Raw genomic sequence first — 72,089 nt, 5'->3', positions numbered from 1 at the left:
CCTAAAGGGCAAGCAGCAAATCATGGGCGATAGAGTCTCAGACGTGCTAGACCCTATGAATGTTTTTACGATCGTTATACGTAGACAGACCAGTTGTACCTCAGAACAATCAATATTTACCTGCTGGCCAGTACATGGAGGCCCTTTCACATTTTTCGAGGTGAACACGGTGCTTAGATGCTAATTGTCAGAGTGGATTCAGAGGATGTATTTTGACCCTGATGTGGCGGCGATTCCTCTTTTGGTCCACCCTTTCTGTCATTTCACAACCGTTTCAGAAATTGCCTTTAGTCTTTTCATTCCAGAGGGCCTACCGGCCTGCGCTGCATACACTTACCACACCATCAGACCAAGTGCAGTTAACAATGAGGGTTCCCCCCCCCCGTACTACACTTAATTGGGACCAGGCTGGATGCGGCATTATCTCACAAAGCAGCACTTGCTGGAATATCCGTAGTCAGGCAGCATCTGTGAAGGGATCCCTGGTTGATAATCACTTACACGTGCAGGTCACTGACTAACCTAAACTCCCGCCCTAACAGTCACATTACACTCACGCTAAGTATTTCGAACATCTTCGGTTTTTATTGAGGTTTTTTTTCCATCGCCAATGTTTTACTTCAGATCATTTCTTTTTGTGCATAGTTTTGCTCTGACAGGCCGGTGTGCATGCCTCCTGTGAAAGGGCACTGGACCCCCAGACCCGCGCATGGAAGAAATACACTCCTCAACCCCTTTGGATTGCTTCTGTTTCTCCAGCCGGAAGAAGAGTCCGTCCTGACCCGGCCCCTCTTCCTCCAGAGAAGCGTGCCCCGTGAGTACCTCCCAGCTTTGGTCTCTTTTGTTTGGCCTCCCTTGTTTAACCTTCAAACCCCCCATTGCACATGCTCCAAACCTCCGCGGGGTCCAGGCCGGCCACGCGAGCGCATCCCGCTCCTATTCCCGCCAATGATCCATCCGTCGCTCCACTCTTGTGCTTCTTGTCGCAGCATCGAACGGCCAACTCCACTAGATGCTGGCCTTCGCCTGCACATCTGAGTTTTTACTTGAGGTATGTTCGCGATATAGTGCATGAAGAAACAGGCCCTTCGTCACCCCACCCGCGTCCCAACCTATATGAGAACCTATCACTTGTTGTTTACCTCCCCTAGGGCGTCACTGTTCTTTTTATACGATTACAAGCAAACTTGTACTCCTTCCTTACGTACATCTTTGGAGGGGGCGGACCCCGAAGGTTTCGGAGATGAGCAAACCACGCCCCTGTGTCCCAGGCATTGGTTAACGTACCAACTCGGATCGGCCGCCACCTGCGTCGGATTCGCCCCGCCTCTGTCTCTGGCCTATAATCCAGGAACAAGCCCCCCTCGCACAACTCGCTCGACACCAAATGCTGCGAGAACCCGTCAGCGGGGGGGTTCGGACACCTGCAAGAATCTGGGACATGTTCCACAAAATAAATTCCTTCATTTTCTCCAGAGTGGTCCCCTGGTGCTGGATCGCGAATGCTCAGGCCTTTGTGTCTTTTCACTTTGGGAAAAGCATGCCCACGTTTTTTGGTATTATACACTGCTATTGTCCATAGTCCCGACCTCCGGTCAAACTATCGTATAACCAATTAAACTCATGGCTTCGTCCACCGTTGCCTTTGCTACAGCACCTTCGAGGCCTCCCCCGACCCCTTCCAACAGGTAGCGAGTGTTGCATGGTACAATTTTCTTGACAAGCAACGTTACCTGGCAACTGTAAGGCTGCATAAATGTGCTCATCATGAACGCGAGACTGAGAGGTACAGGATGCGACGAAGACGGCACCCATTCTTCTCTCCAGAGGGCCTGTCCCGCTTGATGTTCGCAGCTTTTCGTGTCTATCTAGAGATGACCTGTTTGTCGGGGTCAACGGGGATAATACCTTGCGATCCTCCACAACTAGGCCTGGAAAGCTCAAAGCACATGGCCTTGGGGGTTTTCCGTATTGCTGTGGCCTCGCGCCCTGGCTGGCACACGGCAGCAAAGAGTAGGCGTCACCGGGTCCTTTTCTATGCAGGCAGGCCTAGGGGGGTATGCCCCCAGCCAGGCGCGTGCGGGGGCCCCCAGCTATCCCATCTCTCTTTTAATGATTGGATGCGGGATGCAAGGCAATCTCCACGTTGGCCGTGCTGGCCCTAAGCTGGGGGGCGTCTGTTAGGTGGGAGGAGGCGCTCGGCGCCTGCAAGGGACTTGGATAGGCTGGGTGCGTGGGCCAATGTTTGGCCGATGCAGTGTCCCTGTCGGTTCTCCATTTTGTTGGCCCCCCCCCCCCCCGTGGGGCAAGCGGATTATTATCTCCCGTGGCGCTTGGGTAACGGGAGCTCCGTGTCGCCTGGGTGTCTGGTTACCCCAGTCTGCCGGCGGCATGCAGGGCCGCAGGCCGCACGATACTTGTCGCAATGGTCGTGGCTTTCGCCAAGAGGATTGGATCGGGCCGGGCGGTCCCTGCGTGGTCCATGGGTTCTTGGTGAGACCCCCCTGGGTCTGGCTGTGCCAGTTTTGGTCCACATTGAGGAGGACCGTATTGCCATAGCGGGCGTGCCGAGACGGTCACCAGACTGCTTCCTGGGCTGTCAGGCCTTTTATGCAGCAAGACTGGCGACTTGCGTTTATACTCTCCTAGAATTTAGGATATGCGCGGGGATTATAGCCAATTCCACAATTCTTCCGGGGTTGGCCGGCTCGATGCGGGACGCTGCTCCGCTGTTGGGGCCCCACGTCCCGGACCGGGTCCCAGCTTCAGGCTCAGGGGAACTCCTGTACACGAGATGCGGCCGAACTTTTTTCCCACGTCGAGGGTGATATCTCTGGACTCGTAGTGCCACCGCGGTAGTTGAGCAGTCCTTGGCTTCTTTCGAGGGAGTGGGTGGCCTTGGGCCCAGCCGCGGGCTCAGCAGGGTCATGGCAGAGAAGGAGGTACGGGTACGATGTGGATGTATGCGCCAGATCCTATTAAAAGGAGGTGAAGGCCGAAGTTGGCGAATCGGTCATACTCCTCTATATTTTCGATGGTTTCTGGTCTATGTAGCCCTTTTCACCTACCTAGCGCCTCTCCTTATGTGCGGCCGATATGACATTTTTATATATATTACAGCCATCCCGCAATCTCCCAATTGCCGCTTGGTTTTTAAAAGCTTGTAGCTCTGTTCGTGGTTCTCCCCCTGAACGGGAGTGCGTTTCCCCGTTTGATTTCATTATTCGAACAATGACCCTAACCCCCCCCCCCCCCCATGACATTTTTTTAACCCCAGCCCTTATTCCCCTAACTTACCCTATTCTTCCATTATATCCTATATCAATGTTTATTTTTATTTAATTGCACAGCTGAGCCAAAATTAGTGCCATCCCGCCGTTAATCAATTCCCAACCTTGGACAACGATTAGCAAACATGCTCACTGAGTATTTTGCGCAAGCGATTTCCTCCTTGGACCCGCACCCTTGGACGGTACAGCACGGAAAACCGTGGGTTCCACGTCGACCAGGACACCCCGCCATAGCACTATCCCACCCTCTAGGGACAATGTTCCAATTTTAACGCTAAACCAATTAACATAAACCTGTTGTTTTGGGTGTGGAGGCAACTGGAGGAAACCCACACGGTTGCAGCGGAGAAGAGAATTTCATAAAACTCCGTTCAGACAGCACCACCTGGCTCTGGACGAACCCCCCCGGTCTTGTCGCCATGGGGCTATGCAAATCTATTGTCGGCAGCCAAGGACGACTGTGCACCCTATCTGTGAGGTTACAGCCCGACTGTGTGGCGTGCCCTGCATTTGGCCCTGAACGGTGCGTTGTCCTTATTAGCGATTTCTGAAAGAGGTAACAACACTGGCGCTCTGGCGGCGCAGCATCACAACCTTGCTCATCAAACCGCAAAACCCACAGGCGTCTGATTATTACGCAGTGTTTGTTTGTCCGACTCAAGCGCGGAATACCGCCAATCCTTCCCGGCGTACTCTAGTCCCCTTTGTGGATGAGTCTTTCTTCTACCTTCTCTTGAGCGTGTCCAGCTTTAAGTTTCAGGCCGTCAATACATCAGGCGATCTTTTTCTCAACCCCCGGTCCACCACCCCCCGATCGGCTGGTGCACGCAGGCAAGGCAAGATGTTCTCCTGCGGACATTCAAAAGATTTTTGGTCGGCCCCAAACAGATGCTGACAACGTTTTAAGCGCCCTGACCACAGAGCGGCATATTAAGCTTTTCTCTTCCTTCTGGGATCGGTGGTATCTCCGGACGATGGGAGCGGCGGCTCTCCGGCCTCGTCCCGAGGGCAGAAGAGTATGGGCCCAGGCCAGCCCGGCGGGCCTCTACCAAAACTGGTGTAGCGGGGCCGTCCGCCCTCAAAGACTCCGACCCATGTGGGACGTCGAACTATCCCTGCAGACTTTCAAGGCTTCTACGCTGACATCAGCCAGGAACGCTTACCCGAGCTAGCGGCTTGACGGGGCGGCCCCCCCCTGGTGATGTCTACCTCGGATGCCCGCAGCACTTGCTGTTTCGGGGGGGGGGGGGGGGGGTTTGGTTTGCAATGTGTGACGTTTTTAGTCTTCTCCCCATTATGCTCCTGGGATCTCGATATATTCACGTTCTCGTCTTCTGTCCTGGGACCCGGTGGCAGGCATACCCTTGTGCGCCGTGGCCCATCACCTGCAACAATAAGTTCCATTATCACACTTTCTTTTTTGTCTTTCTATATACTCTCTATTCTTAACAACCCACCTGGCGGCACACGGAGTGTGCTAGGGTGCTCCCCTACCTGTCTTCGTCGCTGTGCTTTGCGCGAGTCGCTGGCTTTCTCCTGCTCTCCCCCGGTGGTGTTCTGGATGTGGCCTAGGTCCCGGTGGCCGTTTGCGCTATGGGGCTGAGTCTCCGGCGCGCATTCCCGACTCCAATGACCTGGACAGATAATCCAGGATGTTATTCCACTACTGATGGCGTGCTGCATGGTTGGGGTTGTCTTTGAGATGAGACCTCATAACGAGAATAATTAAAGCTCTGTAAAATTCTCATTAATGTGATGGTCAATATTATTTTCTTAAGTCATTAACAAAAATAGATCCAATATGCAGTGACATGGAGGGACATGGATTATGTACATGGAGATAAATTGGTCTTAACATTGTGTTTGGCACAGACATCATGAGCTAAAGGGTCTGTTCCTGTGATTTAATATTCTATGTTCTGTGTAGACCATGGAATCTTGCTTGAAGTAAACAGCTTTTCAAGAAATACGTCATTGATTATAAAGCTTTGGAAAGGTCTTGATGGTGTGAAATGTGTCGTAAAAATGAAAGATCTTAATTCTTTCTCTCTGCAACATCTTGTGTTGAATGAGGTTCTGAAGATACAGGGACCCATTGCTGTGAGTCTCCACACAATGCCTGACTGTCTATCACCCGCAATGCATGGCACCCTTCCAATTCCCAATATACTTATGGCCTTATGTAATCTCATTATCAGCCAAAACAAGCCAGTGTCTCAAGGTCTTTAACTCGCCGTCAATTCAGCCAGCATTCTGTTCATGATCAGATAATGAGAGTGGCAGTAACCTTTGTTGGAAAGCTCAGTCGACGCCAGCTAGACTTGTGAAGGACCCGGGACTCAATGAGCCTGTCTGGTGTGTCACAGAGAGAACTAACAAAGTGGACTGCCAGCCATGGCATTGCAGATGGCCCCGCACAGCAGGTTGCACGGCAGTGTTAGGCTCTGCTCTTTAGTAACCAGACCGGAACTGACAACATCATTTGGGTAGACTCAAAATGCTGGAGTAACTTAGGCAGCATCTCTGGACAGAAGGAATGGGTGACGTTTCGGGCTGAGACCCTTCTTCAGACTGTGAGTCGGGAGAGGGAGAGGGAGACAGAGATAAGGAAGTGTAAGGTGTGAAAACGAGACATCAAAGCGGATGTGGATTCAAGGATCCAGAGATCCTTGAATCCACAGATCTATCCAAAGATGGTGCCTGTTCCGTTGAGTTACTCCAGCATTTTGTGTCTATCTTCGGTGTAATCCAGCATCTGCAGTTCCTTCCATTTGGGTAACGAGTAAAGCAAATGAAACCTGTAACTTCAGTGCGGCACGCCTGCCTCCAGAAGCAGCATTTGAATAACGTGCCGAGAGTCTTCAAAGCCAATGGTGCACTTGAGAGGAATGTCAGCGTTTCACAGTCCATGCACGTTTGGGCTTTGACAACTGCTGAACATGTTTGGACAGATGCAAGGTCGGAGTAGGAAGCCGGGAGCAAATTATCATCAGACCCTGCTGCAAACTTTCTTCCTTTTTGTTGGTATATACAGTACATAATATGTGAGTTGGACTGCCCAGTGACGCAGCGGATACAGTTGCTGCCTTACAGCGCCAGACACCCGGGTTCAATCCTCACTACGTGTGCTGCCTGTACGGAGTTTGCACGTTCTCCCTGCGACTGTGTGGATTTTTTCCGGGTGCTCCGGTTTCCTCCCGCACTCCAAAGATGTTTGTAGGTTTGTTGGTTAATTGCCTTTGGTAAATGTTGCAATTTACTCCTTGTGTGTAGGATAGTGCTAGTGTATGGGAACCGCTGGTCGATGCAGACTCTGTGGGCCAAAGGTCCTGTATCAATGCTGTATCTCTAAACCAAACTAAAATCTAATTAGAGAACTAGACCTTCTGGGAGTGATGTACTGGAGGCTCGTGATAGAGCATTGCTCAAGTACAGGCAGGTTGTATCAGGAGCTGAGTCCCTTCTGCAGTGATAGATCAGACAACTTATCATATTTCATATTTAATTTTTAAACAATAAAGGAGTCCACTTGTACCAAGTGTATGGTGGCTCTCAGAACAACCTCATCAATCCCAATCATTTCATAACTGGGGTGGCACAGTGGTGCAGCACCAGAGGCCCAGATTTGATCCTGACTGGCTACTGTCTGTGTGGAGTTTGCATGTTCTCTCTCTGACCACATGAGTTTCATCCGGGTGCTCTGGTTTCCTCCCACATCCCATAGGGCCAGTTTCTATGCTGCATCTCTGAACTAAAACAAAACTAACTGATGCCTTTACTTTATTTCTAGCAGTTTTGGTGGTTTTTGGGGATAAGGTGGTGGTATTGCAGGAAATGGAACTTTGCCTCTTTTCAAAGGAGGTTTGTTCATGTCAAGCACGAAGAGATCAGTCACTGAAGAGCCAGCCTTTTTATATTGACACATCTGCAAGAGTTGTTTGATCCTAACTGTGTGTGCTCTGTGTATGTTCTCCCTGTGGGTTTCCTCCGAGTTCTCTGTTTCCTCCCCCATTTCACAAACGCGCAGGTTTCTACTTTAATTGGCCTGTGTAAATTGCCTTGGTGTGCAGCGCATGGGTGATCATTGGTCGGCAAGGTAGACAAAAGTGCTGGAGAAACTCAGCGGGTGAGGCAGCATCTATGGAGCGAAGGAAATAGGCAACTTTTCGGGTCGAGACCCTTCTTCACATATCAGCAGTGGGAGAGTGGATGTACTTTTGCATCTGTTTCAAGTCCTATCCCCCATAACCTACAAGGACAGGAATCCAGACTACCGACTTGCTGTAGAATCAGTGATAGAATGTTTCTCATAAGACATTGGACTGCCACCACATTCACGTTCTCAGGTAGGTGATGTGGCACTATTCAGAACAATAGGGGTGCTCTCCCTGCTACCTTGCCTATATTTCCCCCTGCATCAATACAGAAACAGATTATCGTTGGATATTTGCAAGATTGTACTGTGTTGAAATTGACCACTGTTCCATCATTACAGAGTGACTGTGAAGGACTGATTTGGTGCAATTCTTTGTTTTCAAATGTAAATTTGTTCTCACCCAAACGTCTTGATTTCATGAATTTCAGAGTTACATCCTATTAGGAATCTTCAATAATTCCTGTGTTAATTACGCTGTCTGCCTTCAAACAAGGTGTGGATAAATAAGTCTCCTCTCAGCTGCTAAATTCACTTCATTGATCTGGGCTCAATTAGGCTGATTGCATTGATGTTGTTCAGTCAGTTCTGAGCTGTTTGCAACTCGCTCAGTCCAAAGTCAATCACTTCAGTCTATAATCACTGACGGATAATTCTCTCGCTTTCCCGATGAACGAGGGGGGCAGGGCAGATCAGTGTGAATGGAGTGGCTCCATTTCCTGCACTAATGTATCCACCTTCGCTGTTCCTTCCTGTTGCTGGGTCAAAATCCTGGAAATGCCACAATAACAGCATTGTGGACACCCACACCCCAAGGAAGGCAGCAGTTCACGAAGACAGCTCCTAGGCGATGGATAATTAAATGTGGGCTGAGTCTGTGAAGTCCACATCCCTCGACTAAAGAATAAAAAGGATGCCTAGCCTTTGCATCAAGCACAGTGACCTTGAGAAGCTCCTCTCTTGTAAATACACCACCTCCTCCTCCTAGCCCCTTCCATCCCTTTTGGTGCTTGTCAGAAGGATCTGGTCCATCCAATCATTGTTCAACCATCCCCTCCCCCCAGTGTTCCACTACTTAGCTACTCCTTTCTGCCCCAGTGAACAAGCATCACTATGAAGATCTGGTGAACTCCCGCCAAAAGCCTGTTCTTGAAAGGTTAAGATCAGCCATTTAATAACGCCAGTTGCTAGTTTACTGTAAAAAGTAGATGAATCAAACTGGTTGATCTTGGAGACTGCAGCAGAAATTATTTCACTGGCGTGAACATCAGATGTTTGGCACTGGATGTCCAGTGCTCATGACTAAAATCGGATATGTAACCCGCCTCCACATTTCCTTTTCTCCTTATCCCACGAGTCTTCTTATTGCTGGGAAACAGTTTCTTGGCAGTCCTGGTTTTCCAGCACAACTCCTCATTCCTCACAATGCGGTGGTGGGATAGTTATTCGAGCAGGCGTGCAATGCCGTCTGATGTTGAAGCTGTGCTTCATACAGACAGACCCCCCCCCTGTCAATGGTAAGAACGCTGGATGATTTCAGCACCACCTTCGCCAATGTTACAATTAAGGGCCTGTCCCACGACCATGCGACTGCATGCGGCAAGCGCGACCAAACCGGAAGCGGGGGCCGCGGGGAGGTCGAGTGATCCCCGTACAGGGCCTGTCACACCAGCATGCGGCGAGCGCGACCAAACCGGAAGCGGGGGCCGCGCGGAGGTCGAGTGATCCCGTACGAGTTGACGTGAAGTTCGAGCGAAGTCCGCGGGAAGTTCGCGCTAGGCGTACGCCGTCAAGATGCTGCGTACGGCGTCAAGATGCTGCGTACGGCGTCGAGATGCTGCGCACGCCCGTCGAGGCGGTGCGTACGGCCTCAATGCAGCTGCGGGCCGGCAGGCCGTTGCCGTGCGGAATTTTTGGACAGTGTCAGTTTTTTCGGAGCCCCGCACGATGTCGGGACCAGCTCCACACAACTCCATACGGCTCCGGCGATCGAAGTGGGACCGGCCCCGCGAGGCCGAACGGCTCAAGCGACCACGTTAGGTCGCGCTTGCCACATGCAGTCGCATGTTCGTGGGACCGGCCCTTTAGGTTTTCATTAGAACTTCAAGCTTTGTGCAGCCCCGACCGAGCTTGTGAAAGATGGTAGAGAAATGCAAGGGTTTCTGCGGGCCACGTAACACGTAGCTGCAAGATAGTTACACAGAGGGGTCTGTGATACGATGGCACCTGTAACTGCAGAGGTCCGCCATAATCAGCTCTTCCGTGAGTGAGATGAATGAAAATTGACAAATAAAGTAAGTGCAGAGATATATTTGAAAGACATTGATTTGGAGGATTTCATGGACTGACTCTGCAACATGAGCATTATCGTCTCACCAAAGTCTACAGTAAGACTAAAATTGCTGCAAAGTGGGTCAAGTACCCATGAATTTCAAACAGTGTAAAAATTAAATTCAGGCTGTGTATTGTCTTGAATTGCTAACGTGTGCTTCAGAAAATCTACGCGGTCACGGGGAGAATGTATGGACAGCATCCATAGTTAGGATCAAACCCAGGTCTCTGGCGCTGTCAGGCAGCAGCAACTCTACCGGTGCGCCTCCGTACCGCCCTTATACGCTGTGTTCTTTTCCACTGAATTCCAAAGACTCACTATGAATAGAGGCAACTGTGAAGCCATTATACTCAGGCATTAACAAGATTTGGTTCCTTTCCAAAGGGTCATGGTTTGGATCAACACAGGTCTCACAGTAAGCAAGCTCAGGTGCATTGGTTAACACTGAGGTCACGATGATCACCCAGTGCATGTTTTGAGCTAATTCAATTCCAATTACACATTCAGCTGAGCAGTGAGAAGTTGATTGTCCATGGCAAGTATTCAAATTTGTCCACAGCTCAGCTTTCGAATGTCTTCATGGCTTCACCATTCCCTATTCTTGTAATTTGCTCCAGGCATCAATGTTTCTGCATTCCTCGGAGTTCTTTATCATCCCTGAGTTTAGTTGATCCACCCCTGGTGGCTGTGCCTTGAGCTGCCAAAGACCATCCGCCTATTCCCCCTCCACAAGATGTCATTGAAACCTAGTGGAATTCTCTGCCACAGTAGATAGTGGAGGCTAATTCACTGGATATATTCAAGCCAGAGTTAGATATAGCTCTTAGGGCTAATGGAATCAAGGGATATGGGGAAAAAGCAGGAACAGGGTACTGATTCTGGATGATCAGCACTGCCATTGTATTGAATGGCAGTGCTGGCTCGAAGGGCCGAATGGCCTACTCCTGCACCTACTTTTTATGTTTCAACTAGACCAGGTGCGGACCCATTGGGTCCTGTTCCCCCAAGGCAATATTCCACACGCACCCAGCTGTCACAATTGCGCAGGCACGGCTGAAGGGTTCCCGTTGTGGTGCGAGTCACGGCAACCCTTCCCCAACTGCGCCTTGCCATCCCTCTTCCTACACCTATCCTCCTCCCTCCCCCACTGCCATCCTCTCCCCTATCCCCCTCTTCCCCCACTCTCCCTCCTCACCTCCCTCACTGTCCCATCCCTCTCCCCTCCCTACCCCCCTCCTCTCCATCTATCCCCCCACTCCTCACCTCCCCACTATCCCACCCCCCCCCCCCCCCCACAATGAAAATCACAATGTTTTTTTTTAATGAAATTCTAATGAAAATTGTGTTTTTTCTTTAAAATAACCTAAACACAATGTTAGCTGTTAATGAAAACGAAAGAATTTGATTAAAACTGAGTTTAAAAAAAAATTGCGATTGTTTATGTAAATAATATTCGGGATCCCGTTGTGACGTCATTGTGACATCAAACGCGGTTGATGGGCAGCGCAAGTGGCAAAGTGGTTTGAAACGTGATTTTTGTAAAGTTTAAAATGTCAATAACTTGTAAAATATAACATCAATCCGAACAAAACTTGTTTCATTTACATCCCAGGACGACGGTGAGTAAGGCGGGCTAAAAATTGTAGCGCTATCGTGTACTATTTTGGCGGGATTTTGGGATCTCACGCACATGTACGCATATGCATACAAACAAACAAACAAGATGAGAATTTTAGTAATATACAAGTTCCCTCAACGCAGCCGTTCCCTACCCGTAGCCCCCATGGGAGACGTGGTCATCCAACTCAAGCGGCTCAGGAATCAGCAGTGCGGTTATTTTTAAATGGCGTCTTTGAGGTGAGATGCGGGCGCCCGCAGCCGTTATGGTCGCTGGCCAGCAGGAGGTGACAAAATGAGTGATTGGGCGGGGGGGTGGAGAAGGATTTGATTTAAAAAGTGTACATAAACACGACAACATTTAATGAGGAGTGGATACTTGGAATGAAAAGTGAAACCTCTACCAAAATGGAAAAAATCAGGGCGTTACTGGGTCAGGTGTTGGCGTAGCAACGAATCAAAGGCTGGCAGCCACAAGTCAGGCAGAAACACACACAGCCAGCCGGCAGCCACACAGTTTTATATATATATATATATATAGAAGGTAGATAGATAGATAGATAGATAGATAGATAGATAGATAGATAGATAGATAGATAGATAGATAGATAGATAGATAGATAGATAGATAGAGAGATAGATAGATAGATAGATAGATAGATAGATAGATAGATAGATAGATAGATAGATAGATAGATAGAGAGATAGATAGATATGTTTTTATCTCTTTGAGGTAGCTTTGAGACACCTAATCTAATATTGGGTTGGCATCAGGCTTTGTGTGATCAAACACCTTTGTTTAATCTGAGATATTATATGAGCACTGGTTATTTTATTCTGAGCAAAAATCAAACTGCTGGAGGCCTCATCAGGTCAGGCAGCATCTGTGGAGGGAAATGGACAGGTAATGCAATGCTCAGGGCGGGATCCTTCCTCCCAATTTATCCTGCATTTGCTGCTGTGAATTGAAATGAACAATGCGATATTTCACGCAAAAAAACATTGATCATAATGACTGGCTAACCTGTTTCAACTTTATCTTGATTGTAATAATTGATTTAATTGTGTATTTACTTTTTGAGCACTAATTTATCGTCTCCAACAGTAATTAACTGGAAAGTGTACAACAGAGTCCAGTCAACAGCAGAATCGCCAAATTCTCCCAGACACTAAATGAGCAGTAAAAATGTAGTAAATTATATCGTCCCTGTGATTTTCGGAGATCGAGCGGGGGAATAAAATGGACCGTGGCAGTAACTCAAATTTAATTCTGGGGCATGGAGCTTTTGTAGAACAGTGTTTCCCTCTTCTGGTCCAAATCTAAACTACATAATAACTTCTACCGTGATGAAACGTTATTGATCTGAAACATTAGCTGGTCTTTTCCCCTCCACAGACACTGCCTGACCTGCACCCAAAGATTTCTGTTTCTGTATAAATTTCCAGCCTGCTACGATTTGGTATTAATGCCTTTGCTATTTGCAGATGACATTAAATGCGGTAGTCAGTGAAAATGGTCATCGGGAATTGCAGCGGGACCGTGAGCAGCTGATCAAGTGGGCCAAGGAATGGCAAGTGGAATTTAATTGAGTGAGATGTTGCATCTTAGGCAGTCAGGCCTTTACAGTGAATGGTAGCACCCTGGGAGTGTTGCAGAGCAGTGGGAACCATGAATTCAAGTACATCGTTCCCTGAATGTTGTTTGCAGGTAAATAGGGTAGTGAAGAAGGCTTTTGGCATGTTGCCCTTCATCAGTCAGGCAAGTGAATATAGAGTTTAAGAAGGAACTGCAGATGCTGGAAAATCGAAGGTACACCAAAATGCTGGAGAAACTCAGCGGGTGCAGCAGCATCTATGGAGCGAAGGAAATAGGCAATGTTTCGGGCTGAAACGTTGCCTATTTCCTTCGCTCCATAGATGCTGCTGCACCCGCTGAGTTCCTCCAGCATTTTTGTGTACCTTCCAAGTGAATATAGAGGTTGGGACATTACGTTATAGTTGTACAGGGTACTAGATATTGGTGAGGCTGCACTTTGAGTATTGTGTTCAGTTTTAGTCAACCTGCTATAGGTAGGATGCTGTTAAACTCCCAGATGAAAATCCTTGCAATTTGACAATCCTTTTCAAATGCCTTTGTCACCTTCTCTCTTGATAATCTTCTCCAACCCGCGGCCTTCCAGATCTCTGTGTTCTTATAAGCCTGGCCTCTTAAATTTCCCAAATTTAACCTGCCAGCTATTGGTAGTCACAGCTTCCCTAAGCCTGGAATTACTTCCCCAAGCTCTCCAGCTCCCTATCTTTTTCTCATCTTTTAAGTCCCTCGCTAAAAATGTCTTCTGCCCAAGCCTTTGCAAACTGCCCTACATCTCCTTCTGGGGATAGACACAAAATCCTGGAGTAACTCAGCGCGTCAGGCAGCATCCCTGGAGAAACAGAATAGGTGATGTTTTGGGTCAAAACCCTTCTTCAGACTGAGATTCAGGGGAGAGGGTAACTATAGGTATGAAAAGGTTCAGAACAAATCCGAGCCAACACTGATTCATACTGCTCTCCTTCTGGGGTTCAGTTTGAAATTGTGCCTTGCAATATTAAAGCTGCCTAATAATGCTGTATTGTCTAATTTCCCTTAAGTGCCTGCTATTTACATCAAACACCCCTGTGTGGTAGCAAGTTCAACATTTTCTCCTCTTTGTATCTAACCTGGCTCATTCTATTCTCCTTCAGTGCTGAAACAATTCAATTACAGCCATCTGACTCAGCACAGCCTGCTGGGATCAACGTTTTGACCTTTTATCTGTGTGATGGTTGCCATAGTAAAAGGAATCAGTGGTCCTTTGGATTAACTGCCTCTGTATCTGTTGTACTGAACAGATGGAAAGGCAAAGCTGTGCTGCATCGCTCCGGGCCAAATGTAGGATGTGTGGATTTCAGAATGGTTACCACATTTATAAATGGTTTCAACCCAAAAGAACCAGGTGTCAGTGCAGAGGCAGTGCATGTGGCCCTGGCAAGGGGCAGTCGTGAAGGCCATCTCACCAAACAGAAGCACGATTGCCCAGAGCACTAAGTGAAGACATCTGAATGAATTAGTATTAAAACATTTTATTTCACACCAATCAAATGCAAAGCATAGCAAATGAAACAAATGCAAGAGTCCCACCATTAAGCAAAAGGCAACCTAAGAGTACCAAATATCATAGCTGAATAATACTGGCACTAAAGCTCCATTCATCCCCTACTGTTTTTAAGCTTTCATACACAGGATTTTGTTTGGAGCAAAGAAATGAACTTTAACTATCATTTTCTGGTAAGTGTGGCTTTTATATTGACACCGAGCGGCACGGTGGCGCAGTGGTAGAGTTGCTGCCTTACAGCGCCAGAGACCTGAGTTTGATCCTGACTGTGATGCTGTATGTATGGAGTTTGTACGTTCTACCTGTGACCACATGGGTTGTCACCAGGATCTCCGGGTTCCTCCCACTCCAAAGAAGTACAGGTTGGTAGGTTGGTAGACAATTGCAACAGGTTGCTTGACAATTGTAAATTATCCATAGTGTGTGTAGGATTGTGTCAGTATACGGGGATTGCTGGTTAGTGCAGACTCGTAGGGCCGAAGGGCCTGTTTCCACACTGTATCTTGAAACTAAACTAAACTAAAATTAAATTGGATTCTTCTGGTTTCCTCTCAACCTCATGATGTGTGGGGCTTGTTGGAATTCATGCCTGTTGCTGGTTTGCTAACATGGCAGCTGTGGTTTATACTGGTTATTCAATTACGTCGCCTATTCATTCTCTCCTCACCCGCTGAGTTTCTCCAGCATTTTATGTCTAATCCCGGTGACCACGTGGGTCTCCCCTGGGCACTACCATTTCCTCCCCCACATCCCAAAGTTGTAGGCATTATAGATTGATTGGTGACTGCAAGGTGCTCCTGCTGTGTAAGCAAGTGGGAGAATCTGGGAGGGGAATATGAGTATATGGAAAGAGTAAAAGAAAAGGATGAATGTAGGGTTAGTGTACATGGGTGATTGATAGTCAGCATGGACTTGATGGGCTGAAGGGCCTGTTTCCATTTACAGTATATCTCTCTATGACTGTAACGTACAATAGTATGTGAGTGTGACAAATCAGACTTTCTATGCAATTCTCTGAACAATATTCCTGTAGAGATAATATCTGGGTCAAGCCAACAATCCCCACAAGGGACAGTACAGTGAATGGACATCATCATTGTACATTAGAGTCATAGAGTCATTCAGCGTGGAAACAGGCCCTTCAGCCCAACTTGCCCACACCCTCCATCAACACTAGTCCCACCAGCCTGCATTTGGCCCATAAACCTGTCCTATCCGTGCACCTGTTTAAATGATTCTTAAACGTTGCGATAGCACCTGTCTCAACAACCTGCTTCGGCAGCTCGTTCCATACACCCACATTTCATATTCCCTTTCTGTGTGAAAACGTTGCCTCTCATTACGTTCCTATTACGGAGATACGGAGATGAGGAAACACTTTTTCTCACGGAGAGTTGTGAGTGTGCAGAATTCTCTGCCTCAGAGGGCGGTGGAGGCCGGTTCTCTGGATAATTTCAAGAGAGAGCTAGATAGGGTTCTTAAAGATACCGGAGTCAGGGGATATGGGTAGAAGGCAGGAACGGGGTACTGATTGGGGATGATTGGCCATGATCACACTGAATGGCAGTGCTGGCTTGAAGGGCCGAATGACCTACTCCTGCACCTATTGTCTATTGTCTATTAAATGTTCCCCTCTCACCTTAAAATGTAAAGGCAGGACATAATCAGGTACATAGTTCTATAGTGCGGCAGCAGAACTAAGCGTGGACTCGACCTCTATTATACATGATCATTCCGAGGACCTTGCTACAAGCCAAGTTACCTCTTTTGAAAGCAACATGAATCAGCTACTTTACTCCTTTAAAAGTACTCATTATACAGACACATTGGAAGGCTAGTGACATATACCACTGCTGGAATACCTATTATTCTGTGGCACCAACAGACATCAGAAACACTGTACAAGTGCAGACACAGATTGGATCTCAAGATCTCCGATTGTTATTGCAGACACCTGGGCTTTCCTCTGTGTTAAAATACACATTTCTAATGACTTTCCTTCATCCACTATGATGCGGAGAAAGTGAATAAAATGTTCATAAGAGAGATTTCAGTAAATATTTGAACATTCTATTAATTTTAAACCCGGCCCTCTCCCAAATTATTTATTTATAAATGCTCTCCCAAAGTATTTAACACAGTTCCAAAGGTAGTGGGACTTCCGATATCAAAATGCCGAATTTCATGTGTGACCCGTGAGTGCCACAGGGTAGTTATTCAACTTCCAGGAGCTTCACAATTCAACCCACAAAACAGCACGACTCACTTCACGAAAATCAGGATTGGGAATCTTTCTCGGTAGATTTACCCTTTGATCACATTTCCACAGCAGTCTACCGCAACTCAAGGAACCTAGTACATGCTGGAGATGACACCCATGGCCTTTGGGTCTGAATAGCTGGTGGCATCGGACGGGACACTCCGATTATTCCCGTGTGGAGCACGCACTCCTGTCTCCAAGTCAGTAGGTTGTGTGTTCAAATCCTGTACCGACACAGAAGCAAAGTACTGCTGCATCCTCTTTTGGATGTGATATTAACTCAAATGCACGCCTGCCCTCGAATATGCGTGGATGCCCAGCGTGTGGACTTTGGACTTTTTCCGCCAAAATATGGCGACTGCAAAATACTCTCACTGCGTTGTGCATACGTGACAATAAAGAACCATTGATAATCAGCCAAAATATGCCTCAGATAAACAGACAAGATCTCTCCTCACTTAAACCTCATGCTGTCAGACGTTATTCAAGCCCTTAGACACTAATAGTGTAATACAGACTTTGTTACTCTCCTTCATTCCTGCGTCTAGACTGTTTCTGTGGTCTAAGCTGTTTCTCTATCCACCACGTTGGATCACTCAATCACAAGCACATTCCTGCACCCTGCTGGGCAAATGCTTTGCATGTGGCTAGAAGGGGAGAGCTCCAGTACACTATACCCACTACATTGAATCAGAGGAAAGCCCGTGTTGATGCACAACCATAACACGTCACTGGAAGTTTTCTTTGTAGAACTTGAAGCTAAATCGCTCACACTGAGCCTTGATTGTTTTAGCCAAGACTGGGGAACCGCAGAAAAACACGTGGACCTTTCCCTTGTTCTCCTCGGCAATCCTTTGAAAAACCTGGAAGTTAAAAGCAAAAGATCATCGTCATACAGAGATTCATTATTATATTACACCACTAACAGCAACTCAGTTTTAGGTGTGCCAGAAATGATTCACCCTCAAAACCAAACAATGACGACCAACTAAAGCCCCTGACCCACTGTGCGAGGTACTTCAAGAGTTCCTCCGAGTTTTCCTCTGATTCGAACTCGGAGAATGTCCGTAGCGGGTCCGCAGGAGTTCGTGGATGTCTCATAGCGGCTCGTACGAGTAAAAAGTAACCATTTTTTTCATCGCGAGTATTTAAAAAAAATCGTGGACATTTTTCACAGTGTTGAAAAAACGTCACGAGTTTACCGGATTTCCCGAGTACCTACCGTTACTCGTACGAGACGCTACGTGACATCCACCAACTCCTACGGACCCGCTACGGACATTCTCCGAGTTCGAATCAGGGGAAAACTCGGGAGAACTCTTGATTTACCTCGGACAGTGAGACAGGCCCTTAACTCTAATTCTAATTGTAGGTGCAAATAAAAGCATTGATGCAAGCGGTGAAGAGTTTTGAAATCATAATTCAAAGTGCCGTTTTTTTATTTATTCGGTGGATTTGAGTTGCACAGGCAGAGCCACCATTTCATTGCCAATTCCGGGTTACGATTGAGGGGGTGACCCAAGTTCTTGAATTGCTGCAGTCCTTGAGATATGGGTATAGCAGGGTCAAAACTGCTCGCCAACAGTGACCTTATTAACATCTTGTACAACTACTCCAAGTGCGGCCTCACTAATACCTTGTGCATCTTGTATCTCTTGACTCCCGTAAAGTCCACAAATCTATTGATGTCCATTTTGAATGAACTCAATTACTGAGCCTCCGCACTCCACTGCAGTAGAGAATGCTAAAGATTCGCCACCACCTAAATGAAGACATTTCTCCTCATCTCAGTCCTAAATGACCATCGCTTATTCTGAGACAGTGAACCCTGGTTCTAGACCCCCTCAGTCAAGAGGAACATATTCCGTGCATCTAGTCTGTTGTGCTCTACGAGATTTTTGAAGTTTCAATTTTCTTTCATTTCTTTAGCCTACCTGCTCAACCTCCCCTCTTACATTTAACCCACCATTCAAGAAGCCAGTGTAGAGAATCTGCACCGCACTCCCTCGATGGCAAGCGATCTCGACCCAAAACATCACCTTTTCTCCAGGGATGCTGCCTGACCCGCTGAGTGACTCCAGCATTTTGTGTCGGACTTCAGTGTAAAGCAGCATCTTCAGTTCCTTCCTACACATCCTTTCTTAGGCAGACTCATGACTAAAACTATCCTCAATATTCCGAGTGAAGTCTCGCCAGGGACCTGTATAACTGGTAGACAAAAGTGCTGGAGAAACTCTGCGGGTGCAGCAGCATCTATGGAGCGAAGGAAATAGGCAACGTTTCGGGCTGAACCCCAAAGGGGTTCGGCCCAAAACGTTGCCTATTTCCTTAAGTGGCAAAAACAGGAAAGCAGACTATTATCTAAATGGTGGCCGACTAGGAAAAGGGGAGATGCAGCGAGACCTAGGTGTCATGGTACACCAGTCATTGAAAGTAGGCATGCAGGTGCAGCAGGCAGTGAAGAAAGCGAATGGTATGTTAGCTTTCATAGCAAAAGGATTTGAGTATAGGAGCAGGGAGGTTCTACTGCAGTTGTACAGGGTCTTGGTGAGACCACACCTGGAGTATTGCGTACAGTTTTGGTCTCCAAATCTGAGGAAGGACATTATTGCCATAGAGGGAGTGCAGAGAAGGTTCACCAGACTGATTCCTGGGATGTCAGGACTGTCTTATGAAGAAAGACTGGATAGACTTGGTTTATACTCTCTAGAATTTAGGAGATTGAGAGGGGATCTTATAGAAACTTACAAAATTCTTAAGGGGTTGGACAGGCTAGATGCAAGAAGATTGCTCCCGATGTTGGGGAAGTCCAGGACAAGGGGTCACAGCTTAAGGATAAGGGGGAAATCCTTTAAAACTGAGATGAGAAGAACTTTTTTCACACAGAGAGTGATGAATCTCTGGAACTCTCTGCCACAGAGGGTAGTCGAGGCCAGTTCATTGGCTATATTTAAGAGGGAGTTAGATGTGGCCCTTGTGGCTAAGGGGATCAGAGGGTATGGAGAGAAGGCAGGTACGGGATACTGAGTTGGATGATCAGCCATGATCATATTGAATGGCGGTGCAGGCTCAAAGGGCCGAATGGCCTACTCCTGCACCTAATTTCTATGTTTCTAAGTCTGCCTAAAAATGTCGCCTATTTCCTTCGCTCCATAGAAGCTGCTGCACCCGCTGAGTTTCTCCAGCACTTTTGTCTACCTTCAATTTTCCAGCATCTGCAGTTCCTTCTTAAACGACATGTTTAACTACACAGGCTGGGGGCTAAAGATTAGGTATTCTTTGTCTCCATGTCTCAGTTCCGCACAGTGCATTTCGCAACTGTGTTGGAATACCAATGAGTTCCTGGTTCAGAACTTCCTGGTGCATTATTTCCATACCCTAAACTGAATGACCAAACATGAAGCTCAATCCATGGAGGAAACACAGAGGATGATGGTATACAGAGACGTGTACCTTGAGCCCATTCAGATATACACAATGCTCGGAACAACCTTAGTACAAAGGTTCCACTAGCATCAGGCCACACACAATTAAAAGGAATAAGTGCTTTAAAAATCACATTAGCTTGCAGCATCTGTTTACTGATGTTTCATTTACATATATGAATGTTTACAAGGACATCGGAAGCCAAAGAAAGATGAGAGCAAAGCTGTGGAGCAAAGATCAGGTGTGAGGACATTAGTTTAAAACTACTTGGAATGCAATTTCCAAAAACATTGGCAAACATCCTGGAATCTCTCTCACTAAAAATGATATTGCATTGATTCCGTGCCTGTGAAGCACATGAACCTAATTATAAGCTGATGGTGGCGCAGAATGGAGATCAGAGAACCTGCAAGAATTCCAAATAGAAAGCTGGGAGGGGAGGGACAGGACAGCTTGTTGTGGTAAAGCAGCATCTGCAGTTCCTTGTCGCCATGCCTTCCTCGTTGTTTGGTGCGGTGTTAATATTAATGTTGAGGGAAAGCTGGTTAGCGAGTGGAAGAGAAGGTTGTGCAGATGGATGCAGAGATGAAGTAGAATGGGTGGAAGTTCATTCGGAGCACAAGCAACACCACTGATATACTAGGGATCAATGAGCATTTTCCGGGGACATTGATGTGTGATCCAACGTGACCTGGGATCAGCACATGTGAATGCTGGAGTTAACTCAAAGGGCCAAATGGTGTGTTCATGCTTCTGCATTGTTATGTGGCAATGCTGATCAGCCGCTTGCTGGCCATGCTTGAAGTTCAATACAACACTCGTTTGGCTCAAAGGGGACATAAGCAGAGGCTCAGTTACTGATGCAGGGATACAGCACGGAAACAGGCCCTTCGACCCACCGAATCCATGTCCACCAGCCATACCTGTATATTAGCACTATCCAACACATTAGGAACCATTTACAATGTTACCAAAGTCGATTAACCTAGCAACCCGCACGTCTTTGCGATGTGTGAGGAAAAATAAAACACCCAGAGAAAACCCACGCAGTCACAGGGAGAACGTACAAACTCCGTACCAACAGCACTCGGAGCCAGGATCGAACCCGGGTATCTGGCGCTGTAAAGGCTGCAACTTCCTGTTTTTGACAGGGGTTCTTTAAGCACCCCTGCCTGAAGTTCAAATATTAAATTTCTTCAAACCAAACCTAATGAAATCCCAGTCATGACATCCTCAGGACTACAAGATGTGTGGTTAGCCACCAACCGCAACGTTCAAGTGCGAATTATTAAATCGAACCCACGGAGAATTGCTGCGGATTCCCCTGTGGGGAATTTAAACGGCAAGGTTATTGCCACTGGTGTTGAGCAACTGAAGGTTTTACAACGCGTTATTAAAATATCTCTTAGTGCAACTTTTGGTTGCAATACATTAGTGATTGTTACTGTAAAACATGCATCATTAGATTAAATTGCTGTTGAAGCATTTGATACACTTCTCACACCCACATAATGGTTGTGTGAAATCGATAGTGCAAAGGGAAGATAGGGGGGAATAAAAATCAATTGATTTACAACTCAACAAGTGCACAATCAATGTGTCACTCTGTCATAATCTAAAAGCTCGTTTTACAGTTGTTATGTAATTTAAGAAGCTTTGTAAAGTGTCTGTGTTATAAATTATCTTTGATGTGTCTGTTCAACATTTTTGCCTTTTGAATGTAAAGAGCTGGCCAGTGCATAAAATTCCCACAGGTAACAATTACCAGCTTTTATAACCAAATTAGTATTCTCTTCCAGTCCCCCGTCTCCTTAATATTGCTCATCTGTAATGACGCCTGCGCTTGCTAGAAGGTGAAGCGTGGATGCTGACGCTAGAGGCAGGAAACATGTTCCCGATGTTGGGAGAGTCCAGAACCAGGGGCCACAGTTTAAGAATAAAGGGTAAGCCATTTAGAACGGAGACGAGGAAACACTTTTTCTCACAGAGAGTTGTGAGTCTGTGGAATTCTCTGCCTCAGAGGGTGGTGGAGGCCGGTTCTCTGGATACTTTCAAGGGAGAGCTTGATGGGGATCTTAAAGATGGGGGAGTCAGGGGATACGGGGAGAAGGCAGGAACGGGGTACTGATTGGGGATGATCAGCCATGATCACATTGAATCGCGGTGCTGGCTCGAAGGGCCGAATGGCCTTCTCCTGCACCTATTGGGTATTGTCTATTGTCACCCCGGTTTATTCCTGCCCTTGGGTACTGTTCCTGTGGAACATAGATCACAATTGTACAGTACAGGAATGAGCCCTTTGGCCCACAATGTTTGTGTCGAACATGATGCCTAGTTAAACTGCTCAGCTGCCTGCCCATGATCCATATGCCTCTATTCCCAGCACCTCCATCTGTCAATGTAAAAGCCTCTTAGATACCACTGTCATATCTGCCTCCACCACAACCCCTGGCTACACGTTCCAGGTCCCCCACTGCCCTCTGTGTAAAAAACTTCCCCGCACATCTCCATTAAACCTTCCCCCTCTCACCTTATAGTTATGCCCTTTAGTATTGGACATTTCCACCCAAAGAAAAATATTCTGACTGTCTACCCTATCTATGCCTCTCATTCACTGTATTCCTTCTATACATGAGCAGGCGTGGGAAAAGCGGCCAACAGCCAGCATGGCGGACTCAGTGAATGGGTCTGCTCAGCGCTCCAAGCTCTGCGCACATGTTACAGATCCCCCCTGGGTCACTAACACTCGACTTATGGACACCCCATGTACATACCAGCAAGCATTTGGGAGAAGGGTGGAATGGATGGGGATGTATTTCCCAGTTGCTGCGAGGCTCCAGATATCTTCTGCAGGGTGAGAACGGGACATTTTAACATGCTTTCTCTCCCCAACTCCCCTCCCTCAACAGCGGGGGGCTGGGTGTACCGAGCAGAGCTTGGAGCGCTGAGCTGACCCACTCACTGAGTCCGTGAGGCTGGCTGCTGGCTGCTTTTCCCACGCCTGCTCACTCTCCCGTCACCGCTCTGTCACCCCGTCGCCCACCGTGATTTTGTTCATTCCGATCCACGGACATTTCAAGCTACAAGCAGCTCTCAGGGAGGGAACCCCGTGGGAACCCAGTGCTACCTGTACCTTGCTCCAGTCTGGCCGGCCGGGCTGGGTCCTTGTGCGTAGGCCTGTAATAGAATCACGCATCTCCTTCTTTGCCAGAAGATCCAGAGCCATTTGTAGACCCAAGGCCTTCATGTCATTTTTACTGAGGGCCGATGTCATGTACATATGCATCTCCAGAAATCTGCCTGCACATTGGGAACAGTTGAACAATTAGCAACTCTGCTGTTTGTTTGTGAATGTACATATCTAACAATACTCCATAAGAATAGCATTAAGTAATCCAATCATTCAATCAAGTTTGATGTGGTTCCGTGCTGACTAATGTAAGAACTGATTGTTCGATGATACAGTGTCACATTTGGGAGACACTAGGTACAGTGAAATTCACCGTTTTTGCAGACAATCCCATTAAATCGTACAGCAGACCTATTCTAAGTAATACACAAAGAGTCGCCACGTTTCTGATGCTTAACAAAGTTACAAAAAGTTAATCGAACAGTCTTCTCTTCTCACAGTAACGAACCAGACCTGCCGCTACACAAGGTCGCATACCCCCTCACCAGCCGGGTGCCCCTTTGTTCTAAACATTACCCATTACTTGCACACATTTTCAGCTCCGTTCATAGTCACACCATGTATGGCAGATTCATTTACATTATCTCATCAGATTGTACTAACTTAGTGCAGAAAGGAACTGCAGATGCTGGTTTACACCGAAGAAAGACACAAAATGCTGGAGTGTCCTCCTTCCCGACACAAAACATCACCCATTCCTTCTATCCAGAGATGCTGCCTGTCCTGCTGAGTTACTCCAGAATTTCATGTCTATCTTTGGTACGACTTTAGTGTTATTTTTCTCTGAGATTTTCAACTTTTTAATCTTAAACTGGTGGGGAAAAATGCATAGAAAGCTGCCTTAATCATTTCAAATTTCTATACCCTTCTTAAAGTTTTGCATCTGAGACGGCTAATGTCTTTGGTTACAATGTCTGAAGAAGGGTCTCAACCCGAAACGTCACCTATTCTTTCGCTCCATAGATGCTGCCTCACTCGCTGAGTTTCTCCAGCATTTTTGTCCACTTTTGTTTACCATCAAATCACTAGTGTCACCTACTAACATGTAAAACGTTATTCTATTGACAATCTCTCAGGCAGGATCTATGGCATACAATAACGGAGATGCAGCACAGAACATCGGCCCTTTGGAACAGCGAGTCTGCACTGACCATCAGCCACCAATTTACACTAATCTGACATTAATTCCATTTTTCATTCTCCCAACGTCAATATTAACACTAGCTCAAGACCTGACATCACTGTTGCTTCCGACTTCCCAAGTAACGACAAATTTACCCGACGTAATCTGTACAGACACTAATTGAAACTGAGAGCCAAATGGATCATGGTGACAGTTACGCAAGTTGACAGGGCCTTCTGTGAGATAACAGTTAGGAGAACGGGACCCGTTAGAGGTTGCTGGGTACAACCTGCTCCACAATAAAGTGCATGAGTCAATGGTTAAACCATATTCTTGGAATTGCCAGTCACCAAAAATGTTCGAACAATCAGAAACATCCACATTTTTAAAACTATCAACATTTTCTGAAAACAAAAACCTAAAGTAAAATTCCTGAGATTAAAAAAACACATAAGCATTTAAAAATGTTGAGTAGATAAAGAAAATTTTAATTCCCAATGCTTAACTTAAACTTAGTCCCTCAACACTATTTGGCTCCACTGAAAGAACCACTCCAGAACCAGGGGCCACAGTTTAAGAATAAGGAGTAAGCCATTTAGAACGGAGACGAGGAAACACTTTTCTCACAGAGAATGGTGAGTCTGTGGAATTCTCTGCCTCAGAGGGCGGTGGAGGCAGGTTCTCTGGATGCTTTCAAGAGAGAGCTAGATAGGGCTCTTAAAAATAGCAGAATCAGGGGATATGGGGAGAAGGCAGGAACGTGGTACTGATTGGGGATGATCAGCCATGATCACATTGAATGGCGGTGCTGGCTCGAAGGCCCGAATGGCCTACTCCTGCACCTATTGTCTATTGAAAGGAATGTAAAAGTACTCCCGAGTCATATGCTCCATGGTGTGATTTAGTCTGACATGATAGTGTGTACCCATGTACATTGCTGGATATGGTGGACCCTGCATGGAGTAAGAGGATGACTTCAACGTTACCACCTTCTCAGGTGCCAGGAACCTACCTTGAATCTCCTCATCAGCCTGGTCCATCTCCAGTTTAGTCAGGAGGCTAACAAACCACTCAAAGGACTTCTGGTCTCTGTTGATCCAGATAAAGTCAACCTGCAACCACAAAGCTGGATCTTAAATCTCTTGCCGAGTACCAATGCCATTCCAAGTTACATCTTTCATCTGAATTGTATTAGTGCTCCCCTGACCATCAGCATCAATACTGCAGAAGCGTTACAGACAGCTGGCTGGTGTCACTATGGTGGCTGTAGCATTCACCTGCTAGTGAACGCTGGCATATGTTTTTACATGTAACGCATAAATTGTAGGGCAGTGGGGGGTAGTCATAGTCCAGGGTATGGCTGTGAAACCTGCTCGCCTCAAATAAAGTCAAATGGAGAAAGTGTACCTTTCCATAGCTGGGGTTCTGCCCACTTCACCTCTACCCCATTGCAGACATTGAACCTTGTCTATGGAACCAATGTGATTCAATGATGTGAACTATATTCTGCCCTTTGTATCTTCCACATTGCTCTACCTATTGTACTTGAATACGACTTGAATGCAGCTATGTACAGCATCATCAGATGTGATTGAATAGAATGCAAAACCAGGGTCTATTATCCAGGGTGGGGGGAAATGAAGAATCAGAGGACGTGGGTGTAAGAGGGGAGAGATTTAATAGAAACCTGAGGGGCAATTATTTCACTCAGAGGGTGGTGGCTAGATGGCATGGGCTGCCAGAGGAAGTAGTTGAGGCAAGTGCAATAACAAATTTAAAAGACACCTGGATAGGTACATGGATAAGAAAGGTATAGGGGGACATGGGCCAAATGGAGCTAGCTTAGACGTGGCATCTTGGTCAACGTGGATGAGTTGGACCAAAAGGGCCTGTTTTCCATGTTGTATGACCCTGACTCGAAACAAAGATTGTCACTGTACCTCGGTACACGTGACAATAATAAACCTAAACTTCAAATCTTTGGAGGCTGGGGTCGTCCCTTTATGGACTCTTGTTTACATTCCAAAGAAAGATCAAGAGGCACAGGATAAATACACGCTCTGTCCAGCTTTGAAACTCTTTATAATTAACTAATCAATGTAATGTTTTTTCTTTTTTTTATTTGGTAAGTGAAGCACACGGTCTTATTCCAATTTTCTATTTATTTACTTCTTTTTTTTCCCCTAGCTACTTATTTTTTTAAAATTTTGATTGCTGGTTTTCTTATTTTGTTTTATTTATGGTGAAGGTGTTGCACTGTTTTGTATATATCTCTTAAAAATCAATTAAAATGTAAGTGAAAAAAAAAAGAAACTCTTTATAATTGGATGAGTTTTACAACAATCCAACAGGTTCATGATCCTCATTACAGCTTGTATTTTAATTCCAGAGTTTACCTAACAAACTTACATTTGTCCGTCTGATGTCATGGTGGATTTTGGCCTTGTCTGTGGGTTATGAATCTGGACCTCTGTTTCATCACTCCAGTAAGATAGGGTGCAACCAATTAGAGTTTTGGAGGAATGTCTCCATACCTATTTTACCAAATTCAGGGAACTAAAGTTGATTCAACTAATACCCCAATCCACAATAGCACCCAAGCTTCGGTAGTAAACTGGAAATGGGAAACTCCAGTTTAAGAAGGAACTGCAGATGCTGGAAAATTGAAGGTAGACAAAAATGCTGGAGAAACTCAGCGGGTGAGGCAGCATGAAGGAAATAGGCAACGTTTCGTCCCGAAACGTTGCCTATTTCCTTCGCTCCATAGATGCTGCCTCACCCGCTGAGTTTCTCCAGCATTTTTGTCTCCCATGGGAAACTCCTCTTCAACCTGATTAGTTGTGCCATCATTTTATGCCATAGAATCCAAGCAAACATCTATCTGTTTCTCAATGATCCCAAAGCAGTGAAGGGTACAGATGTGGAAACCCAGTCCCTGCAGCCTGTTCTTGGGAGCTAGCTGGTGACACGTCGCAAAATCGCAGCAACGATGAACAGCAGAGAAGAGCTCATCAGTGCCTCTACTTCCTGAGAAGACTACGGAGAGTCGGTTTGTCAAGGAGGATTCTCTCTAACTTCTACAGGTGCACAGTAGAGAGCATGCTGACCGGTTGCATCGTGGCTTGGTTCGGCAACATGAGCGCCCTGGAGAGGAAAAGACTACAAAAAGTCGTAAACACTGCCCAGTCCATCATCGGCTCTGACCTTCCTTCCATCGAGGGGATTTCTCGCAGTCGCTGCCTCAAAAAGGCTGGCAGTATCATCAAAGACCCACAACATCCTGGCCACACACTCATCTCCCTGCTACCTTCAGGTAGAAGGTACAGGAGCCTGAAGACTGCAACAACCAGGCTCAGGAATAGCTACTTCCCCACAGCCATCAGACTATTAAACTTGGCTCGGACAAAACTCTGATTATTAATAACCCATTATCTGTTATTTGCGCTTTATCAGTTTATTTATTCATGTGTGTATATATTTATATAATGGTATATGGACACACTGATCTGTTTTGTAGGAAATGCCCACTATGTTCTGTTGTGCTGAAGCAAAGCAAGAATGTCATTGTCCTATCAGGGACACATGACAATAAACTCACTTGACTTAACCGCAACATTGAGTCATTGTACTTTTTCGTTTGTTGATGACAGCTGCTCACTATAAATTCTATCCCACTGTCAAAATACCCTGGTAGTGGTTCCAAAACTAAACTCTGAACTTACATTGAAAACTACAACACACAATCAGGTAATTCACCCAATCTGGTCTGATGTTCATGCTCCACTCAAACCTCCTCCTTCTGTTCCTCATCTGCTCCTTTTATTGTAGCACTCCATTCATTTCTTCAAATGCTAATCTAACTTCCCCTTAAAAACACCTGGGTCATTTTGATTTGTCCACCTAGGAGCAAGTTCCAAACTTTCTCTGGATAGAGACTTTAGACTTTAGAGATACAGTGCAGAAACAGACCATTCGGCCCACAGGATCTGCACCAAACAATGATCACTAGCACTACCCTACACACTCGGGACAATTTACAATTTACAAACCTGCACGTCTTTGGAATGTGGGAGAGAACCGGAACTCTGGGAGAAAACCCACTTGTTCACGGGGAGGACGTACAAACTCCGTGCTGACATCACCCATAGTCAGAATCAAACCCGACTCGCTGGCGCTGTAAGGCAGCAACTCTACCGCTGCGCTACTGTGCTGCCCGAAATTCTCATTGAGTTCTTGTAACTATTTCATGTGACATTCTCTATTTTGTTCGTTTTTAGATTTTATGCTTTAAACATTTTTTTTTTTTTAATTCAACCGAAAAGTTTGAATACTTCAGCTTTTAAAAATGGCATCAGTGGTTGAGCAAGACTTCTTAGAGGGGTAAATTTAATTTTCTCAGGCTTATCAACAAGCAATAGGATTACACACTAAAACGCAAGGGGCTTAGCTGCTCAGTGACTGAGTTGTTTCAGCCTGATTTTTCAAAGCATGGGAGGATAGCCGCACACTATAGTAAGAACTTATTCATTGCTGGATGAAAAGATCGTGCTGAAACAGTATGCCCACTGCGAACAAAAGTCCCGCCAGTTTTGACATGGGCTGCAGGTAGAGTGTTAAAAGAATGAAGTGTTTTTTTTAAATCTCTCAGCGTTTTTCAGTTAAATGATGAACCAATTGCTGCGCCCTGCCCTTGCATAAATTGCTGTGTACCATTGAAGGACAAAAAACTAAAAGGAAGTGATTACCAAAAGTGGTGAACTCTGAGAGTTAGTGGTGAGAACTCAGACAAAATTCGAAATATATCAATGAAATTTATGCAGATGATGTGTAATTAAATAAAATTTTGGTGCCCCAGTGGCGCAGTAGTCGGGTTGCTACCTTACAGCGCCAGAGACCCGCGTTCGATCTTCACAACGGGCACTGTCTGTACGGAGTTTGTACCTTCTCCCTGTGAATGGGAGGGTTTTCTCCGGGTGCTCCAATTTCCTCCCACATTCCAAAGACGTACAGGTTTGCAGGTTAATTGGCTTCTGCAAATCTAAATTGTTCCTAGGGTGTAGGATTGTGCTACTGTACGGGGTGATCACTGGTAGGCACGGACTAGGTGGGCCGAAGGGCCTGTTTCTGCGTTGTATCTCTAAAGTCCAAAATAACGCTACATCCTCACAGAGTCTCCACAAGGTTACAACACAGAAGGCCAATCAGTCCATCAATTCCATGGCAGCTATATGCAAGAGAAAGAGGGCTAGGTCACTCCACTCCACACATCATGAAATATAATTGTTTAGAGACGATAGAACAAGTTAAACTGGGGGCACAAAACACTATAAATAACAGCACTGTTAAGGCCACAATGTAAACAAAGAGTGCGGTTCACTTTAAGAGAGACAGAATCGAAATCTGAGATGTTAAACTCGTATAGAACTTTAGTTAAACCTTATGAAAGAATATCTGCAGAGCCACAGGGGAAGAGCATAGCAAAAGGTCAGCCTGATTTACCCTACAAACATCCTGCAGGGACTCAATGGGCTGTAACAATTCTATGATTCTATTCACAGGGAAAAATATATCAAAATGATTTACCAGAACGAGATCAGAGCTCTGGGTTCACACCAGATAGAAAGGGTTGAACTGAGACTGAGACTATACAAGTCTTTCAAATTATGAATGGGATTTGATAATGTGACATTCAAGGGAAATGGTTCCACTTACAACCGAGACTAGAAACAGGACCCGATAATATGAGAACGTCACAAATAAAACTCATACAAGGTGGTGCCAGAGTGTGGCGACACTTTGCATGCTGGTCCCAGTGGAGGATCTACTATCATCCAATACAATTACCCAACACAATTAAATCTCTTTTATACCTGTAAATCCAGCACCATTTTTAGTAGTTAACTATATTCTGCACTCTGCATCTTTCCCTTTGCTCTATCTATTGGACTTGAGTTTGGCTTGATTGGATATATGTAAAGTGTTATCTGATTGGATTGGATAGCATGCATAATGTGCCTCAGTATACATGACAATAATAAACCAAAACAAAAGGACATTTTAATAATATTAATTTTTGAGGCAAGTTGCAGAAATTGCTGTGAACAATTGAAGGACAAAAACTAAAAAGGTTTTTAGCCGAACCTTGGTGGTCAGGTTCTTATTAAATCTATTGCCCCAGGTTGGAGAGGACAAGGGGATCATGACAGAAGCCTCCTCGTGGTCACCCCCCAGAAACGGTGACACGATGCACTCGGGCGACCAATTCTGCCAACATGTTGGACGATGACTGAAGCCAACAGCGAGCTATACATCGTCTGACACATGAGCAAATGAACTGAGGACAAAGGGGGACTCAGAGTGGTTCCATCGAGAATTAGAGGGGGTGGTGGGGGTCCTCTCTATGTGGCGATTCTTTGTATGCCTAGTTATGCAAAATAAAGCATCTCACTGTCACTTGTAAAAAAGTATCCCTCTCCCTCACCTTAAACCTATCTCCTCTGGTTTTCGATTCCCCTACTCGAGACAAGAGATGCGTTTCAGTGGGAGCAGGATAAACACATGTGGAAGAAGGGAAAGAGAGAAACATGGTCTGTACGAGATGAAGAAAGGTTGGAGCAAAAACATGGGTGAACTGTAAATTCTTTAATTATCCCTGCTAACAATGCACATGGATCTATGTGTGTAGATTTCAGGAGCAGAGTTGGGGGCTGGGCTGTGGGTGAGTGTGGATGATGGCAGAAATGAGGAGTGACAATGGAGCCTTTCTTTTTCAATAATCAGCCTGTTAGCACTTCACATTTAGCTCTTTGAAAATATCCAGAATGTGACCAATCTACAACATTTCAAGGGCACAGGAGGGAGAAAATGCTTTTGTTATTTGAAATATGAACCACAGATGTTTATTTCTTATGGTTTCTGACATAGCTGGAATTCTTCACTTAAATCACCATCTCCTAATCATTTTCCTGCTCCCTGCTGATCTCCACCAAAGTCTGTTGCTTTCAGAAAACATCCATTCGTATTCCATAACATTCATTAATTAATTGATTGCCGTTTGTGAGATGCTTTTGAATGGTATTGGCTCGCCGTGAAGCGGGTTCTGTTCCACTCACATTGACAGTCAAGGCCGTTGACAGGCATATAGTTGTATTCTTCACAATTCTCCCAGAGGCTGGTGCCAACTCAATTAGTGATTTCACAAAGCCTATTAATGCCTCACACAAAGCGAGGCGGGCCCAGCCTATTAATTGAATAGGTAGCGGTTGTTCTGTGGCAGTGCCGTGTTTCAATGGGCTGGTGCCACCCTAACTGCATGGTGTGCAGTAAAGTTCATGCAATGAGCATCTCAGACCCAGCTGGAGTTCAGATGCCCACTGGGTAAGCGTGTAAGCTGCAGACAGCTGCAAGGTGGTTATCTCATTAAAACGCACAATTAAAGCTACGCAGAAATAAAAGAAAACAGTTGTGGCCTCAATTTCATCCCTAGTTTCAATAAGCCGACCAGAATGTGAAAGGTTGAGGTTAGAGAAGGATATTCACCTCCGATTGCCCATTCCGATCACATGTCAACATTTGAGAGACATTAAATGGACACATTTAACTGCCAGGGGCTGACAGGTTCATTTCGATATTAACCCTAAGGTGGCCAGGACACAAGTGTGTGCACAGTGGAGCAGCTGGTAGACCCAGGGACCCAAGTTCGATCCTGACCTCCGGTGCTTTCTGTGTGGAGTTTGCATACTCTCCTTTGGACCGCCTGAGTTTCCTCCGGGTGCTCCAATCTGCTGTCACATCCCAAAGCCGTGCAGGTGAGTAGGTTAATCTGATACCGCAACACAGCCCCTGGGTGAAGAAGTTGTCCCTCATATCCCCTCTGAATCTCCTCCTCCCTTACCCTGAATCTATATCCTCTAGTTTTACCTAACCCTGAGATGGGGGAAAATTTCCTCCAGGCTACCCTATTGATGCTCCTCGTGTCACTTCTAAACCTCCTCTCCTCCAGAGACAACAGACCCAGCTCCTCCAGTCCCTCCTCATACTGCACCCTCTCCATCCAAAGAAACATTCTGATGAACCTTCTCTGCATCTTCTCCAGTACGATCCAATCCTTCCTCTCTTGTGGTGACTTGAACTCCATGCAGGGCTCCAACTGAATTCTGACCAGGATTTTATAAAGATGGAGCATCTCCCTGCAACTGTATTCAATGCCCCAACTAATGAACCTTTGCCACTGTCCCCATGCCACCCTAGCCATGTTATCCACCTGCGTTGCCATATTCAAGCATCCACATGCTTGTTCTCCAAGATCCCTCTGTTCTTCAATACTCCCAGGACCTGGCCATTCATGGTGTATGTCCCGGCCTCATGCGTACACCCCCTCATCTTGCGTTTGTCTGGAGTAAATGCCATCCGCCATTGATTAACCCATTTCACCAGCTAATCAATATCTTCCTGCAGCCAAAGACTCATCCCCATTATCAGCAATTCCGACAATCGTCATGTCATCTGCGAACTCTGTGATCACACCTCCCACATCCAATACATTACAAGCAGCAAGTGGCTCAGTGCCAATGCTTCTAGACTGGAGGCTGGAGGCCCATCACAAAAATAATTCTCTACCACCACCCTCTACCACCTCTTGGCAAGCCAATATTGGATCCAGTTTGCCAACTTGCCCGGAATTCCATGGGCCCTAATCTTTTAAACCAGATTGGTCGGTGGGACATTGTCAAAGGCCATTGCTAAACTCTACATAAGTCATATCTATTACCTTGCCCTCATTAAAACTTTTTTTTTCTCCTGTGATTTTTATCCCAAGAATACAGCGCGAAATCTGGCCCCTTCTGCCCACCGAGTCCACGCTAACCAGTGATTCCAGTACACTAGCACTATGCTACACATTGGGGACAATTTACAATCTTTACTGAAGCCAATTAACCTACAAAACTGTACGTCTTCGGAGTGTGGGGGGAAGCCGGTCAAAAACCCACGCGGTCACGGGGAGAATGTACAAACTCCATACTGGCTGCAGCCCACAGTCAGGATCGAACGTGACTCTCTGGCGCTGTAAGGCAGCAGCTCTATCACTGCACCACCATGCTGCCGGCTGCTCACAGCAAAGTCCTAGAGGTGATATAGAACTGAAGAAGACCACACTTAACCTCCAGTGATCCCAAGCCAACTCGAGATGTTTGGCAACTCAGGGCAACTACCTCTTGTGAGTCCAGTTACCTTTTTCAGACTCATCTCATTATCCTTGACGTTTTCACACCAGGAGTAGTTACAATTGGGACAATTCTGTTTGCTCATGCGATACCTGAAATACATAAGAGGCGCCTATTACCGATTTGAGGAGATCATTTTTATAAGAGGAAACATTCAAGGCATTCACAACAATATCTAGTGAAAGGAAAACTCAATGAAAACTTTCCTTAGGGTGAATCTTCAGATTCAATTCTCTCAGTAAAAAGCTTCACGTCACACAGAACACAAAGTGCTGGAGGAACTCAGCGGGTCAGGCACCATTTGTGGAGGGAATGGACAGACTATGGTTCGGGTTGAGACTCTTTTTTCAGGAGTCTGAGGAAGCATCCCAACTCAAAACACCGTCTGTCGAGATGGAAGAAGGGCCCCAAGCCGAACCGTTGTTTGTCCATTCCCTCCACAAATGCTGTCTGACCCACAGAGTTCCTCCAGCACTTTGTGTTTTGCACAAGATGCAAGCTTCTGCAGTTTCTTGTGTCTCTACGTGACACAAAGAATTTGGCAAAATTCACATAATTTTCAAATTAATTGAATGGGTGGAATCCTCTGTGTTCTATAGCTAATATTTCAACGTACAGTACCATCAAACATCACCGTTTCTAACCTGGTGATGTGATAAGACTTTTGGGGGATATATTCACCCTTCTCTGCCACTACTAAATGCATTGATGTATATTGTTCCCTCATTGCGCATGCTTTATGCATTCAATCCCACTGACATCATTCGAACCAAATATGGAGAATTCAATATTTAAAGTCAATATTGTACTTTATGCTTAGTCCTGGTGACCAAAGACAAATATCTCCCCGGGACAAGATTGAACATAATAGACAGCAATAGGATATCTTAAGGATAAGGGGGAAATCCTTTAAAACCGAGACGAGGAGAACTTTTTTCACACAGAGAGTGGTGAATCTCTGGAACTCTCTGCCACAGAGGGTAGTTGAGGCCAGTTCATTGGCTATATTTAAGAGGGAGTTAGATGTGGCCCTTGTGGCCAAGGGGATCAGAGGGTATGGAGAGAAGGCAGGTACGGGATACTGAGATGGATGATCAGCCATGATCATATTGAATGGCGGTGCAGGCTCGAAGGGCCGAATGGCCTACTCCTGCACCTAATTTCTATGTTTCTATGTTTAATAGTGCATAAAACTCTTCAACTCATAAAGATAGATACATTTAATGTTCCCATGCTCATTATAATCTCCTTGGGGATGTTAATTCAGATCCGGAAGGTGTGTTACATCACATCACAACACGGTGGGAAATATTCTGAGAGGTGAAGCTGAGGAATGCTTGTTGGGGCAGAGTAATGGTGGCCCTGCTCTGATTTCTGCTGGACATCAGTTGACAATTTCCAGATGAGAGCTTCAACCAAGCGACAGAGATGGTTATAAATCAATCCCATTGCACCACATGAAAAGGAAGAAGGGATTCCTTCCCTCTCCCTGTATTTATCCTCCAGTTTGCGTAGGGCTAGCTGATTGTAGTGGCCATTTGGTTTTAAATTGCCACTACACTGATTACCTGGCCATTGTTCCATTGCTGCTTATGGGAACTCTCACAGAAGTCTACTCCCCTGTTCAATCATGGCTTATCTATCTTTCTCTCTCACCCCCATTCTCCTGCCTTCTCTCCATAACCCCCTGATCAAGAATATGTCAATCTGTGCCATATAAATACACAATGACGACCTCCACAGCTGTCTGTGGCAGTGAATTCCACAGATTCATCACCTTCTGACTAAAGAAATTCCATCTCATCACCTTTCTAAAGGTATGTCCTTTTGTTCTGAGGCTGTGCCTTCTGGTCCTAAACTCTCCCTATTCCAGGCCTTTCACCTGTGAAGTGTTTGATTTTGATAATGGTTTGCTAAAATAGGTGAACCAAGCCTGGTACAAACAGACACAGAACAGAGTGAAGTAATTACTATTAATACCGCTGCTTGTGATATGAACTGACCTGTACATAATGCTTTGTAAAATAGAGGCAAATGGGGTGATACCTATTCCAGCTCCAATCAGCACTGCATGCTCTGAGGTAAAGATTGTCCTGGTTGGAGTCCCATAAGGGCCATCAATGTAGCACTGGCAAGGAGCACAGAACATTCATTATGGAACACCTTTACAGATGAAAACATTTGCTAAAATTGCACCGATCCTCTTAAAAAGAAACACTGAATGGTCAAGTTATTTGTCCGACATAAATGTTCCTTTTTAATTTATCTCGTTGAATATGTGTCGGAGTTTGAAAAACATTTAAAAAACTAGGAAGATGGAAATGAAACAGGGTGACCTAGCCCCTAAATCCTATCCCATCATTCAGTGTGATCTGTGACCTAACTCCACAATCCCAAATCCTATAATGCCTATAATGCAGTTCTAATAAAGGATGAATAATAGGTTTAAATTTGACTTTCAATTTACAATTGTCTGTCTCTTAAAAAGAACGCCAGGTGCTTTGTGAAAGTGTTTCTTAATTTCATTCCTGAGATCACTCTCAAGATCAGGTAATACACCTATAACCTTTGTTAACTAGACTTGAAATTTTACCTTAAGGGTTCATGCTGCAGTCTAGTAAATCTATATTGCACTTCCTCCAAAGTCAATTTAACCCAGTGCCCGAAACTGCTTTGCCCAGGAGTGGTATTAACTCTTCATTGTCTAAAACCTCGCCAATTCTACATCTTTTAACAACGTAATACATTGAACTAAGGACGTTTTGTGTTGTTGCAGGAGGGAAGGGAATAAAATATAATTTGACATTGTCAAAATATAGCTTGATTGTAAATAGCACCCTGTTTGATCTTGTTGTGTAGAAACGTACTGCGTGTTTCTATACATGGTAACAGTGACACTAGCTTAAAGTAATTTGGACCCCTTGATGTGCTAATATGCCAGAGATTACTTTTTTTTTATGTGAGAAACTGATTTTTACCTTAATGTTGCAGTACTGATGATTCTCACCCAATTTTGTGGACACCTTAAAAACAAGGTTTTCGTTACTGAAGAGATAAAATTACAGGATTCTACAGATTCAACAATTCTTCTTTTCCCTCCATAAATGTCTTCCCTTCTTCCTATATGTATTCACTCTTGAGGTTAATGGAGAAATCTCTTCTCATCTCAATTTGGAACAGCTATGGAGGGCCATTGGCTTCCTGCACTTCAAGGGACTGTGCATGTTTTATCACTGACCCTGAATTGTATTGGAACGAAGGCCAATATCTTCATCTCTTCATGTGCACTTCCATCAACAATGACAGAACAGGGACAAAGTGTCATTATGTAATGTGTGTGCATTCCTCATCTGTTGATGCAATGGCTTCAGCTGGGAGAACATAAGAAACATAAAACATGCAGCACAGTGGTGCAGCTGGTAGAGCTGCTGCCTCACAGAGCTACTGTGTTTGTGCGTTATACCATGTTCGATCCTGAAATCGGGTGCTGTCTGTGTGGAGTCTGCATGTTTTCCTTGTGACCACGTGGGTTTCCTATGGGTGCTCCGGTTTCCTCCCACATCCCAAAGTCGTGCAGGTCTCTATGTTAATTGGCCTCTGTAAAATTGCCGCTAGTGTGCAAGGAGTGGATGAGAAAATGGGATAGTGTAGAACTAGTGTGAATGGGTGATTGATTGTCAGCATGGACTGTGGATTGAAGGGCCTGTTTCCATACTGGTGCTCTCAACTAAAGTAGGCTATTCAGATACTTGACTAGCCATCATTTTCCCAGCTGTCCAAAAATCTACTGACTTCTGTCTTGAATAAATTCTGCAACTGAGGTCCCACAAACTTCTTACATGGAGACTTACATCAAAATTCATTGTCCTCTGGCTGAAGAAATTCTCTTCCCATCTCAATTTGGAAAAGCTGAGCTCTTAATCTGAGATTGTGGTTTAGTTGGAAGAGCAGACCTGTACACAATATTCCAGGGATGGTCTCGCCAGCACTCTATATTACTGCATTAACTCAACCACACTAATCCTGCACAGTCCAAGCTTCCAATCTATGCATTTTCTTGTGTTTGCTCTTGGGTGATAGATATCCATTTAGTTGTTGGGATTGTGGGTTGGCACCTCCAAATAGCCACATTCCTGCCTTCCACCATCTAGCAATCCACATGATTTCCTTTCACTTTACATGCTTATAATGTTCAGAGAAACTGAGAAGCTTCGATGAACCTTGGATGAACCTTGGATGAACCTTCGATGAACCTTGGACACCATTCCAGGTTATCTTGGTGATCTGGCCAACATTTATCCTTCTGCCACAAAACACTATCCAATCATCAACACAATACTGTTTTACTGTTCACAATTAGCTGCTCATTCACCAATATTACGCCGTGCCTTCAGCTCAAAAGCCTTTCATTGATACAACGTGCGTTGGGACATCTTGAAAGGGACGGCAGGCGCCCAAGGCTGGTTTTGTCTGCCACCTTGTGGACAACTTCAGCATGTCAGGCTCAGAATAGGATGGCACATAACTAACGTTAGCAGAACTAATGGGGAGGAAATTACATTAAAATACAAGCGAGGAAAGAATGGTACTTAAAATGATGACATGAAAGCAGGTCCTCCTGGCAATACAGGCAAGAGCAGTGTACAGCTGGAGATAAAGTTGCTATACTGCAGAACTAAAGAACATGGCAGGAAAACTTCTAATTTCTTTGATGGACAACTGCTTTGGGCATTTCTTGGTTAATTCATTATTTTTGTTTTTGTACCATTTGAAAACAGCAAAAAAATAAAGACATGAAAGTGTGTTGGTGTGGGTCTCACTCTGACCGTTAACATATCCTCATCTTGCAAATATTAATATGGACCGACATATATATTTCCAGAATTTCAGCCAGTTCAGACGTCTGTGGTTGATTTTCTCTTTTCATTTTAAGATACTTAAAAGAGATCTGCAGTGCTTCAGTGACCTTGAGTTTAACAATAGGCTCAGCCAGCAAAGGAGAAGCAGTCAGGATTTTTGCATTCCAATCTCTGGAGTGGGATTTGAGCCCACGAACCTCCTGACTCAGAATTACTAATTAATAAGTAAACCTGCAGTCAGCTGAAAAGCCTAGAAAACATTAGTTGCAGAAATAATAGCAACAGAGTCTGGTATTTACTCACAGCTGCCAAACAACTGTGGTACAAAAGGCTTTGTATTGAAGTTCCACCTCAGAGCACAACATTTGTGGCTGGTGCTCCACCACTGCACTGAGGGATTTGCTGCACTGTTCGGGTGCTTTCTTTTGAATACGTTTTTTAATTGACTAGCAGGCAAGAGTTAAAACACATGTGATTGAATGTAATGTACTGACATCGACACGGAACCAGTGGGCAGATAGGAAACAAAGAGCCAAAAAAACAAAAGAGAGACATAAAAAACTCAGCGGGACAGGCGGCATGTCTGGAGAGAAGGAACGGGTGGCGTTTCGGGTCGAGACCCTTCTTCAAACAACAGCCAAATAACGGGAAGAAGATGTTTGGACCGCCCACTCCTATTTTCAATGTTTCTCTGTTTCCTCAATGGCAAAAAGCTCAGAATCTGGTGTAACAGCAGAGAACATCTATTGCTCAGAGGCTGTGACACCAAGTCACATTTTGGGCTGATGCCCCTGTACTGAGGGAATGCTGCACTTTTGGGAGTGCTCTCTCAGGAGGATATAAAAGATCTCATGGCATTATTAAAGAAGCTAGGCTAGTTGGCCTGGTCAATCATGACAATGAAACCAGATCTTACAGATATTTGTGGGATCTTGCTGTCCACAGATTGGTTACCACGATTATTGTTTGAATCTGTTTTTGAATATATTAGAAACTTGAATCGCTTTTTTCTTTATTTTGTTAAGTTTAAAATTGATTACTTAAAGATGATTGTAGTGCTTCACGATAGCAACAGAATCAACATTACACATAGAAAATGCTCTCCTTGAGATATTAGATACACCCAGGGTGCTAAACAAGTGTTCGAGGCTCCACAGAGTTGAACTTATTGGGGCCTTTTACTTTTATATTAATGATTCATCTACAGGGATACAGTGACGTACTTTATAGTTGTGGAAAACAGACGAATGATTCTCTGTCTTGCTAATAACTTGTTCTTTCCGGCACGGTGGCGCAGCGGTAGAGTTGCTGCCTTACAGTGCCTGCAGCGCCGTAGACACGGGTTCGATCCCGACCACGGGTGCTGTATGTACGCAGTTTGTATGTTCTCCACGTGACTGCGTGGGTTTTCTCGGAGATCTTCAGTTTCCTCCCACACTCCAAAGACGTACAGGTATGTAGATTAATTGGCTTGCTGTATGTGTAAATTGTCCCCAGTGTGGGTAGGATAGTGGCAATGTGTGGGGGTCGCTGGTCAGCGCGGACTCGGTGGGTCGAAGGGCCTGTTCCCGTGCTGTATCTAAACTAAACTAGACTCATCCCAATAGCTGCATAGTGCCTTTGCAACTTACTCTTCCCATCCCATCAACACATTGTTCTCTATTGCAACACATTCTCCTCATCTGCTTCATACCTCCCTGGGCTGAGGTCCATCGGCGCCCTCCACCTTGACGGAGATTTCCAAAGATTCACTATGACATCGCCTGCACTGTTTATAAGACGTCAGCTCCACTTTATCATCCTTGTTGGTTGCGACTGAATCGTGAAAGCCAGCTGAGTTGATCGTGTGTTCCTGAAGACAGTAAAGCATAAATGGATCACACCAAATACTGTAGGAAGGAGTGAGCATTGACTGCAATGATGGCAGTGAACTAAGCGTGGACTAGATACAGGCTAGCATGCTGGTGGAGTAACATATATTGTAGCAGGCACATGCTGACATGATGCCACAAAGTATACTGTAGATAGATTTTGACATCACAATAGCCTAAAGTGGGTGTTAGGACTCTCTTGATGTTTATTTCCATTACAATCCATTGAAAGTAGACAGCTCCCTCACTCCCAGCCATTTTATACTATTGCCCATTGTTAAGTTCTATTCCCCAGAGGCTAAGGCTCAAGTAATTTATCAGTGTCATCTGAATTTCTCAATATGCTGTTGCCTAGGAACACACAGGGAGCAGTAATATGTGCAAACTTAACATCGCCTGACGTTCTCCTGGATATATCTCAGGCTCTCCAGATGGTGGACTCCCACAACCAAAGATCTTTGCCCACAACTGATATGTGAAAGCTGACCAGAAGTATATAAGCAGAAGATGCAAAACATCGTGTGATTAAATAATAGTGCTTCATCCAAGCTCAATAAGGGTTAATAGCACAGGTATTGTAATTAATTGTCCATCGGTCTGAGATTTTTTTTTAATTTTTCCCAAGAATTGGTCAAATATCTGGCCTGGATTGAATGGAAGGGATCTTGCAGGAGGTAGAGGAACAGGGAACATAGTGATGTTCTAATTAGTTAGTCAATGTCTCCTCTTGGGGGGTGCAAGGCTATTTCAGACAGGCATAATATGCATTGGAATAGGAGCAGCAATGCTGAAAACTGGTAGCTGTGGGTGTGACAGAAAGGGGCTGTCCCACTTGGGTGACCTAATCCGCGAGTTCTGGCGAGTTTGCCCTCGACTCATACTCGCAGCATAGTCGACACGAGGTCGTCGGAGATCTTTGTAACTCTCCTTCATGCTCGAGAGTAGTCCCCGTGTACTCGAGGCCTCGGCTAGTTCGCGGCGTATTTTTCAACATGTTGAAAAATGCCCGCGAATAAAAAAAGGTCGCCATGGAAAAAAATCGATACTTTTTTTACTCGTAGGTTTAGTCGTAGTAGGTCGGCATGTTGGTCGTAGGTGATCGAGGGTAGTCGAAGGGAGTCAAAGGTAGTCGTAGATAGTCTTCATCATAGTTGAAGGGAGGTCGAAGGAGATCGGAGGAGGTCGTCTTCACTCTCCACTATTTGGTGTCCAATTTTCCCGAAGCTAGTCGAAGCTAGTCTTCAACATAGTCGAAGGAGGTCTTCAAAATGACATTTTTTCAAACTATCCTATCAAACTTGTCAATTAGGTCGCCCAAGTCGGACAGCCCCTAAAAGAACATTATTTTTCACTGGCATTGTCTGGATGGTGATCGTTGCATAATATGAAATAACGATGGAGGATGAGGACCAAAGATAGACTCAAAGTTCTGGGGTAACACAACAGGTCAGGCAGCATCTCTGGAGAAAAAGGATGGGTGATGTTTCAGGTCAGGACCCTTCTTCAGTCTCCTGGTTGAGTCCCGACCCGAAGCGTCATCCACCCTTTATCTCCAGAGATAATGCCTGTCCCGCTGAGCTACTCCAGCACTTCGGTATATATCGGCATCTGCAGTTCCCTTCTACACGAGGAAGAGGACCAACTCATTTGAAAGATGCTGCTGGCCAATCTCACTCAACATTCATGGACGGAGAAAAAAATGCAACCTATCAGTTCAGGGCCAAACATTGCCAATGTTTCTTAAAGACCATGACCCTCAAACAGAAATGGACACAGTCTGGACATTGTACAGATGGTGGCGAATCTCTGGAATTCTCTACCCCAGAGAACTGTGGAAGTTAAAGAGGAAGTTACAAAAAATGTTTGTAAAATCAGTGAATTGAGGGCTATGAAGAAGTGGCACAGAAGAGGAATTGAGGTTTGGGGCAGATCAGCCATGATCATGTAGAAAGGTGCGGCAAGTTTGAGAGGCAGAGTAGCCTACTCCTATTTTCTTATCTTCTTATGATGCAGGCAAGTTTCTAGGTCAATATTGTCAACAATTGTTCCAGGTCCATCCGCATTGACCACAAGAAGGTGCTCCAATGCCTCTACTGCCTCAAATTTGGCATGTATCTAATGACTCTTTCTGATTTCTACAGAAGGACTATAGAAAGCATCTTATTAAGATGCATTATAGCCTGGTATGGCAACTGTTCTGCCCCAAACTGCAAGAAAATGAGGAGAAATGTGAATGCAGACAAGTCCACGTAAAGCTGCCTCCCCATACCACCAGATTACCAACAATTTCTTCCATGTTGTTATTGGAGTCTTGAACGGACCTCCCCCATGTCATGGATGAATTCCTGATCTTCCAATCTACTTTGTGGCGGCCCTTGCACATTTTACAGCTGCATTTCTATGTAGCTGTAACACTATATCCTGTACTGTTTATTTTCTCTGCATCACCTTATATACATGTGTGTATGATTTGCCCCATAGCATATGAAACAAAGTTTTTCATTGTATCTTGGAGCACATGACAATAATACAAAACCAAACTAAACCATTGGAATGGGAAATATAGCAGAGCTTAGTAAAGTAAAAGGAAACTGGAGAAAAAAGTGATTGGGTACAAGGTAGGTGGAATGTTAGAATGTAGTTGGCGACAGGGCATCTTGGGGGGGGGAGTTTTCGGAGAAGAGGAAACACTTTTTGTGAGTCTGTGGAATTCTCCGCCTCAGAGGGCGGTGGAGGCAGGTTCTCTGGATGCTTTCAAGAGAGAGCTGGATAGGGCTCTTAAAAATAGCGGAGTCAAGGAATATGGGGAAAAGGCAGGAACGGGGTACTGATTGGGGATGATCAGCCATGATCACATTGAATGGTGGTGCTGGCTCAAAGGGCCGAATGGCCTACTCCTGCACCTATTGTCTATTGTCTATTGTGTTGGTCTATTGGATTAGGTTTGATTACACAAGCACATTTCAGCTGGATCCCCACATTGTTAGCAGTTAATCATAGTGTTGCTGCTAACAGTGACATTGCTACTGCCATTACCAGATTGTTTGCAAAGGAAAAGTAACAATATGGTTGTCAGAGATAAATCTTAGCACAACGGCGACCAAGTAGGAACTAAAATAGGAATCAATTACTTCAATCGTAAAAAAGTTGGAAAATTGGCAACAGTATAGATCTGTGTGCAAAGGACTAATTTTGCTTTGGCGAGGAACTGGGAAACAGCACGAAGGGGAGGGCAGACCTGTGCACATTTCTGGTGCTTTTTGTTCCGCAGGTTTCTCGTCAGCCTCTTTGGCTCGTTGCCCGGTTGCCCAGGTAGACGGAAGTACTCGTACAGTTGGTTGGTCCACTGGCCAAGGGACCTGATGTGAAGCCAGATAGTGTCTGTGGATGAAAGCAACCGCAAACATCAAAGTTACCAGTGCTCTTCAATCCAGCAACAGCTCAGATTCAATGGATAGACACAATCTGCCACTAGGTGCTGCTCATTGCGCATGGTTTGAAGCAAGCTTGGCACACCATCACCCACACAACCTTCTGTGGATCATCCACGCCTTCCCTCAGACACTCAGGAATCAGGCAGTGGAATGGCTCACATTTTCATCTCTATATTATTTTCAATCTTATTATAGATTACCAAACGTTCAATGAACTTTGTCAGCACCAGACACATGGCGACTCTTGTGTACTGTCCTGGTACAAACAAGCAGCCATAGTTTAGTTTAGTTTAGTTTAGAGATACAGCACGGAAACAAGCCCTTTGGCTCACCAGACCCTTCGACCCACCAACCAGCAATCCCGCACATTAGCAGTATTCAACAGAGAGTTAGATTTAGCTCTTGGGGCAAGGGAACCAAGGGATATGGGGAAAATGCCAGAACGGGGTACTGATTTTGAATGATCAGCCATGATCATATTGAATATCGGTGCTGGCACGAAGGGCCGAATGGCCTACTGCAGCATCTATTTTCTATGTTTCTATGTACACACACAATTTACATTTATACCTAGCCTATTAACCGACAAACCTGCATGTCTTTGGGGTGTGGGAGGAAACCAGAGATCTCGGGGAAAACCCACACAGGTCATGGTGAGAACCTACAAACTCCATACAGACAAGCAGCCATAGTCAGGATTGAACCCAGGTCTCTGGTGCTGTCAGGCAAAACCTCTACTGTTGCACCACTGTGCCCCCCCTTCGTACAGATCTACTGTAAGATTTTACCAGGTTGTATACAAAACAAATCATTTCACTGAAGGTAGACATTTTTGTGTACCTTCGATTTTCCAGCATCTGGAGTTCCTTCTTAAAAATCATTTCACTGACGTAGGTACATGTGAAACTATAATATAATTGAATCATTGAATAATTCCCCATCCACACTGCTGAGAAGCATCGAGGATCCCTCTAACCTGCTTGATCTTATCCAAGTTGCAAACGTTTTGTGGCCAGGTTCTGTGTTAGAGAATGGCGGGATTTTGCTGTCTACTCTACCTGCTGATAAATACGTAAAGATCAAATGCTTGGCTAAAATATCCTGGCTGACAGATTTGCTTTCATTTACTACTGCCAATAAGGCAATTACAGTCCACAGTACGCGCTCAAAAGGTGAGAAGATGTTGAGAGTACACCTGCAGTATTGTGATTGCTCATCAGAAGGAGAATAGGTTATTGTAGCAAATCCGCACACATGCCCACAGGAAAGACCCGAGCCAAACAGACCAACGCGATCCAATGTCAATTCTAATGCATTAAAGAAAACAGAAATTGCTGGAGGTTCTCACAGAGCATGTGAAGAGAGAAATAACAAGTAAAAGATTCAGATTGATGTCCTTTCATCAGACTTTTTTCCATTCTGATTGAAGGTTATCAACCTGAAGCGTTACAGGTTTCAATCTCTGCACATGCTGCTCAAATCATTCAACACAGAAACAGCTCCTTCAGCCCAACTTGCCAATGCTGACCCTGATTCCCAACCCATGCTAGTCCCACCTGCCTGCATTTGGACCATATCCCTCCCATCTTTCCTATCCACGTATCTCTCCAAATGTCGTTTAAATGTTGTTATAGTGCCTGCTTCAACTCGCTCATGGCAATTAATTCCATATATCCATCAATCACTGTGTGAAAAAGTTGCCTCTCAGGTTCCCATTAAATCTTTCCCGTCTCACGTAAATCTATGTCCTCTGGTTCTTGATTCTCCTACTCTGTGTAAAAGACAGTGTTTTCACCCTATCTACTGTATTTCCCTCGTGATCTCTGTAAGATCAGCCTCCTATGCTCCAAGGAACAAAGTCCTAGCCTGTCCACATCTCCCTATAATTTAGGCCCTCAAGTGCTGACAACATCCTCGTAAATCCTCTTTGCACTGTTTCCAGCTTAATAACGCCCTTCCCATGTTGTCTGAACCATGTTGACCCGAAACGTCACTCATTCCTTCTCTCCAAAGATGCTGCCTGGCCTGCTGAGTTACTCCAGCTTTTAAGGACAAAGGACATTTATTGTCACATACACCAATTGGTGCAGTGAAATTTGAGTTACCATGCAGCCACACAAATAAGATAAACACAACACTATAGTATTTAACATTAAACATAAAAACCATCCCCCCACACCGGAAACAACGTTTCCCACTGTGAGGGAAGGCAACAAAGTTCAGTCCTCTTTCTCTTGTTCACCCGTGGTTGGGGCCTATTGAGGCCTCCGCAGTCGCCGCAACGGCGACCCGATGTTTCAGGCCCTCTCGCCAGATGATGATACTCCAGCATCGGAAGAACACTCTCAGCGGCTTGGAGTTTTCAAATCGGCCGCTTCCTACCGGAGACGGCGACTCCTGAAGTTCACAGGCCGAGCTCCAACACTGGCGACCTTGGCGAAAGATCCCAGGCCTCCGCGATGTTAAAGTCAGCGCCGCCCGCGGCTGGAAGCTCCGCAGACCACAGCTCCACGATGTTAGAGTCGGCAGTCCCAGCACTCCGGAGCTTCCAACACGGCGACCCTAGTAAGGCATCGCCCGCTCCGCGATGGTACTTCAGTGCTGCGCCGCCGCTGCTGAAGCTGAAGCTCTGGCCGGTCTCCGGCAGGAAAAGCCGCGCCAATCCAGGTGGTAGGACGCGAGGAGGGGGCGAAGATGCGTCTCAGAGGAAAGACGCATCCTCGACCAGGTAACGGCTGTGAAAAACAGTTTCCCCCTTCCCCCCCTCCCCCCCCCCCATCTTTCACATAAAAAGACTAAAAGACCACTAAAACAAAACTTTTTGACGGACTAAAACATTTTTAAAAAGGATGAAAGGACAAACATCTGCAGGCGAGGAGGCCACACTCGATGGTGCCACCATCTTTTGTTTTACATTATTTGAGGTCAGTTGCAATGGTAGAAAATTGACCACAATACCCAGGAATAAGTCAGAGGAAAACAAATGAATTATCATCATGAATATTGCCCAATGTTACATTGGCCACTAGGGTGGAGCCAGGATGCAAAACAATGATGTGACTGTTCCAACGAAACATCTAACTCACGGGAATAATTTTCTCTTTGGTGTTGTGTGTCGAAGGAGAAAGATTCAGAGGCTGGAAACACTAGATACTTCTGATGCTGAAATCTTGAACAACAAAAAAAGTGCTGGAGGAACTTAGCAGGCCAGGGAGTACCTGTGAAGGAAATGGACAAATAGTGTTTTGGGTTGGGATCAGTCTGAAAAAGGATCCCGACCCAAAATGTTGTCTGTCCATTTCACACTACGGATGCTGTGTGACCTGTGCTGGGCGGCACAGTGGTGCAGCGGTAGAGTTGCTGCCTTACTGCGCCAGACCCAGGTTTGATCCTGAATAAGAGTGCTTGTCTGTACAGAGTTCTCCCCATGACCTGCATGGATTTTCTCCAAGATCTTCAGTTTCCTCCCACACTCCAAAGACATACAGGTTTGTAGGTTAATTGGCTTGGTATAAATATAAATTGTCCCTAGTGTGTGTAGGATAGTGTTAATGTGCGGGGATCGCTGGTCGATGCAGACTCAGTGGGCCGAGGGGCCTGTTTCCCCACTGTATCTCTAAACTAAACTAAACTAAACCTGCTGAGTTGCTCCAGGATTTCAGGGCTTACAAGATAAAGTGAAAGCAGACAAGGAAATAGTTGTCACAGTAGTTGCTGTGAAAGTAATGTTCATAGCTCAGCCCAGTTCAAGTGTTTAAGGTCAGAGTTACAGAGCTTCCTATGTTCACCACTTCAGGTTTGAGAGACCAAATGCAGATCTAACTGGATAATCAAGGCCCGGTGCCTCAATGATGTATGTGCCACTCATAGTTTTCAATAGGCTGAGAACCAAATAGAAAGGTAATTAGCATACGATTTACTTCAGACTAAAGGGCCTGTCCCACGGGCGTTATTTGCGTGTCATTTACGTGACATCATTTATGTGTCATGACGCATGGCGTGCATTACGCACGCATGGCGCGTGGTGAGCCGTGGTGGGGCAGGCAGTGATGCGCGATAGCGCACGGCGCCCCAGGATTTTGGGATTCTCAAAATCCTCTCGCACCACCTGCGTGAGGCGCAAATGACGCCCAAGTGGGACAGGCCCTTAAAAGGCACCAGGAAAACATTCCTCTTTCATCACATCGTCTTTCCCTTTTACTAAAGATACATCCAAATACCCATGCACCTGTTTCATTGGCTCTTCCAGGCAAATTATTGCAGTTTTTAATCCTTTGGGTAAAAATTCAATTTGGCATCGCGTTTTTCTTTTAATCATGCGTCTAGAAAACTCTTGCATGAAACTTGCGATAAGAAACTTTGGAGTGCATAACCTTGAAAATACCTCCTTTGCTCATTAATCTATTCCAATTTACTTTATCTGCTTCCAAAATATGAAGGAGGCGCAGCATATTTGCACCTCATCGCAAGAAAATCAACACATGCTGCAAAAACTCAGCAGGTGAGGCAGCATCAATTGAATTAGGAACAGTCAATGTTTTGAGTCCGAGATACCTCTGTTGGAACTCCATACCTTGCTGTTCTGGAGCACTGCTGATCGTAAATGGATGCCACTCATATTTGGCAATCTCTGGGATGTTGAGATATACATAGTCTCCTGGCTTGTAGTGGAAGAAAGCCGACCTCTTGATAACAAGATGGGTGACCTGAATATTAAGAAGGGCATGTTAAGAATGACATTTCCATGAAAGTGTCACAAACAAGGGTCTGATCTCTGATATCTACTTGTCACACTCCCATCGGTCACAGGGCGAAAGGATTTGTTTTTTGCTACTGTGTTGTACAACTTCTGTGTTGTACAACTCCGTGATGTTATGTATTACTGCATTACCTCTGTCAACCTTCTCCAAATCTCAAGGGCCCGTCCCACAAGCGACTTGTTGGCACCCTTCATAATCGCAGCAGGTCTCCGAAATTTTTCAACATGTTGAAAATCCAGCGGTGATCAGAAAAAGGTACGACTCTTTGGGCGACTACTCACGACCATAAAGGCGTCACCCCGCGGCATGTCGACACGTGACCCCTGTATGGTTGTGATTAGTCACCCAAAGAGTTGTACCTTTTTCTGGTCACTACTGCGACTATGACGGGTGCCGGCAAGTCACCAAAAATATCGCGTAGGTGGGACATGCCCTTGAGGACTAACCACAAGATGTCAATCTCGAGCAGATGAACATCTTATCAATAATTTCATTTAATTTCCCTCAGATTACATATTTCACACCCAACCATCCACTGAAGAATGGTGGTGAAAGTGGGTCCTTCAGAAACGATTATTTCAGCTTCAATTTCCAAAAGGCAGGCAGTCTGCTCCTAATGTTGGCTGAAACACTCTCCCTCTTTGATTTATTCAAGCATCTTTGGAAACAAATAAACGTTAGCATCCATGGAAAGCCACAAAACTGCTGGAGTAACTCAGCAGATCAGGCAGCATCTCTGGAGAACACGGAGAGGTGATGTTTCAGGTTGGGGCTCTTCTTCAGAGTGAAGAAGGGTTCCAACAGGAAATGTAACCTATTCATGTTCTCCAGGGTGAGTTACTCCAGCATTTTGTTTCTTTCCTTGGTAAACAAGCATTCACAGTTCTTGTTTACGTCCAGTTGTACAATGCACTGTCCTTTGAAGTGTAGGTGATGAGATACACAAAGCAGCATTAACCTCACACGCCATCTCATTTTTTTCTGTATAATGATCCAGTCTACCCATCCATCCCATATCCATTGAGAAACATGAAGAGTTAAGGGCCCGTCCCACTGTACGAGCTAATTCAAGAGTTCTCCCAAGTTTCCCCTGATTGGAACTCAAAGAATTACGGTAATAGCCACTCGTAGGTACTCAGAGCTCTCGTGGACATTTTTCAACATGTTGAAAAATCTTCACGAGTCTTCACGAGCTTACCGCGTTTCCCCGAGTACCTGCCGTTAGCGTTACAAGCTGCTAAGAGACGTCCCAAGCTCCGACGTACCCGCTATGTACATTCTACGTGCTTACCACGAGTTTGATTTTTTTTTTAAACTCGGGAGAGCTCTTGAATTACCTCGTACAGTGGGACAGGCCCTTTACTCACCTTAGATGGCAGCAAGTTGACTTCCACGACCTGTGTCCCACCAATGCGCGATACTGTAATTCCGACTATTTTTTCCATGAGAAACAAGAATCCCGAGGCCACGAACCACTTCCAGAAGTTGGGGCAGTGAAGAATTAACAAACCCCAGACCCAAATATAGCACAAATGAGTCCAATAAAAGAGCTGGAAGGAAAAGGTTAGCAAACAGTTATTCCTTAGTAACAATAGGATCAAACATTTGGAGGCGATTCAATGTCAGTCTGCGATTAATTTTGTGACTCTTAACAGGATTAAAACATAAAATCCTGTTCTTAAATAGTGGCTTTCATCGTCGTTTGAGAATTCCCATTATCCCATTAAGTATTCCCAAGTTTAATCACCGCTAATGATATGAAACAGAGTAGCCAATTTAATAATTGTGAAAATGACAAGATAATATGTTTTATTTAGAAAAAACAATTAAGAGATAAATATTCAGCAGGGCACTGGGAATACTTTCCCTGAATCTTTTCACCATCGATCTTTTAGTCCCATTAAAGAGGTGAAACAAGGAAGGGTTTACAAATGAAAAACGCAAGATGCTGGAGTAACCCAGTGGGTCAGGCAGCATCTGTAGAGGGCTGTGGGCAGGCAAAGCCCTACACAGAAGCTGCCTGACCTGCAGTGCAAGGTTACTCCAGCACTTTGTTTTATTTTTACATATTAAAGAGACCTTGGTTTCGAGTGTAATCTCAAAGTCAACATCACATATAGTACCGCACCAAAGTAGCATCCTTAATTTTTAACCTTTAGTCTCAATCCTTACGACCATCTGACTCAGAGGTAAAGGCACTCTAGGCAGAGCCACTGCTTATATTCCGTACTCATGGAGAGGATGTCTATACTGATTCAAAACTGCCAATTACAGTGTGTAGTCACATTATTAAGAGTCTGCTGTTCAATGCTCTCAGACTGTACAAAAATCGTTTAGAGCTTGCATTGTTCCATCTGCCAGCCAGCTGACATTGTAATAATGTCAGGATTTTATGACCTGCAAAACACAAACAGCACCTCTCACAGACAATAGCATTCATTTGACACAATTTTTCTGAATTATCTACCCTGCTGTATGGTTTAATGCCAGATCAGCTATTGTCAATTGTGTTATTATTGTTGGGAGCTACACGCTAAGTGTCTACGTATTTTAACATCAATCAAATTATTGTTTTACCATTGGAAAGTTGCTTCAATATTCCCAGAAGCCACTGCTTGTTTCCTAGCAACAATTGCAACTAAACAAACAGAGCAGGAAGCAAAGTACCATCCCACTAGTGGGTAGTTTAATTTAGAGATACACCGCGAAAACAGGCCCTTCGGCCCACCGAGTTCGCACCGACCAGCGATCCCTGTACACTAGCACTATCCTACATACTGGGGACAATTCACAATCTTTACCAAAGCCAATTAACCTACAAGCCTGCAGGATCTATCCAGTCTGAAGAAGGGTTTCGGCCTGAAACGTTGCCTATCTCCTTCGCACCATAGATGCTGCTGCACCCGCTGAGTTTCTCCAGCATTTTTGTGTGCCTTCGATTTTCCAGCATCTGCAGTTCCTTCTTAAACACGGTTCTATCCAGTACTTGTTTAACTGTTTCTTATGTGCTTGACGGTGCTTGGCTAAAGTGATTCTACGCCCTCTCTGCTACTTCATTAAATGCAATGTCTTTTGGCTTGGTTGGAAGCAGGAGGCTTTCTAAAATTCCGTACACATCTAACATATTTTGTAAGCCTGCTTTCATCATGCACTTGTCTTTGAGCTGGGCTACATTAACCTTCTCCCTCAATTTAATCAATATTGTTTGCCCTGAAGAACACCCTCCATCCTTTCTGGAGAAGAAGTGAGTGTTCACATGCTTTATGATAAATGCCGTTCCTGACACAGGCACATGGGGGAACACAAGACGTTGCAGAAATAGAATCTGGAGCAAGATACAAGGCATGGCAGTCTTGTGTTGCCGTTTTGAAGCAATTACACCTCAACAGTTTAACCGTCTAACTCAACGATTCACACGCACTGCCCTTTATTCCTTATCTGAATTCCTGCACCATTCTATCAAATCTGCAAGCTGTGGTTACCATGACTAATCATGAATTGTCAGACTCACCCAACAATCACAAGTGCACTGGACACACAAGAGACTGCCGATGCTGGAACCTTGAGTGAAAAACAAAGTACTGGAGAAACTCAGTGGGTCAGGCGACATCTTTTGAGGGAAATAGATAGGTGCCATTTTTGGGTAGAGACACTTCTTCGGACTCTCTTCTTCTTCAATCTAAAGACTCATCTGCCCACTACCTTCAGGTAGAAGGTGCAGGAGCCTGAAGACTGCAACGTCCAGGATCAGAAAGCTACTTCTCCGCAGCCATCAGGTTATTAATAATAATAATAATAATAAATTTTTATTTATGGGCGCCTTTCAAGAGTCTCAAGGACACCTTACAAAAATTTAGCAGGTAGAGAAAAAACATATAAGGGGAATGAAATAAATAGTAGAGACATGACTAGTACACAAAGTAAAGACAGAATTCAATTCAAAACACAATATGAGGCAATTAATGCACAGATGAAAAGGGAGGGGGACGTGGGGCTAAGGATAGGCAGAAGTGAAGAGATGGGTCTTGAGGCGGGACTGGAAGATGGTGAGGGACACGGAATTGCAGATCAGTTGGGGGAGGGAGTTCCAGAGCCTGTGAGCTGCCCTGGAGAAGGTTCTGTCCCCAAAACTGCAGAGGTTGGACTTGTGGATGGAGAGGAGACCGGCTGATGTGGATCTGAGGGACCGTGAGGGTTGGTAGGGGGAAGAGGAGGTCAGTGAGATATGGGGGGGCCAGATGGTGGAGGGCTTTGTAGGTGAGGATAAGGATTTTGTAGGTGATCCGGTGGGAGATGGGAAGCCAGTGAAGTTGTTTGAGGACTGGAGTGATGTGATGCCAGGATTTGGTGTGGGTGATGAGTCGGGCGGCTGCGTTCTGGACCAGTTGGAGTCGGTTGATGTAGGTGGAGCTGATGCCAAGGAGAAGTGAGTTGCAATAGTCCAGCCGGGAGGAGATGAAGGCATGGATGAGTCTTTCAGCAGCGGGAGGTGTGAGAGAGGGTCTGAGTTTGGTGATGTTGCGGAGATGAAAGAAGGAGGTTTTAAACTCAACTGAAACAAATCTCTGAACACTAATAGACCATTATCTGATTATTTGCACTTTATCTGCTTCTTTATTGATGTGTGTATATATTAATATAATGGTGTATGCACTTACTGCTATGATATGTTCTGTATTCATGCCTACTATATTCCATTGTGCTGATGCAAAGCAAGAATTTTATTATCCTATCTGGGACACTTGACAATAAACTCTCTTGACTTGACTTGACTTGTCTTGAGTCTCAACCCAAAACGTCAACTGTACATTTCCCTTTGCAGATGCTGCCTGACTCGTTCAGTTCCTCCAGCACATTGTCTATTTTACATCACAAGTAGAGAATCAGTCAATGCAATCAATTACTTTTCAGTTCCATCCTCGTCATTGCTGTTACATATATATCCCTCTGGGTTCTTAGTAACAGGTGGTAAAATACAGAGACGAGCAGATTAACACAGGGGAAATATGGAGAGGTCTAAAGAGATGCATCTGGATAATCGAGCACCTGCTCAGATTGCACACAAATGCACAATGATAAGCACACATCAATGCGTCATTCAGTGATGCCACACTCATTTACACATAGGTTGGAATTCTCTGGCCTGGCATTTTCTGTTGCCTGACCAGTCAGGTCCCAACATTTTCTTGTACCTCAAAGTGTCCACTCCTGCGAATGAACGTGCTTGAGCAGATTAACATCAAAACGATGAGGAACTGCAAGATGATGCCAGTGATGGAAGCCAATCCATATATCCATCCAATCCCAGGCCTTGTGGTAAACAGATACTCCCACAGCTGGTAGGTTCCATCTGTGTGAGTCATTTTCGCTGAAGAAAAATGAAGCAAGCCTCAATAAATATGCAACGATATACAAAGGAGAGAAACAAAAAGCTGGAGTAACTCAGCGGGACAGGCAGCATCTCTGGAGCGAAGGAATGGGTGACGTTTCGGAGGGAGACCCTTCTTCAACTATATACAATGCCTGTGGCATGGTTAAGGAGCAGAGAGCAGGGCGAGCTGAATAGTCTTGGGAGAAGATTGCATGTGAAGCATGGGGATTATACACCAAAGGCCTGCTTCTATGATATTAATTTGAGATAAAAATGTGAAATTAATTGTGAACACTCTAGGAAAATTGCTACAAGTGCACCGTCCTTTCAAAAGTCTTTCATTGATTGAATATTCATTGCGTGGATCATGATGTGTACACACCCCACAGGGTGAAATTACATATTTAAGAGGGAAAGGAAAAGAGCAAATGTGGGACAGGAGATGTTGAGTAAGGGCCTGTCGCACTGTACGAGGTAATTCAAGAGTTTTCCCGAGTTCTCCCCTGATTCGAGCTTGTGTAATGTATGTAGCAGGTGCGTAGCAGCTCGTACAAGTAACAAGTAACAATTTTTTTCATCACGAGTATTTTTTTACTCGTAGACATTTTTCACAGTGTTGAAAAAAAGTCACGAGTTTACCGGATTTCCCGAGTACCTACCGTTACTCGTACGAGCCGCTACGGGACATCCACGAGCTCCTACGTACCCGCTACGTACATTACACGAGCTCGAATCGGGGGAGAACTCGGGAGAACTCTTGAATTACCTCGTACAGTGGGACAGGCCGGTTAGAGTTCTTGAAAAATGTCTTACTGATTGCAAACCATTGCTTGGTGTTTTGGTGTCCGAGCAATATTCGCCGGTTGCTGTTTCGGAGCAACTTACCAAAGTTGACAACATGTGCAGCCGCATGAGCGATACTCAGTCCACAGATAGCAAATCCCACCAGCTGGTGCAGGAGCACGTGCTGGTCCAGAGGCAACACCTTCACCACCCAGGTGGCTCTTAACCAGGTCAGGCATCGGCGCAGCATCAGGACCTTCAAGATGGAAAACCTTCAAACTATAATGTCATCTTAAATCTTTAGCAAACATAGTAACAAAAACAAAAATCAGTTCACACAAATTTGCTCCAAATCCATCACTTTTTTTTGATACAGCACACTTTACTGAGTAGTGAAAGGCCTGGATAGAGTTGATGTGGAGAGGATGTTTCCACTCGGGGGAGAGTCTAGGACCATACGTCATAGTCTCAGAATTAAAGGACATGCCTTTAGGAAGGAGATGAGGAAGAATTTATTTTGTCAGACGGTGGTGATACTGTGGAATTCATTGCCACAGAAGGTTGTGGAGGCTGTCGATGGATAATTTTAAGGCAGAGATAGATAAGTTCTTGCTTATTACGGGTGTCAGGGGCTATGGGGAGAAGACAGGAAAATGGGGTTGAGAGGGAAAGATAGATCAGCCATGATTGAATGGTGGACTATGGCTTGATGGGCCAAATGGCCTAATTATGCTCCTTTCACTAATGAACCTACGCTTTTACATCTCTTGCATTCAGCTAAAATCAGTCATAAATGTAATATAGTTATAAATGAATCTGGAAATTGATAAGATCTTTACTGGGAGTGGCTGAAAAGGGGACGGGAGGGCTACCCAGAGAAGGGAGAGTCCTGGGCAACCTAGCTTACTGGCCAGTGACCCACGATGAACCAAGATACCTATTAGGGTTGAGGCAAGATGAGGGGAAGATACAGTACATTTATTCACGCTGGGCCTGGAGGATAAAACCCACGCAGGTGCCATAAAGCACAGCATAGAAATTGAAAGGTGAATTAGAGATTTGCAGACGGAGTAAAACCGGTGAAGCAGATGAAGCGCGTGCCATCACTCACCACGATGAAGGTGCAATTGAAGTTAAGGCACTGGCCACAGCCTTTTGCCACCATATACCATTCACCAATGCTGCTGTGGTTCACTGCCGCAAATGCAAAAAGCAAGATGTTGACCAGCAGGTAGCAGCACATGAAGAGCAGCTTGCGGCTGTTATTGTGCCAGTAGGCTGGAGTCAGGTAACGGGGGGGTTTTCTTGTGTAGTTCTCCGCAATCGGTGGTTTTAACCAGTTGGCAGCGCTAAAGGAAATTGAACATATCACCAAGTTAGCTTCTGTTAGAACATACTCACTGGAGATATCCTCAAGGGTATTATTAATCAGCCATAATCATCATTGCATTCAATATCTCACATAGGGTTCTGCTAATCCCATTTATATCGCTGATCCCTCTACTTATCCCACTGCCAACTTATTTTTGCCTTTTTTTTAATTCATTTTTTAGGATGCAAGTTACGAGGAACCTGCATATATTACCCAATATTAAACGGAGAACCAGCCCAAATAGTAGAAAATAATCAACAATAAAATTGAAAGTAGTCCCTTTAATATCACTGGTTTGAGAGAGTGGTCACAAGGCACAGAAACAGGCCCTTCAGCCCAACTACTCCATGTCGACCAGTGGTGTGCAGTGGGGATGGAAGGATGTGTCTCCTTGTCCCCAAGCATTCAGAACAATGCGTGAGTAAGTAGTGCCACCGACCAGAGCTCCAAATTGGCTGTGCTGGCATCATTTCAGCACTGCAGACTGATCATGGTCGGCCCATATTTACAATGGGTATCAACTCACCCAGACTAATCCCCACGAATATCCCACTAGTGGTAAATCACTCAACAAATATGAATCCTTCCTCTAGAAACTAACACACACTTCTGTTGCTGGTCCACAACACATGTGCTTTGAACCACAAAATGCCTGCAGTACCAAATACAGAATTGATACCTTGTCTGCTCTTTAAATAGTTATTTTAATGTTAGGCGTGACACACAGGCTATCTGATTTGAAAATCAGTTTTTAAATGTTTGCATTTAAAGCTTCACAATTTCAGGATCAAATATCAGTTTGGCCTGTCCCACTTGGGCGTCATTTGCGGGTAATTTACGCGACATCATTTACGCGTCACGGCGCACGACGCACGCATTGTGATGCACGTGATGCGCGCATAGTGCACATTACGCGCGCATGCATCATGTGCACGTCACGATGCCATCTGCGTGACGCGCAAATGACGCCCAATTGGGACAGGCCCTTAACTCTACACGGCTCCACATTAACCAACAAGAAGTCTCTGTTTACATTTAAGAGTGCAGGCCCTTACTGTCAAAGATATTTAAATATAATTAACTTGCAAAGTCAAACATAGCCTCTGGTTTACACTTAATTAATCAACCTATAGCAGAAGGCAATTAGAGATTGTGTATTCAAGGAGCAGCATGAAGCAAATTGCAATCAATCCTTCCTCCTTCCTGGTTTAATATGATGGTGAGGTTGGAGCACGATTCTGGTGGGACTGAGAGTGGATGCAATGAATTTACCACAAAAGGACAGAGTCAGTCGGGAAGGTAGCTAGCGCAGCGGAACAGTTGCTGCTTTACAGCGCCAGAGACCCAGGTTCGATCCTGACTACAGCTTCTGTCTGTAAGGAGCTTGTACGTTCTCCCCGTGACCTGCGTGGGTTTTTCTCCGGGGTCTCCGGTTTCCTCCCGCATTCCAAAAACATACAGGTTTGTAGGCTAATTGGCTTGGTAAAATTATAAATTGTCCCTCGTGTGTGTAGGATAGCGTTAGTGTGCGGGAATCGCTGCTCAGCGTAGACTCGGTGGGCCGATGGGCCTGTTTCCATGGTGTATGTCCCGACTGAACTAAAGGATCTGAGATGCAAGCCCAGTGCAGAGACAGGGATTCTACACGGAACTGTCACTTCCCAACTCAGGAGAGGAATCATTGATCAGTATTCCCGTGTCTGTGACCCTATGTGGGAATGATCTGGGGATTGCTGCGTGACTTTGGGATATATAAGGAAACTGGAGAAAACCTACACAATCACTGGAGAATGTGCAGACTCCATAAGCCAAAACTGGAAGTCATGATTAAACCCGGGTTGCTGGAGTGGTGAGATTGTTGCACTACCTGTAGCTTCACTACACTGATCATAATGCAATTGAAAAAAATGGTGCTCAGTATCCACAAACAAATGTCACCAGGATAGATCATCATCTGCCTCTTACTATTTGTGGGAAAATCTGAACCCTGTGTTAGTCACAGTGTGGGTTTCCATATTTCCTTATGACAAAGGGTACTATTTTGGTGTATTGAGTCTTAGCCAACTGAGTGAGCAATCCCACTCCTCACTAGTTTTCCCCATCACAAATTCTCTTCACATTGGCATCAACTCTCTCTCCCCAACTACACATTGAAGGAAATTTACAACTGCCAATTAATCTGCAAACTTTGGGATTTGGGAGGAAACTGGAGCACGCTAGTTAAATTCAGACGGTCACAGGGAGAACGTGCAAACCTCACGCCAAAAGCACCCGAGGTCAGGATTATCCCCAGGTCAGGGGTTCAGGCGTTCAATGGCTCTTTATTTTCACGTATGCACATCACCGTAAAATTCTTTTGCACAACCACAAATGCACAGTTGCCATATTTTGGCGCCATTTGCAAAGGAAAAGAAACAGTCAAAAGTCCAAACTCCTGTCCACATGTTTGAAGTACAGGGCACCCCCTATCCATGTAAGCCCAGGTGAGCCCCAGGATGCTAAAGGCCTGCCGTTAGGGGTTGGATGTAAGTTTAAGTTTCTTCCTTTCTCCCCAATAATGAACAAAACATCAAGCTAAACCAATCAACTTGATCTGTTGCTTTTATCAAATGTATCAAGTGAAATGAAAAATGTTGTTCCAGTCAATGTTGCCACAGCCAAGAGCGGGCTAAGAACTGGATTTGGTTCAAACTGATTACCTGATTGTTAAGTTGTCCATTACTTCTGGAAAGTTTTCTAGCTCCTCCTTAAGCTCCTCAAAGGTAATGGTGCCACTGTTGTCTTTATCAGCAGATTCAAAGAGCGCCAGAGTGAGGTCATCCAACTTCTCCTCCGGCAACGATATGGCACTTTCCCGCAAGCAGGATTTGAGGACCGTGCGCAGCTCATCAGGGTCAATGGAGCCGCTGCCTGTGGTTAGATTCAATGTCAACAATGGTAAACTGTGGCTATCTTCATTAGAACAGAGAGTTACAGCATGGTTTAACATGGATGGTAACAAAGAGAGACCAAAGGGTTCAATTGCTGTCAGGCGTTATCTAGAGAAAATAATCTTCCTTATTTTCAAATCCTTCGACGGCCTCCAACTTGTGTCTTATTTGTGAGCTCCTCCAGCCTCCAAGGGCATGCCGCACCTCCAATTAGAGTCAACAGGCTCTTCAGCCCAACATGCCGACCAAGAAGCCCCATCTACACCAGTCCCACCTGCCAGCGTTTGGCCCATGTTCCTCTAAACCTTCCCTCTCCGTGTACCTGTCCAATCCTCGCAATCACATTCCAGAAATAACTTTGCTGCACTTCTGACTATTGTGACAAAATATTCCTGGGCCCTTAGATCGGAAACTATTTCTCCAAATCTTTCCTTAAAAACTTATTGTTCCGATTATGTGATCAAAAAGGAACTGCAGATGCTGGAAAATCGAAGGTAGACAAAAATGCTGGAGAAACTCAGCGAGTGCGGCAGCATCTATGGAGCGAAGGAAATAGGCAACGTTTCGGGCCGAAACGTTGCCTATATCCTTCGCTCCATAGGTGCTGCCGCACCCGCTGAGTTTCTCCAGCATTTTTGTCTACCTGTTCCGATTAAGTGTTTGTTGCAACAACTCTTTGGATAGTTCAGTGTCACATTTCAATTGATTCCACTTCTGTGCATTCACTACAAATTGTAAATGATTTAGAACAGAAAAGCAGAAGGGAATGCACTATTGGAGGTTCTGATCAAAGCCGAAATCATGCCAATATTGAGGAATATATTACATACAAGAGTTATAAAAAGATAGAGAAGAAGGGAGGCGTATGAGATGAAGACTGCTGTTAGTAGAGGAATTGCTGGGTCAAATGATGTGCTGTAACCTTGTACTTTCCACATGATTTTAGAAAAAAACAAGTAAGATTATGGGGTGAAATTCATCTTTATTCATCAGCATCCAAGGTGAGTGTAGCAATTGGCAGCTGATGATATGTCTGATGTAGGGTCGGCATGGTGGTGCAGCAGTAGAGTTGCTGCCTTAGAACACCAGAGAACCAGGTTCGATCCTGACTATGGATACTGTCTGTACAGAGTTTGTACGTTCTCCCCGTGACCTGCATGGGTTTTCTCCAAGATCTTCAGTTTCCCCCCACACTCCAAAGACGTACCGGTTTGTAGGTTAATTGACTTGGTATCAATGTAAATTGTCCCTAGTATGTGTAGGGTAGTGTTAATATGCAGGGATTGCTGATCGGTACAGACTTGGTGGGCTGAAGGGCCTGTTTCCGAGCTATATCTCTAAACAAAACTACCCCTGAGCATTCTACCCTTTGAAGGTGACAAAGGTGAGTGTGTGGAGGTCAGCTGATCAGTGTGTATTCACATATCTAGTGCTGACATTCAAAGACTAATTTAACCCTCTAATTTTGCAAAGATGGGGGTATTGAGCCTTTGCCATCTGAGGGAGCAATCTCACTCCCTGCAACAGATTCTCTCCAAATTGGCATCAACTCTGTTGAGACGAAAGAGATCTTTAGTTTCCTCAAATCTTCATTTTGGTAGGTCCTGTCCAAAGGCCAATCCCCAACTCAATACCTTTGTGTCTGGAGCAGTATTGGCCACAGCCGTGAACATACACATTGACCGAGCATTGGCAACATTCTGGCCTAAAGAATTCCAAAAATTCCAAATATCTCCAAATGAAGATATTTGTCCTCATAGCTGTCCTAAGTGGCCAATCTATGAAGTGTGTTTCCAGTTCTCAACTCTCCAGATACAGGAATTAATCTTCCACGTTTACCCTGATAATCCACCTCAATGAGATCACCTCTCATTATTCGATAAAGTAGAGGACAACGTTTCTTCAGTCCTGAGTGTGGCATTAGAATAATGATTATAATGCATGTGCCATAAAACGCGATTCACTTTTATCAAAAGACACAGGAGCAGAATTATGCCATTCAGCCCATCAGGTCTGCTCCACAAGGGTACGTCATGAAGTAAAGATTATTACCATCGACATCATAGACTTGGAAGAGGAAGCGTAGCTTGTCTGTTTCACTCCCATGCGTAAGGAGATTTAGAGCCTTCAGCAATTCATCCAGGCTTATGCTGCCACTCCCATCAGAGTCAAACAGAGCAAAAAACCTTTCTGCGAAGAAGGACTGGCAAAATAGAGAAAGAAACAAAAAGAAAATCAAGCCTTTCTGGAATCAATAGCTCAAATCCCAGCCCATCCTGCAATCACAGTAAAGTCTCAACATGTTGTTGTTGTTCATTTATTCTAGACCCTATCTCCTCATTACAATTTTATTTCAGGTAACATGTGTTTCTTTGGACAGAGTTCACTTGGTTCAAGTGTTCACTGGTTTGTGAATAGGGAAATTCAATTTCTCTTTCTGACTTCGGGACCTTAAGGGACAGAAGTTTAGGGGTAATATGAGGGGGAACTCTTTACGCAGAGAGTGGTAGCAGTGTGGAATGAGCTCCCAGTGGAAGTGGTGGAGGCAGGTTCATTGGTATCATTTAAAAATAAATTGGATAGGCAAATGGATGAGAAGGGAATGGAGGGTTATGGTATGAGTGCAGGCAGGTGGGACTAAGAGGAAAAAAATTTGTTCGGCACGGACTTGTAGGGCCGAGATGGCCTGTTTCCGTGCTGTAATTGTTATATGGTTATATGGTTATATTGCTGTTCATTTATTCTAGACCCTATCTCCTCATTACAATTTTATTTCAGGTAACATGTGTTTCTTTATCCAATCACTTAGTTCTGTGTTCACTGGTTTGTGACACTTGGGAAACATTTCTCTTTCTGTTGTCGGGACCTTCATAGCACATGCATCAGGTCTTTGAAAGGACTATTTAATTAGATTATGTAGATTGGCTATTGCATGTTAGATAGTTAGAATGCATAGGAATTATAACCTCGCCTAATGGTAACATTTATACTGTAAGAACTCGCCGACTCTCTGCCAGAAGCAGCAGTAGTGAGAACGTGTGGTGTACTGCTTAGATGATGGAGACCTGAACAATAAAGATGCTTGTGCTTCACCCTGTGTGAGACTATGGTATTTACATGTGTGAGATTAAGCTCTTTACAGATTCTTTCACCTCTTCATTGTCCAAAGCATTCTAAACGCTTACATTTCAATTTCTTAACCATGTTCCTTTTTCAGGTTATCTTTTAATCTGCCTCCAGTAACCTTTTCAGGAATGGTATTACTGGCCTTAACAATGACGATAGCTGGTCAGAACTTTCCTGGCCCGAACAACATTTTCCATTAAAAAGGCATTCTCGTGTTTCGCTCTGGTTCTTGAGTTTGAAACATTACCCTTTGTATAGTGGATTTTAAGTGTTAGGAAACAGATTGAAGTCGAAGCTTCAGTGCAAAATTTGAACTTGCAATGGAAGATTTGAAAAGAGTGCAGGGGAAAGGGAACAAGAAGGAGAGTAAGAATTGGAATCTCCAGCAAGAACACAGAAGCATTGTTGATGACGAGATAATGATTATCCTGGCTGCGATCAGTGGGCTTAGGACTTCAACAGGAAAGAAGATTTATTTTGCTTATTGGACTATCTAAGAGGAATTCAACTGGTGTATTAAACATTGTAACAATGCCTATTGGTCAGATGCCTGTGGGCCAGATGTGTCCTAACCTTCAACACAAAGTGCTGGAGTAACTCAGCGAGTCAGGCAGCATCTCTGGAGAAAAAGGATGGGTGACGTTTCAGATCATAACCCTTCCTGATCTTTATTGGTTTGATATGATGATCTATCAATACAAACTTCAGCAGTTTTACCCTGATGCACTGTCAAAATAACCAGGAAGGTTCAGCTCCGACCAAGTCCAGATCATGTGGCAGAGTTGAATGGGGATAGGGGGTAGGATAGGAGGCACGTTAGAATTGAGTATGTAAGGGGTTGGGTCTTGTTTAGCTCAATGTGTAAGTGGGTTGGGGGCAGGTTGTAGCAGGAAGTTGATAGTCAAGTTTGGGTGGGGTGGGGGGGGGGGGCATGGATAGGGCTAGTGATTGTAAAGGCAGAAGGGATCTTATTAGGGAGGGTGATGGCTCTATGTGAAGTTTAAGGGGGTTAGGCTACAGATAGGCAAATGTGAGGGGAAGCCAAGCAAAGGTTCTGCTGGCAGATGGATGTGCTGATGGTGGGAAGGGGAGGTTTGTCCAAATGAGAGCCGTCAATACGGGTCAGTACCTATCCAAGAGTTGTTGGTACCCAATGCTGGAGTTGTCAACCTGCGGTTCCCACAGGTAGGGGCTCTCTAGTTATATCAAAGCAGATTGGAAAGATTTTATATCAATTATATTATATTATATTATTTATATTTATATTATAATAACATCTGCATGAGTGGCCACCCTGTCTGTGATCCAAAATCATAATGGCGGCATTCAAATGTTTCGAATTCAGATGCCACTATATATCTCTGTGACACTCAACACTTGAACATAAAGGAGAGTCCACATTTTACCTTTGCGCTTATTTTTGTTTAAGTAAAACCACACAGCACATAAAAATATGGCGTGTGGCAACTTGATTGCCCGCCTACAGTGGTTGTTCACAGGAAAGATATTGCACCTATTCCAGTTTAACTCCAACACGCTGCGATGACTGAGGCACGAAATATCAGCGGATGTGAAATACTCTCTTAGGGCGCGAATTAATGCTTGCCTCTTTCACTTTGAGAGCTGTCTTGAATTCTTCCAAATCAATCTCCTTATCCTCGCCGGCGATATTTTCGAACTGTTTAGTTACCCACTCCAACCATTTGGCATCATCATCCATGCTGATAGTGCTGTAACAGGCAAAACATGATTCCACAACGGATCAATACATGGAAATAGCAAATGTCAATAGTCAATAGTCAATAGTCTATTTAATTGTCATTTGGACCCCTGGAGGTCCAAATGAAATGCCGTTTCTGCAGCCATACATTACACACAAATAGACCCCATACACAACATAATTACATTTTACATAAACATCCATCACATAGCTGTGATGGAAGGCCAAAAAAACTTATCTCTCCACTGCACTCTCCCCCCCCCCGATGTCAGAGTCAAAGCCAAAGCCCCCGGCTGGCGATGGCGATTGTCCCGCGGCCATTTAAGCCACGCCGGGTGGTGCGAGGTCGCACACCGGGTCTTGGTGTTGGAGCCCCCGGTGTGCGCTCGCAGAGTCCCCCGGCCATTCCAAGCCGCGCGGGGCAGTGGTGTTAGGCCCCGCTCCAGGAGCTCTTCAACCCCGCAACTCGGGCGGGAGAAGTCGCCGTTGCAGGAGCCCCGAAAAGCGGTCTCCCTCCAGGGATCCGCGGGCTCCCGGTGCCGCCGTCCACAGACCCGCAGTAGCAGCCTGCCGCATCAGCAGCAGCAGCGGCATCGGCAGCAGCAGCAGCAGCAGCAGCAGCAGCAGCAGCAGCAGCAGCAGCAGCGGGCAGCGCTCCTCCACCGCTCCACCCGCTCCGGTCTCGGCCAGCTCCACGACGGCGACGGTGAGTCGGCACCAGAGTCCCCGGCTTCTTCCTGTTGGAGGCCGCTCCTCGTTGCGGCCCCAACGACACCTGAGACCCGACGAGAAAAGGGTCGGGTCTCCAGTGCAGGGAGAGATTCAAAAGTTTCCCCCCCCCTCCACCCCCACCCCCCCCCCCCCACACACACACACCCCAACATAAAATAACAAAAACTACATAAAAACACAGGAAAAAATAATAAAAACGCGGACAGGCTCAGAGGCCGCTCCCATACATTACACCATTACACTGCTGACCATACATTGAGATGTTGGAAATAACATCTCAGTCCCTCCAACCTTTCTCTCCAAAGTTACCAATCAACCTCACAAAAGGTTTACTTATCCTTTGAAGCCTTCAATACATTTTTTTGAAAGTCCGAGAGATATTGATTATAAACGTTTCTCTCTATTTACTTATTATTCCCAACTTGCATCCTGCTGCATTTAGACCTATGTCTATTGTCTATTTTAGACTTGCATTTAGACCATGTCTATTGACCTGTTGTCATAACAAACAATGAGAAAAGTATAATTTTGACAGATGTCATTTTAACTTCATCAAGTTATCGGGGAAGTAATATCTGTAACAGTACTTGCAACTTTATGCTCCAAACCTTCAAGGAAACATTGATGCTTTAAGAAATACACAGATACAAATGGGGAATCTAACCACATGGAATCTCAGGTAAACACCTCCCAAAAAATATTAATTGATCTCTTTTAATGCTGAGAAGCTGACTATATATTTACAACACATATTAAGGAAGATTTTTACTTATTTTTGCAGAATATTATAAATGTGCATAAAACTCAGATACACCTTCAAAGAGACAAGCCACATAGATTCTTATTTATTGAATCTAGCAAAATCTTCAAGTACTCTATTTTGAACTGGCTACATTAATGATATATTCTCTGTCTTCTAAAGATATGTTTTACTTTGAATGCTTTGTTGAAATGCTCCAAATCCATCCCCTTGTCCTCACCAGGATTAATTCCAAAATGCTTCCAGCATTTCTTCCTTCTACTTCATCTAATTTCATGCTTGGCTCCCAAAAAATGGTTTCATTGATGAAACGTGAAGACAGTGATCTAAAACATTACAATAGTGTAATGCAAAGACAATAATTTAATTAAAGACAGAAGACTGTGATTATAACATAAGCATCTCATTTGAAAAGATGATAACTAATTACGAATAAAGTCATTTCACTGGTGCTTTGCATTGATTTTTGATTTTATATTTAGTTAATTGGTAAAATTCATGTAATTATCTATTTAAGGTCATATATATACATGGGCAATGGGGAGAAATAAGATTATGACATTTAGTAAAACTAACTCCAAACACAACTCTTCATGGTGAATTCTAAGTTCAATGGAGGCTCAAATGTCTGTATTTAAGTTTTAGTTGCATTTAATATTTAGTTGTATTCAATTGTTGAAGTTCCCATGTATTAGGAGGTTTGTGGACATGGATTACTTTAATAAGATTCGAGCATAATGGTGAACAAAGGGGTGGCAGGAGCATGAGAACATAATCTCCTTCTGTGCAGACCTACTGTCTGTGAAACAGGTTAGAATACTCCAACATGAGAAAACAGAAACAGGATTACGGAAGAAACAAGGAACTGCAGATACTGGTTTACCGAAGAAAGACACAAAATACTGGAACTCAGTGGGTCAGGAAGCATCCTTTGAGAACATGGATAGGTGACGTTTCGGTTCGGGTCTGAAGAAGGAACACCTTCAGAAACATCACCTATTCATGTTCTCTCCAGAGATGCTGCCTAACCCGCAGAGTTACTCCAGCATTTTGTGTCTTTCGCAGGAGCAGGATTGCATTACTTAGCCCCTCAAACCTGCCCTGCTATTCACTGTGGCCATGGCCTCACCTGCTCTTCTGTACCAGTTCCCTGTAGACCTCAATGTCCTAATCTTTCCAATAATTATTTGATTCCATTTTAAATAATCCCAACGATCAAGTCTCCATAATAACAGGATGCTAGAAATTTACTTCTACAAGAAGTTGCTCTAATGCACCCCAACTTTTTAACAATGTCCCCTCATTCAATTTGCCTCCGCCTCCACCACCACCACCCCAGCCCCCCCATCACCTTCTGTGAAAAAATAAAAGTCAAAACATAAACGATTACAGATGCGGCCAGACTTGTGGAATATTTCCAACACTTTCTGTTATTATATGAAATGCAATGCAACCCGCAGATCTCCATTCGAGATTCTCTCTGTAGTGCATCATCTCTCTCATGCTCCCTTATATATTTGAAGATTACCAGTTATAGGTTTCGAGTCAGGGTGTTATATTTAGTTAGGGAAAACAAAAAAATGCTGGAGCAACTCAGCAGGTCAGGCAGCATCCGTGGAGCCAAGATAAGACATCCTGAAGCCAAGGAAAGATTGAATCTGGATGCAACAGTTCGATATTAAAGAGGTTTTCAGTTGGAGGGAATGAAAGAAAATGCCTGCGAAGGAGTGGCAGTCAAGAGGGATGCGGACAGATATTTGCTAAGGAAAGGTATGTGTTCCTGCTTGGGATATCCATCGCTCTCCTTCACCTTGCCCACCCTCAATGACATCTGCTCTCCTTCTTGTTCTTACTGAATTCCATTTGGAATATTTTGGAGGACCAAGAAACCAAGAAACCAAGAACTATTGATTGAAACTCACTTCCATGTTTACTTCGCCAATGTCACCAGCTCAGAGTATCTGGCTCTCCCCTTCTTCCAACCCTACCTAGTCTGGTGCATGTGGGACTCCAGAGCCATCTCAATGCAATCAAAAGGTATCGTGAGAGAAATAGAGGAGAAGCAAGGATCTTCTTCATCCCTCTTCTACTACAGCTGCTGACCACTTGGGGTCAAATGCACCCAGGAACTTTCCCGAGTCTCGATCAGTTGACTATCCCTGGGGTCAGTGAGCATTGGCAGGCAGCCCCACTTTGTAAGCCTTCACAGCCAGCACTCATAAATGTCCTCTGAATTAGCCCAGCAAGACATTGGTTTCTGAGGCAATTAGACGGGCAACAAAAACAGGCGGGTGACCCCCCCACAACCTGAAAAATGAATGAACAAAACACTTTAAATAGAACTGGATTAAAAGCTATATTTGCATGCCACAGTTCCATCTTTATTTATCAGCTATCAGGAACACCTGGGCAGCGAGCTTTAATTAAGTGTGCTTATTTGTTCCTTCGTGGAAAAAGGTGATGTGTGATTACAATTAGTCGTCATTGCTATTGAGATGTCAGAACCAGCAAGCAGGATGTCAAACGATTTCACGCCTTTCATCTTAGCATTCAATTAAAATCCTAAATAAACACCCTCTCACTCTGTCAACCTCACAGTTACTTTAGAATCACCGGGTGGCGCCCGCAATGGCCGCCTCGCCAACAGTCTGTCTCGCCCCTTCCTTCCTTCGTTGTTGTTGTTTAGTATGTGTTAAATGTATATTTTAGTGTTCTTTAGCTTGTTTTATGTGAGAACAGGATAGGTGACATTTGGGATTCTGACCCTTCTTCAGACTGATATTGATTAGATTTGAGGAGAGAGTAGTTGTGAAGAGGCACTATATTCACTTATTTATTTACCGCAGAGGTCAACCTTATTTGGGAGGACCCACGGATGTTTCCGAAACAGATGTCCTTTCTTTAGATACCCCTGCCATCAGTATATCAGTATGCATTGGAGTGTTCTCTCACTGTATAAACTATCAAAGCTGAGAGCTATTGAAATCCAAGATAACCAGATGTCTGGACTACAGATGAATGAATGGTTATGGGGAACAGGCAGGAAAGTGGAGTTGAGACCAAGCTCAGATCAACCGCGACCTTATTGAATGGAGAGCAGACTTGAGGCTGCCAGGACCAAATGACACTTTTAATCAATAAAAAGCATTGTTTCAAGTTAAACTTTATTTTAAATTTGTGAGCCGAGCCCTCCTATTGCCTCTGATCTTGTGACCTTCTATTTAGTTGGGCAGCTGGAGAAGAGTCAGGAGTGGGAGGACTGCCTGACATGATTTACTTTTCAAACATAAACTGGGCGCAATAGAAATGATAAACAGGAAGATAAGCCATGAGAGGATGCCTGATACAAACCAACTGCTTTATTTCATCGGTCACATTCTCCAGGAAAAATAAACTATTGTCAATGTGTTATGCTGTCAATCAAAAAAAACTTAGATACAAATCCTTTAAACCAAGCAGCAGTTTGAAGTGAATATCCCACAGCTTTATAAGCTCGTAATATATGGTGGTTCTTCTTAGATAATGTATGGGTCGATGTCTTTTGAAGCAGATGATTTGTCCCACGTTCTACATTTTGGAATAGACTCATTGGCAAGAGATAAGGATTTGATTTCTGATTACTGTATTTCCGTACAGAAACTTAATCATGACGACATAGATAAGGTGAATTGCCCTGGGCAATAATATTTTCCCAGGATAGGGGAGTCTTAAATGAGAGGGTAGAGGTTCCTGAGCGAGGGAAGATTTAAACAGAAGCCGAGTGGTAACGTTTTGTTGTTGGCCAAGAATTAGGCAATGGGATAAACGCATTTTTGACTGACATGAACATTATAATTTTCCTAAGTTCATAAGTGATAGGAGAAGAATTAGGCCATTCGGACCATCAAGTCTACTCCGCCATTCAATCATGGCTGATCAATCTCTCCCTCCTAACCCCATTCTCCTGCCTTCTTCTCACACCCATGCTAATCAAGAATCTGTCAATCTCTGCCTTAAAAATATCCACTGATGGCCTCCGCAGCCTTCTGTGGCAATGAATTCCACAGATTCACCACCCTGTGACTAAAGAAATTCATCCTCATCTTCCTAAAGGAACATCCTATAATTCTGAGGCTATGACCTCTGGTCCAAAACTCTCCGACTAGTGGAAACTTATTCTGTGTTCAATGATTCTAGGCGTACTCCACTATAATTTTGTATTTTCAGCTGCCGCAGTAATTTGCTTTCTAGATGTTGAGATTTTTTCCATGTGTGTTGCAGGAACAGAGTAACAAATGTAAAAAGAGTAGCTAATAAATCCAAAAATAAATTTAGGAGAAACATCTATAACCAGAAAATAGTTAAAATGTGGAACTCGTGGACGGGGGGAGTGACTGAGATGAACAGCATGGATATATGTTCATGCAGCAGAGATGAGAAAGAAACTGAATGATGGCAGTGGATGGAGATGGTTTGGTGCAGGGACATGTGCAATATAAAAGCTAGACTGGCTGATATGTTACATTGCTGCATTTACTACATAGCATGACGTTATTGTTTACAATGAGCACCCGAGAAACTTGGTAGGTCAACGCTCTCTCTCTTCATTTAATCTATTTTTCCACTTTCCTTTCGATTTTCCATGTAGGTTGTTAGGGCTGTATCCATGCCCTCCGATGAAGGTTATCTACAAATTGCAGTCATGCTGTGTGTGAAATGAGTCTGACCTGCCCACTGTACTGCCTTAGTGACGTCGATGCACTTTGCAGAAGTGCAATCGCCAAATGGATATCTGCCTGAAGACATGGCTCGCATTCAGGGGGTCAGATGAGGGTTTAAAGGAAGAACTTAAATGAAAGAAGAAAAGAAAAACTTAGGGAGGGATTTTCATGGGATATTTGGAGAACCCTTTGATCAAATGTTCGAACTTACAAAAATCTCTCATACATTTATCAAGTAGTAATAATGATAATATAATGATAACACATTTCATAGGATCCATTAATAACTTGATATTCTATTAATTTAATTGTGGATATTCCTAGGATGATTATTTACTGGTGAAAATTACTGCAAGCATTTGCTGAGTGGTATAATAGAAGCATTTAAGAGGCTTTTGTATAGGCATATGGATGTGCAGGGAATGGAGGGATATGAATTGTGTGCTGGCAGGTAAGAGTTGGCCTTGGCATTATGTTGGGGTGTGAAATTGCAACCTTCACATGGTCCGCCCTGTTTCGACGAATGCAATCAACCTGGCGTGCACACTTAAATAGAACAAGCTGTCCTACAAACTTTAGGCTGTGCACCCCATACACAAGAAGACGCATCATGTTCAGCAGAGACATCGTGGGCCGAAGGGCCTGTTCTTGTGCTGTACTGTTCTATATTTTAATATGGGTAGCTAGAGAAAACGGAATTTTATGTCTTACAGAGAAATCAGCAGGCAGGCAGTTCTCAGGAATGGAAAGCAGGGACTCCTTGCATTGTCACCCTGTCATGAGTGCTCAGCATTGGTTTATGGCCCAAGTAGAATCCAATGTCACCCAAACCAGGCAGAGAAATATAAGTCAGTATTCTCACTCCCATTCCTAACTCCTAGTTGGAACAGAAGAAGCTTCCCCAAGCCAATGCCAGGAGTGGAAATGTGATTTACAACCATCAGTGCTTTCCGGAAAACAAACAGGACAATTTTTGTAAAAATCCTCAGCACAGTTTGGTGCAGAAATTAGTTGTTGTTTTTAAATAAACTGCATTTCCTGAATGTTTTCAGTAAAGTGTGGTTACCTGAGGCTCTGTCTTCGCTTGTGTAACTGGACTCCTTCCCTTGATTTGGGTGGCCCCAGTTGTAACTTGCTCAGATGCCGCCTTCCTAGTTTAATGTCAGAGGAGGAAACAGATTAATTGTTGTTCCTTTCCCACTTGTGATGTTGGGCTGGGTGGAATCGTGAATTGAAGACAAAACACACATTACACTTATTTGCAATTGTGAAATTACAACCTGCAATTTCTTAATGACCAGAGAGGAAAAAAAGTCAAAATGAGATTTCTTAAGACAAGTTTTAAACATTACAGCACCCTATATAAGGTGACCCGACAAACTGAGTTCCACATTCCTGTATGCAAACTCTCAAGGCTGCAGATTGTTTCTGAACTGTGTGGGAAGTAAGAAGGTGTAGGAGTATAAAAAGAGAGTTCCAGAGAATGAGGTTATGATCTTGTAAGGGACATATCACTGGGAAGATAAATGACATAATCTGTCAGTGCAGCAATTGAAAGAGGTCAAGGTTAATCCCCAATACGTTTTTTCAATTCAACTTGTTTAAAGTGCCAACTTGAATCTGTTTCCACCACTGTTCAGGCAGTCGTGTCCAGACCAAGACAATGTCCTACATAAATCAAATTGCCTCATCCCACTTTTCGAGCTGTTGTCAATTAAGCGTTGTCCATTCCTTCAGGTTACTGATCCTCCTGCCAAAGTAAACAGTATTCACTCTTCATGGTCTATCAAAATCTTCATTGATGTGTATGACCTGTGTAGGTCATGCCATACCAATTGGGTAAAAGGTCTTGTATGGTTCAATCAAAGGCACGTGGCTGATAAGAGTTTTATTACCGTACAGATCAATATCAGAAACACAAT

At 44.6% G+C, this 72,089-nt stretch overlaps 1 protein-coding gene across 1 annotated transcript; it reads right to left on the bottom strand.

Annotated features, from left to right (window-relative positions):
* Positions 1–14,575: 14,575 nt before the first annotated feature.
* On the bottom strand, positions 14,576–67,487 carry nox5 (NADPH oxidase, EF-hand calcium binding domain 5). The gene is made up of 17 exons (XM_055660967.1): positions 67,456–67,487; positions 63,862–63,985; positions 61,182–61,332; positions 58,899–59,109; positions 55,939–56,176; positions 54,930–55,083; positions 53,866–54,041; positions 50,041–50,223; positions 48,487–48,619; positions 43,718–43,860; positions 40,302–40,460; positions 36,728–36,772; positions 35,753–35,877; positions 33,757–33,841; positions 25,538–25,637; positions 23,346–23,512; positions 14,576–17,649 (listed from the first exon to the last, which is right to left on the bottom strand). The coding sequence occupies exons 1-17, from the start codon at positions 67,485–67,487 to the stop codon at positions 17,515–17,517; spliced, it is 2,361 nt and encodes a 786-aa protein (XP_055516942.1). The 3' UTR covers positions 14,576–17,514.
* Between the last annotated feature and the right edge of the window lie 4,602 nt (positions 67,488–72,089).

The sequence above is a fragment of the Leucoraja erinacea genome, chromosome 33 (genome assembly GCF_028641065.1).
Source record: "Leucoraja erinacea ecotype New England chromosome 33, Leri_hhj_1, whole genome shotgun sequence".
NCBI classification, from domain to species: Eukaryota; Metazoa; Chordata; class Chondrichthyes; order Rajiformes; family Rajidae; genus Leucoraja; species Leucoraja erinaceus.
The sequence above is the reverse complement of the archived record's forward strand: the minus strand, read 5'-3'. Positions and strand labels throughout refer to the sequence as shown.

Coding starts and splice junctions, on each gene's coding strand:
- nox5 (XM_055660967.1), bottom strand. CDS start 67,487: ATGGCTCTGGAGTCCCACATGCACCAGACTAG. Junction 50,224..53,865: donor GCAGGAGTGGACACTTTGAG/GTACAAGAAAAT, acceptor TTTTCCTTCCAG/CTCTTTTATTGGACTCATTT. Junction 43,861..48,486: donor CAGTGCTCCAGAACAGCAAG/GTATGGAGTTCC, acceptor TTTCATCCACAG/ACACTATCTGGCTTCACATC.